The sequence below is a fragment of the Anguilla rostrata genome, chromosome 11, assembly GCF_018555375.3.
Source record: "Anguilla rostrata isolate EN2019 chromosome 11, ASM1855537v3, whole genome shotgun sequence".
Taxonomy (NCBI): Eukaryota; Metazoa; Chordata; class Actinopteri; order Anguilliformes; family Anguillidae; genus Anguilla; species Anguilla rostrata.
Genome location: NC_057943.1, coordinates 8,106,392 through 8,168,953, shown reverse-complemented (window position 1 = coordinate 8,168,953; position 62,562 = coordinate 8,106,392). Strand labels below are relative to the sequence as shown.

At 45.6% G+C, this 62,562-nt stretch overlaps 4 protein-coding genes and 2 long non-coding RNA genes across 7 annotated transcripts in view; 5 read left to right on the top strand and 1 right to left on the bottom strand.

The window, feature by feature from the left end:
* The window catches only part of mtor (mechanistic target of rapamycin kinase), a 103,200-nt gene extending 85,841 nt beyond the window's left edge, over window positions 1-17,359 (top strand). Inside the window, exons 37-58 of the mRNA XM_064300251.1 lie at window positions 989-1,104; window positions 4,019-4,168; window positions 5,068-5,320; window positions 5,801-5,901; window positions 6,579-6,675; window positions 6,784-6,882; window positions 7,212-7,334; window positions 7,918-8,100; window positions 9,024-9,158; window positions 9,720-9,894; window positions 10,828-10,963; window positions 11,325-11,472; window positions 12,090-12,212; window positions 12,343-12,425; window positions 12,583-12,655; window positions 13,903-13,977; window positions 14,121-14,256; window positions 14,647-14,712; window positions 15,311-15,391; window positions 16,025-16,105; window positions 16,705-16,810; window positions 17,020-17,359. Of these exons, the coding sequence (XP_064156321.1) occupies window positions 989-1,104; window positions 4,019-4,168; window positions 5,068-5,320; window positions 5,801-5,901; window positions 6,579-6,675; window positions 6,784-6,882; window positions 7,212-7,334; window positions 7,918-8,100; window positions 9,024-9,158; window positions 9,720-9,894; window positions 10,828-10,963; window positions 11,325-11,472; window positions 12,090-12,212; window positions 12,343-12,425; window positions 12,583-12,655; window positions 13,903-13,977; window positions 14,121-14,256; window positions 14,647-14,712; window positions 15,311-15,391; window positions 16,025-16,105; window positions 16,705-16,810; window positions 17,020-17,035 (2,556 nt within the window). The 3' untranslated portion in view covers window positions 17,036-17,359. The remainder of the gene's footprint in view (window positions 1-988; window positions 1,105-4,018; window positions 4,169-5,067; window positions 5,321-5,800; window positions 5,902-6,578; window positions 6,676-6,783; window positions 6,883-7,211; window positions 7,335-7,917; window positions 8,101-9,023; window positions 9,159-9,719; window positions 9,895-10,827; window positions 10,964-11,324; window positions 11,473-12,089; window positions 12,213-12,342; window positions 12,426-12,582; window positions 12,656-13,902; window positions 13,978-14,120; window positions 14,257-14,646; window positions 14,713-15,310; window positions 15,392-16,024; window positions 16,106-16,704; window positions 16,811-17,019) is intronic.
* Window positions 17,360-18,424: 1,065 nt separating this feature from the next.
* exosc10 (exosome component 10) lies at window positions 18,425-28,268 on the top strand. The gene is made up of 25 exons (XM_064300850.1): window positions 18,425-18,602; window positions 18,970-19,106; window positions 19,238-19,361; window positions 19,476-19,580; window positions 19,900-20,065; window positions 20,188-20,296; window positions 20,646-20,721; window positions 20,904-21,014; window positions 21,418-21,561; window positions 22,067-22,257; window positions 22,484-22,640; window positions 22,770-22,918; window positions 23,172-23,222; window positions 23,355-23,466; window positions 23,850-23,897; window positions 24,263-24,338; window positions 25,017-25,123; window positions 25,222-25,314; window positions 25,400-25,474; window positions 26,083-26,188; window positions 26,851-26,924; window positions 27,039-27,207; window positions 27,415-27,479; window positions 27,749-27,825; window positions 27,968-28,268. Exons 1-25 carry the CDS (start codon window positions 18,477-18,479, stop codon window positions 27,996-27,998), a joined length of 2,679 nt encoding a protein of 892 aa, XP_064156920.1. The 5' UTR covers window positions 18,425-18,476; the 3' UTR covers window positions 27,999-28,268.
* Window positions 28,269-29,338: 1,070 nt separating this feature from the next.
* srm (spermidine synthase) lies at window positions 29,339-34,488 on the top strand. Of its 2 annotated transcripts, none has more exons than XM_064300851.1 (8): window positions 29,339-29,590; window positions 30,850-30,970; window positions 31,297-31,389; window positions 31,486-31,639; window positions 31,885-31,968; window positions 32,258-32,403; window positions 32,559-32,681; window positions 32,860-34,488. In XM_064300851.1, the coding sequence occupies exons 1-8, from the start codon at window positions 29,460-29,462 to the stop codon at window positions 32,875-32,877; spliced, it is 870 nt and encodes a 289-aa protein (XP_064156921.1). In that variant the 5' UTR covers window positions 29,339-29,459; the 3' UTR covers window positions 32,878-34,488. The 2 variants fall into 2 exon arrangements, with proteins under 2 accessions (XP_064156921.1, XP_064156922.1); XM_064300852.1 differs by lacking the exon at window positions 29,339-29,590 and adding an exon at window positions 29,666-30,610.
* A 4,711-nt stretch (window positions 34,489-39,199) lies between these two features.
* LOC135235382 (somatostatin-1B-like) lies at window positions 39,200-40,991 on the top strand. The gene is made up of 2 exons (XM_064300849.1): window positions 39,200-39,509; window positions 40,485-40,991. The coding sequence occupies exons 1-2, from the start codon at window positions 39,405-39,407 to the stop codon at window positions 40,713-40,715; spliced, it is 336 nt and encodes a 111-aa protein (XP_064156919.1). The 5' UTR covers window positions 39,200-39,404; the 3' UTR covers window positions 40,716-40,991.
* Window positions 40,977-43,003, bottom strand: LOC135235383 (uncharacterized). The gene is made up of 3 exons (XR_010324371.1): window positions 42,895-43,003; window positions 42,706-42,794; window positions 40,977-41,584 (listed from the first exon to the last, which is right to left on the bottom strand). It is a non-coding gene; the product is annotated as an uncharacterized LOC135235383 (long non-coding RNA).
* On the top strand, window positions 42,815-43,942 carry LOC135235384 (uncharacterized). Its single transcript, XR_010324372.1, has 2 exons — window positions 42,815-43,112; window positions 43,538-43,942. It is a non-coding gene; the product is annotated as an uncharacterized LOC135235384 (long non-coding RNA).
* The last annotated feature ends 18,620 nt before the right edge of the window (window positions 43,943-62,562 follow it).

Below are 62,562 nucleotides of genomic sequence, written 5' to 3'. Positions count from 1 at the left end.
TTGGTGGAAAGGACAGGGTCATTTAGGGGTTTAGTTTGGGGGGTGGTGTGAGAAGCACGTGCGCTGAGATGAGGGGCGGGGTCTTTGGGGAGCTCGCGTGTGTCAACGCAGCGGACATCATTAGTAACGGAGACGGACGAGTGGAGAGAGAGAAAGAGAGGGCGAGAGATCAGCAGAGACCCTGCGGAACCCCCCCCCCCGGGTAATAAAGCGCCTGACGAGTCTCCTCAGCGTTTGGGCCGCAGTCTAAACACCGCGCCCGTAGGACACCCCCACCTGCGGGGGGGGCCCTCCCCGGCTAACTCCGCCCCTCAGGAGGGGCACTGAGCGTGCCTCAGACAGTCCCAGGACTGAGGCGTTTCTAACCCCCTGGCACTGACCCAGGAGCTATGGCTCCAAACGGTCCCCTGCCTCCTGTTGTTTGGGTCGGGGTATGAAGGCAGGTGTTGTGTAGGGATGTTTTCGGTGTTAAAGCGACATGGCTGAGCTGGACTGACTCTAGTTCACCTCCATACGCTATCTGGCACCGGTGAAGCCAGCGTTTCTCAAACAGTGTGCTACGGCACGCCAGTGCGCCGTCAGAGCTTACCAGGTGTGCCGTGGAGGTTCTTCGGATTCCTACACATGTGAACCGCGTGCGTCACATTCTGTAACATTTTACTGCGCAAAGCGATCGTCGTGTGCCGTGGAATTTTTCGATAAAAAAGTTTCAAGAACTGTGCCGTCGCAGAAAAAAAGCTTGGGAAACACAGAGTTCTGCAGCAGTGCAGTTACTCAGAGTTACTCAGGATGAGGCTGCAGTATAGCAGCAGTGCAGTTACTCAGAGTTACTCAGGATGAGGCTGCAGTATAGCAGCAGTGCAGTTACTCAGAGTTACTCAGGATGACACTGCAGTATAGCAGCAGTGCAGTTACTCAGGATGAGGCTGCAGTATAGCAGCAGTGCAGTTACACGCCCCTCACCCTGCGCTCCCTCTCTCCGCTGCAGATCGACGCGTTCCAGCACATGCAGCACTTTGTGCAGGGCATGCAGCAGCAGGCGCAGCACGCCATCGCAGTCGAGGACCAGCAGCACAAACAGGAGCTGCACAAGCTTATGGCCAGGTCAGCACGCCGACACACAGCAGCACCACACAACGCGCAGCACGCACAACACACAACATACACACATACACACACACACGCACACGCACACATACACACACACACACGCACGCACACACACACACACATACACACACGCACACGTCACACGCACACACACACACCACCACCGCCACACATACCACCACACACACACACATCGCACACGCATTACCACAACACAACACGCACACACTGGCACGCACGCACACACAACCAACACACACACATGCACATCACAAACACGCACACACACACATGCACACTTGCACACGCACACGCACATGCACACACGCGCACGCACACACACACTTACACACAATATGTATACGCACACACGCGCACACACACACACACATACACACACACATGCACATCACATAAACACGCACACACACACATGCACACTTACACACACACACACACACATACACACACACGCACACTTACACACACACATAACACACACACACACGCACACATACACACACACACACACACACACGCACATTTACACACACACACACACACATACACACACACACACACACACATCATGTATACATACACAAACACACCGGCTGTTCTCCCGCAGCCTGGGCGCGGGGGCTCGATGGTTCCCGTATCCGAAAAGCCTCAGCGTCTCAAACGCCGGCACGTCCCGGGCGTGTCTGTGGGTGGCTTTCCCCGAAAGCCACTTTCCCGATTCCTGTCAGCTCCCCCCCCCCGTTGCCCCCCCCCTCGCCTCCCGTGCCTGTGTGCATCCGAGCCGCGCTCCTCAGGGTCTAGCGTGCCGTCCGTGTCGACAGGAGACGCTCACACGCTCAGTGAACAGGAAGTAAACGCCACGGATGGCGCGCTCTGAATAATGACGCGCTCGGCCGTCCGTGTGGAGCCTTCTCCGTCTGTCTGTGAGCGTTTACAGCCGGTGCCGGTCAGTCAAAGATCTCGCGTCAAGATGATGCACAAATCAATGACCTGTTTGGTTTTACCCTTCCCTGGGTGGAAAATAGGCATTAGTTTTTCTGCTTTTTAATGCTTTGAGCCACTCAGCATGAGTGTTTGGAAAATGGCAGTCTGTCTGCGGTGTGTAATTTACCCACATTGCCTGAGTTTGGGAGATAAAACGCCTCCCTCCCCATCCCCCCCCCCAGGAGGGTGACGCACGTCAGCGACACTCGCGGGCACGGATTCGCGGCAGCGGCGGCGACAGCACACCTGTGCGACCGTCATTACCGCCGCTCCTCCAGACGGCCTGACATACTTCCCCCCCCCCCCCCCCGAAACCAGGTCAGCGCGGACGGGGCGTCCGGGAGAGACGCGCGCGCACACCTGGTTTCGCACGCGAAAACATTCCGGAAGATTCCGCCGACTTAGTTTTGGCGGCGGCGCTGTCATTCCGCAGCGGTGAGGCCTGCTGGTTAGGGCCTCTGCCCCGCCCCCGCCGCCGTCGCTGGGGAACGGGCCGGGTGTCCGCCGGGCAGGCTGACGCCCGGCAGACTGCCTGCCTGTGCTACACCCCGGACGGAGTGTAGCACAGTGGGTGAGGAACTGCGCTTGTAACCGAAAGGTCGCAGGTTCGATTCCCGGGTAGGACACTGCCGTTGTACCCTTGAGCAAGGTACTTAACCTGCATTGCTTCAGTATATATCCAGCTGTATAAATGGATACAATGTATGTAAGTCGCTCTGGATAAGAGCGTCTGCTAAATGCCTGTAACGTAATGTAATAATGTAATAATGTAATGACGCTCGCGTTTCCATCCCCACTTTCACCTGGGAGCGGCTGGAGTTCCTCCATTAAAAAACAAAAAGAAAAAAGAAGCAAAAAAAAGAATAAAGAAGGAGAAATCTCAATCAGGCTTCGCTCAGTATTTCCACAGAGTGAATTAAGCCGTGTTGCGCAACAATGCGACTCTTTGGGATCCTGAGTGTTCCGTGCTGCGAGGTGTTTGGCGTGCGGGCCCTCGTTGTGGACGGGGGCCGATGTGGCGGGGTGGGGTGGGGCGGGGGGGCGGCATACACGTCAGACGTGTTCTGGCCGGCTGTGTCGTGCCGTCAGAGAGATTTGTATATCCGCACGGGGGTGGGGGGGGGGAGCACGTGCACTGAAACCTCATTAGCTCTGCAAGGGCCATTAACGTCTTCCTCAAGATGGATGGCGGCGGGACAGAAAGCATAGGGACGTTGCCAGGACAACACAGCCCCCCTGAGCACAGCTTATGGGGAAGTCTAAATGAACAGAGTGTCCTGAAGCCTGCTTTTCGGCAGCAAACAACCTGTTATTGGCCTTGGGAGCGTGACAGATGTCTGTGCGTGTGCAGATTCCATATAGCCGATTCTTTCACGAACTTTACTGTCGGAGTTCACTCTGTTACGGCATTGCTACGGCTAGCGTACGCTGTCAGCGCGGTCATACTTTAATTTTAAAGCTTATCTCTCCTTTTATGGAGATTGAAAATCTCTGGGCACCACATAATGAAAGAATGAGGCTGGAGGGCTTCATAAAACGGCAGGAAGAGCCGGCTAATCTGAGCCCGGGGGGGACAGAGCCGTCCTGTCGGGCCAGAGCGAGCGAGAGCGGATTCTCAAACGGAGACTGCCTGCCGTCTCGCCGGGCCGCGGCCCTCCCGGGCATTCCCGGAATTCTCCGGAACGTGTCCCCCCCCCGTTTTTTTTTTAAAGAAGGAAGCGGGAGAGGAAGTGGAGAGGGGCGGCTGGCCTCGCCCCCGCTGGTCTGTTTTCACAAACAGCGGCGTTGCGCTGTAGTTCTGTACTTTGGCGGGAAGATCGACGGTAGCTGGAGGGTCTGGGGGGAGATGACGGAGCTGATGGCTGTGACCCCCCCTCCCCTTGCCCCCTTTCCCCCCCCGCAGGTGTTTCCTCAAGCTGGGCGAGTGGCAGCTCAGCCTGCAGGGCATCAACGAGAGCACCATCCCCAAAGTGCTGCAGTACTACAGCCACTCCACCGAGCACGCCGCACTGGCAGTGAGCGCCAACCACTCCGCCCCCGCCACCTGTACAAGGTGAGCCCCGCCCAAAACCACCACCCCGCCCCCGCCCACTCCACCGGACGACCGAACTGTACAGTGGCCCCGCCCAAACCCCGACCCGCCCCCCCCCCCCCCCCCCCCACAGGGTCACCCACGTGCCGCTCGCAGCAGGTCTCCAGGGTTCGAGAGATGAATCATCTCAGGCAGCAGGTGACTCATCTTTCTGTGGTAGCGGTCTCCTTCAACGGCTTCCAGTCAGAGGCATATTAAATAGTGCAATAAATCCAGGATCCAAAAAAAGTCATTTGAGGCTTTTTTTATTAGTAATTTAGTCATTTGAGTGCAAGTACCGGCTACGACCGGTGAGGTAACTGAGCTATTGAAATTTATTGAGCTTCTCGGGATACAACTTCCTCTGCTGCTCTCTATGGTACATTGACTAACTAAAACTAACAGTAATAAGAAAGGGGGGGGGGGGGTGCGGAGTGGATAGGTCCCTTAATGCAAAGATAAACAGTACCTAAACGAAGACCATATGCTATATCCAAGAATCATTCGATATCCAGGATTACTGTATTACGACACTAAGCAACGAAAAATACGTGAAAAGGCTCCTACACTGAATAAGACCATATTAGGAATGAAGGCCGAGCACCCAGTTTCCAGTGGATAAGCACTGTGCTTGGGCTGCAGTTAGCTCCTAGTTCTGTCCCTTTCTGGGTCATGTTCCTGTGTCCCAGTCCAACGGCCCTTAGAGTGCGAGTTTGAAACCTGGCACGTTGTCCTCTAGACGGCTTCTTGAACAGATTGCATTTAACTGAAGCCGTACAGTGTGCGAAGAGACTCGGCCTTCGTGAGCAGCTCCGGACTGTGTACGGCACAGTCTGATGTGATGTGTCATCGTATGCCTGTGATCGGCGCTCACTGTGTCTGTGTGTGTGTGTGTGTGTGGTTGTGTGTGTCGTTGCGTCGTGGCGTGGCGGGCAGGCCTGGCACGCCTGGGCGGTGATGAACTTCGAGGCGGTGCTGCACTATAAGCACCAGAACCAGGGCCGCGACGAGAAGAAGAAGCTGCGGCACGCCAGCGGCAACAGCGGCAACAGCGAGGCCAGCAAGAGCGACAGCGAGGCGGACAGCTCCGAGCACAGCCCCGTGCCCTCACCCGGCCAGAAGAAGGTCAACGAGGTCAGGGGTCGCGCCCGCACCCGCGATCACACCACACCCGCACCCTCACCTACACCCGCGCCCACTCCTACACCCACATCCACACCCAGACCTGCACCCACCCCTACACCCGCACCTGCTCCCGCACCTGCACCTGCACCCACACCCTGAACCACACCACACCCACACCCTCATCCACACCCTCTCTCGTACCCCCACCCACACCCGCACCCAGACCCACACTCAGACCCGCACCTGCACCCGCACCTTCCCCCCGCACACACACCCACACCCACTCCCTCACTCACATCGACACCCACGCCCACACCCAGACCCGCTCGTGCACCCACACCCACACCCATCACCCGCTCCCACACCCCCATCCACACCCGCACCCCCACATCTATACCCTTGCAGTGCTGAGTATGTTATAAGGAGTACAGAATGCTGGAGGTCTATTTTACTGAGTATGGAGTGATGACGGGTTGCTTTGCTTTGCAGGACCTTTCCAAAACGCTGCTGCTGTACACCGTCCCTGCAGTCCAGGGCTTTTTCCGATCCATCTCCCTCTCTCGCGGGAATAACCTGCAGGACACCCTCAGGTGCGGAATCCAGCTGTCCCGCCAGCACAGCGCGTACCCCTGAGCACACTGGGGTACACTGATCAACACTGAGATACTGAGCGACACAGATATTAAGCAACACTGATATACTATTCATCACTGAGATCTTAATCAACGTAGATACTTTTCAACGCTGAGGTACTCATCAACACTGAGATACTGATCGACATAGATATTAATGGACCCTGAGAATATTGATCAACACTGAGATATTAATAAACCCTGAGATACTGTTCAGCGCAGATATTAATCAACACAGATACTTATCGACACTGAGATGGTGATCAGCATTGAGCGTGCTGAGACGCTGAACAAGATCAAACACACTGAGACTCTGCACACACCCCACATCAGACGTCTGCACGTTTCCTACCATCCAGTGTAGAAAGAGCGACACCCAGTGGCCACAAATGAGTTTGTTTGCAAAAACTTTACGAGGACCCGTGATCTAAGGTCTATAGCAGTATGAACTCATATTTGTATGTATGCATGTATAATGTAGCAGGCATGCCATATGTGTCACCATAGATGACGTTCTTTTGAATAGTCAGCTGTGACATCACAGTCAGCTGTGACATGGCTTGGCGTGTGATTGGTGCTGGGCCGTATGGGTTTGGAATGCATGGCGTAAGTGTGTGTCTCTGTCCTGCTCGTAGGGTCCTTACCCTGTGGTTCGACTATGGCCATTGGCCCGAGGTCAACGAGGCCCTGGTGGAGGGCATCAAAACCATCCAGATCGACACCTGGCTACAGGTACGCGAGAGTCAGTCTGCCCCCCCCCCCGTCCCCCTGTCCCGCTCTTGGTTCTGTTCGCTGGTGATGGGCCCAGTTCTGTGGACCTGACCGCGTTTCCCTCCCCAGGTGATCCCTCAGCTGATCGCCCGCATCGACACGCCCCGGGCCCTGGTGGGCCGCCTCATCCACCAGCTGCTGACGGACATCGGGCGCTACCACCCGCAGGTACGCTGGCACCACGGGGCAGCCTGTAGCCTGTAGGCCGCTGCTAGGCTCTGTTACTGCTGTCCTTTCACGTTGTGGAGCCGTTTACATTACACAAGTTGGGGATTCTATTTGTCTGAGTCCAGGTGAGGCCATTGAATGTTATGGGCATGTTGGCAGTGTGTTGTCTGATATTTGAGCCGCTGTCCTTCTGCTCACAAGTTCTAACCGAGCTCTGTGAATGGTCCTCTCTATAATGGTCTTCTCTCTGACTGTCCTTTCACTAACAGTCCCATCTCTTACAGTCCTCTCTCTGAGAGTACTTTCTCTCTAACGGTCCTCTCTTCCAGGCGCTGATCTACCCGCTTACCGTGGCCTCCAAGTCCACTACCACCGCCCGCCACAACGCCGCCAACAAGATCCTGAAGAACATGTGCGAGCACTGCAACACGCTGGTCCAGCAAGCCATCATGGTACGAGCTCTCCAGAACATCAACACACACACACACACACACACACACACACACGCACACACACATGCACGCATGCACACATGCACACACGCACGCACACATACACACACACACACACGCACACACACATGCACGCACGCACGCACGCACACATTGTATTGATGTAGTATTGATGGTCAGCAGCACACATGACAGCCTGCTGTGAAGGCCTTACCTTTGGGGTAGTGGGTCCTTGAAAGCACTTTAAAAAGTGCTTGAATTGGCGGCATGGATACATGTGGGAACAAATAATAGATGTGAGGTCATGTTCAGTGTCTGGCTCATTGAGCAGACATTGAGCCTGCTCATTAGACAGGGTTGTCAGGTGGCCAGTGTGTGTTTAGTACCATTACTGAGGGCACAGTGAGGGAATCCCCTGAGAGTTTGGGGTGAGGGTGTTGAGGTCCCCCTGAGTGAGAGGTGGAGGTGGTGTGGGGGGTGTTGGATGGAGGTGATGGCGGGGTGTTGAGCAGTACCCGTGCCCGTAGGTGAGAGGTGGAGGGTGGTGATGGGCGGGGGTGTTGAGCCGTGCCCGTGCCCGCAGGTGAGCGAGGAGCTGATCCGGGTGGCCATCCTGTGGCACGAGATGTGGCACGAGGGCCTGGAGGAGGCGTCCCGCCTGTACTTCGGCGACCGCAACGTGAAGGGCATGTTCGCCGTGCTGGAGCCCCTGCACGCCATGATGGAGAGGGGGCCCCAGACCCTCAAGGAGACCTCCTTCAACCAGGTCAGTGTCCCGAGTCGCTCGCCGCACCCTCAGAGGGGCTGTCCGCCGCCGGGACGGCCCCGGGAGGAGGGGCGTCGCTCAGCAGGGCTGTTTAGAGCCTCTTCACACAGGAGAGACCCTCGCCTGGTCCATCAGGGACTCCTCTGACGGAGGGAAGCTGCTCAGGTGCGGCTCACCTCTTGGAGCTCCTGTCAGGTGTGTTTAGCCAGAGCGGCCGTCTGCGGCTCAGACTCCAGATGTAGCTCTTCACCGTGGGAACCGTGGCTGGGAATCCTGTGGGAACGGCCCGGTTTTCCCTTTGCCTCGCCCCGGGAGAGAGAGGCTTTCCCATGGCTGGGCTTCCCCCCCCCCCCCTCATCGCAGAGGTGCAGCTCCTCTGCAGTCCGCCTGCCTGTCCGTCTTCTGCTGCAGCGACTGCGCAGCTCCGAGGCATGCAGAGGATGCATGCGCTTCAGACGCAGCCGCCCCAGTGCGTGAGGATGACGCAGTGATCAGATTGGCCGAAAAATGCACTCTGGCATTCCAAATCGGGAAAAAAGTTGGGATACATTATTTTATATTATAATATCAACAATCAACAACAGTGAGACTAGATGAATTTCTACATCGTTACCGAAATTGACTGAATTGTTTAGTGATCAGTGATTGGCTGAAAAATGCACCCTGGAGTTCCAAATCGGGCTAGAAATTCCAAGTTGGGATATACATTATTTTATATTATTACATCAACAATCTGCATCAGCTAGTCTGGAGGAATTTCTACATCATTACAGAAATTGAGTAACAGTTTTAAGTAAATTGCCATTTATACAGTAGTTCTGTATTGAAAGGGACATATTGACATTTGTGACTGTAAACGCAGTGGTGAGGTGTACATGGCTGACTCTCTCTCTGGCGCTGATGGCGGTTTGTGTGTCCGGCAGGCATACGGGCGGGACCTGATGGAGGCACAGGACTGGTGCAGGAAGTACATGCGGTCGGGGAACGTGAAGGACCTGACGCAGGCCTGGGACCTGTACTACCACGTCTTCCGCCGGATCTCCAAGCAGCTGCCCCAGGTGGGGCAGACCGGCGAGCCTCACACACAGCCAGCCAATCGCGCGGGCCTCCAACACAGCCAGCCAATCGCGCGGGCCTCCCACACAGCCAGCCAATCGCGCGGGCCTCCCACACAGCCAGCCAATCACACGGCCTCCCACACAGCCAGCCAATCACGCGGCCTGCTCCTCCCACTGACACGTTCTGTGTGAATTAGAGAGTTATGTCACCATCTAACTCCGTTGTCCTTGACATGACCTTCATCGTTCATCACGCACACATTAATTCCTGGTTACTATGGTTGTCACTCACCTCGTTGTTGGCTTTAGAGAAGTAAGGCGGTATTGTTTTGGCCTGAGGCTACCCAGATTCATCCCCTCGGTGACAGGAGGCGGTTAATGGAAGAGCAGGCTGGGGTGTGACAGCTCTTTACAGGTGTTGATACGGGTGCCTGACAGCTCCACTGCTTTTTACACCTGCCAAGTAAAACAGGGCATTAGCACTGAGTGAAGCCGAAGGGCGTCACCCGTCTGAACCTGCCGCCCCCCCTCCCCCGCCTCCCTCCCTCCCCGTGTCCTCAGCTCACCTCCCTGGAGCTGCAGTACGTCTCCCCCAAACTGCTGATGTGCCGGGACCTGGAGCTGGCCGTCCCCGGGACCTACGACCCCAACCAGCCCATCATCCGCATCCAGTCCATCGCCCCGTCCCTGCAGGTCATCACCTCCAAGCAGAGGCCCCGCAAGCTCACCATCATGGGTAAGATGCGGCCGTGTGGCGACGCCGAGGGCCGCGGGGGACCGGAGACGGGAAACACGCTTTCTGTTTTCCGGAGTTTTCTGCTCTCTGGATCACACGCCCCCCCCACCCCTCCCTCCAAAGCGGAGTGGCGGTCCCTAAGCGGGGCCCCGACACCCCTGAGCACCACAACGGGCAGAGCGCCGCCTGGCTTCCCTCTGCCAAACCCTTAGAGGTGTGACATCACAAATACGTGATTAGAATGTTCTCAACTCAACATTCTAATGCTGATGTCACAATCGCTGCTGGTAACTGAAAGCAACGGAGTTCTAGAACACTGACTTGTAATTTTGAAAAAAAAACATTCCAAAAAAAGACTTACTCTTCAGAGGGTTGTTGAAGGTTCAGGAGGCACACGCTTTCCAGTCACGATCTCTCTTGGCAGCGCAAAATTGGATTTCTCTCTGTTTTCGCTTCGTTTCTCCCCCCGTGGTGTCTGGTGTGCTTACCGCTGAGGCGAGCAGAGCGTCTGTGTTGCCCTACGCTCTCCTCTGTCATTAACTGCAACTGTGAGCTTAAGGTGAAAATCCCAATGAAGTTATTAGCAGCGGGGAAGGCTAATAAATAGCTTGGCTTTTATAGGGAGATGGGTTACTCAGGATCCCCCAGACATACCGAGACCCTGATTTTCTTTTCTACTTTATAAGCTGCCATTATTTAACGTCGCAAACGTTCTGAGTTAGAGGCAGTCGCACGCGTCAGTCCCTAGACGCATCAGCGGTGTTTTCTTTGGCATGCGGCCGAAGCCCTACTGCTGCGCTGCGGTGCTCGCTGCGGTCGTAAAATGCGACCGGCGCATGCTTCCGCACGTGTGGAGAGTGCAGGACGGTGCGGCACTGAAAGCTTGCGTGTGCAGTAACGCTGCTCCCCTCTGCTCCCATACGCCCCCCGCAGGCAGCAACGGGCACGAGTTCATGTTCCTGCTGAAGGGGCACGAGGACCTGCGGCAGGACGAGAGGGTCATGCAGCTCTTCGGATTGGTCAACACGCTGCTGGCCAATGACCCCGCCTCCCTGCGCAAGAACCTCAGGCACGTCCTCCCTGACAGGCCGCCCACACACTTATCAGAATGATTTATCCTGAGAGATCTGTACAAGTTTAGCATTTTTGTATAGTAATCATTATACAGATAGATTCATATTCTGGTTAAGTACTTTGCTTAAGGCTAAAATGGCAGTGTCCCTTCTGGGAATTGAACTCGCAACCATTAGGTTACAAGACCAGTTCTTTCTCCACTACACTACACTCCCGCCCCATCAGGTGGTAGTATATCAGATGAAAAGATCCTTGTGTTTGACCGATATGAAAAGAACCTTGTGATTGGCCAATATGAAAAGGAGCTCGCGTATGGCAGATTGTAACTTTCGTGCCACTTTGCTTTATCCCGACAGCATCCAGCGCTACGCGGTGATTCCGCTCTCTACAAACTCCGGTCTGATTGGCTGGGTGCCGCACTGCGACACGCTCCACGCCCTGATCAGGGACTACAGGGAGAAGAAGAAGATCCTTCTGAATATCGAACACCGCATCATGCTGAGGGTAGATCAGGCTCCCCCTTACTCTGCCTTACACACCCTTCACCTCACACATGGAAATGCCCCCCCCCCCCAATTTCAAATGACTCCCTTCCAAGATTATCAGGTTGTATTGGGTGGTACTGTTCCTGTGACCTTCCCAAAGAAAGTCCTTCAGAAAATGTCCTGTTTTTCCACCGCTGAGTTGAAATGAGGTCTACATCCTTCTCCTCACACCAAGTCATAATGATGGACATTATCTCCATGCCACCTACTCAACACCTTATATTACATTCACACCATGAAACACCACCTCCAAACCTATTAACGCCACCTTACATTAGCTCCCTACCCACTTACCGGCACCTGTGTGCGGCCTCCATTATGTTCATGTCACCTTACATCCCCTCCATCCCCTCCAACCCATCGTGTAGCAGCCGCTGACGGTAAATGGTAAATGGACTGCATTTATATAGCGCTTTTATCCAAAGCGCTTTACAATTGATGCCTCTCATTCACCAGAGCAGTTAGGGGTTAGGCGTCTTGCTCAGGGACACTTCGACACGCCCAGGGTGGGGATTCGAACCGACTGCCAGACATGCGCTCTTACCTCCTGAGCCATGACGGCTCCTCTCTCTCCAGATGGCGCCGGACTACGACCACCTGACGCTGATGGAGAAGGTGGAGGTGTTCGAGCACGCGGTCAACAACACGGCCGGAGACGACCTGGCCAAGCTGCTCTGGCTGAAGAGCCCCAGCTCGGAGGTCAGCCTCGCGCCCCCCTGTCCCCCCCGTCCCCCCCGTCCCCCCCGTCCCATCCCGAACGCCTCAACTAGGCCTGCGTGTCCGTGAGAACGTCTAAACACGCCCTCTCTCTCTCTCTCTGTCCTCGCAGGTGTGGTTCGACCGGCGGACGAATTACACACGCTCCCTGGCTGTGATGTCAATGGTGGGCTACATCCTGGGTCTGGGAGACAGGTGAGGGCATCGACGGCAATATTTCAATATTTAGTTCTGCATCCAAAGTATTAATTACATATTTTACTTAAGTAAAGGTAACTGGTCTAGTAAAATGGTTTGCTGTTGGGTGAAGTTGAGTGGGTTAATTTGAAATGAGCGTCCATTTTGTCCGCAGACACCCCTCCAACCTGATGTTGGACCGACTGAGCGGGAAGATCCTACACATCGACTTCGGCGATTGTTTTGAAGTGAGTTTGAATGTACATGGATATACGTATTTGTGGCAAACACGCCTGCCACAGGCCACCGAAGTGGCTTTCCTTGGGGCCCTCCAGCACAGAGACACAGGGAGAAGGTGTTCCAACAGTCCAGGTTTATTTCACGAGGGTTTGGCAAGATGTTATAGCCAAAGTGAGCAGATGTAACCCAGTCATGACCGAAGCTCCCCGTGTGAGTGGGGATGGCAGATTTAACCTGTGCGCACTGATTACCTCACTACGCACAGGTGCAGCCACTCCTGTTCCTGGGTCCAATTAGCCTGGCCAATTATCTAATTCTTAACCAATTATCCAATTGGCCAGGTCTAATTAGCTTGACCCAGGGCAGGTGTGGCTGCTTAAACCAGCCATCCCCACACCACAGTATTTACGATAGAACCTGGGCGATGCCATCCTCTGAGTTACAGACTGGATGGTCCACAGGGTATGAGGCCGGAAGTATCAGAAGCACAACATGTATTCTCTTTGGCATTTGATGCAAAAAAAAGAGCATTAAATGCACCTCTCCCTGTGTAACCGCATGTTTGGTTGTGTAAGGTTTGTGAGATCTGTAAGGGGAATTTTCACAGGGTTTTCAATAACGGAAAAAACAACAGTACCTTCTCTTGTGCAATATAGCGTATATTTTATGATAAGGAAAACATCTTGATTAGCCTGTTTTGAACTGGAAGTCCGCCCTGTGTAGAACTTCTAGAACTTTTCTTGGTAGATGGTTTTCAGTTCCTCTGTAATCCACACACCTGGGTGATGTGCTTTATCACGTTAACTTGCAGTTTGTAAAGAAGTTGCTAGAAGTTGTCAACTATAGACATTATCATAAAACATTTTTATGGTGCTCTGTCTTTCAAATTGCTGATGTAGGAAAAAAAGGGAGTGTTAATTGAAAGAAGGCTGCAGTAGTGAAGGAATAGACGTCATTTGACTTTACTTTCGATGTTATGAACATTTTAGTGCTCCGAACAACCGCTTCTCCCAAAGGTCTGAGGACTCCTGAATATCATTTTTTTTTCAAGGAGCACGCATGCTCCTAAGTTGAAAGTGCACCAATGCATCCCAATGCCCTTCATTATCTTTCCCATTAGCACACATCAATTTTCAGGAGCAAATGCTCCTAAAGTGGGCACACCGTAGAGCCCATAGCTGAGCTTGCTGTGCATTAACTATTGAAAAGCTCTGATAAACTCATCTGGAAACTATTGTCACTCCCCTCCCTCCAGGTTGCCATGACGAGAGAGAAATTCCCAGAGAAGATTCCTTTCAGGCTGACCAGAATGCTCACTAATGCCATGGAGGTACGTAAGCTAAGTTAGCGGCAACAACAGGAAAAGCCTTCTGGAGAATGTGCAGGTTTGCTTTGTTTGTTGCGGTGAGTTTGAAATGGTTTGCGAATGGTGTCACGTGACTGTATTCCTGTCACGCGGTTGGCTGTGACCAGGTGACCGGGCTGGACGGGAACTACAGGATCACGTGTCACACGGTCATGGAGGTCCTGAGGGAGCACAGGGACAGCGTCATGGCCGTGCTGGAGGCCTTCGTCTACGACCCGCTGCTCAACTGGAGGCTGATGGACAGTAAGTGGCCAATCAGAAACCAAGCTGCCAATGCTATCAGGGCTCAAACACTTACTGGTGTGAGCTTTTGTAACAGATCTCTATAAAAAGAGCACTATGCAAATGAATAGATTTGCTTTTTTGATTTGATGTAATGTTAGGGAGCTCAAGCAGTGGCTTTGCCTGAATTTGTTTTATTCAGCAATAGTGACGGGGCTAAATAAAACAGAATACCACTGTGGAAATTTTTTATTTTCAGGAAGGTCCTCACCATTTTTTCACCAGAAGTAACCACAGCAAGTGAGGTCTGCCTGTGTATGCCCTGGCAGGAGAGCCTATCCTGTGGTTCTGGCCATTCTCTGAACTCTTGTGACATCATTTCCTGTCCCTGTTCTCTCTGTCTTACCCTAGCCAATCCTAAAGGGACCAAGCGCTCCAGGACCAGGACGGACTCCTACACCGCGGGACAGTCAGTCGGTGAGTCCCAGAGGGGGGGGGGGAGTGTGAGACTCGCCCCTCTCAGGGGGTAACCTTTGGGTCTCCTTAGAGGGGCGTCCCACTAAAGCAGTCACCCTCGCTGCCTCGACCCAGTTCAGAGTCCAAATTTAATCTTTATCGTGTCTGTAACGACTGCGGCTGGGAGTCCATAGGAAACGGCTGTCTTGTCATTCTACCTTCTGTAAATTGCTCTTGAATACAGCCTATGCCAAACGTATATGTAAATTTCCCTGTAACAATTGGCCCGTTGTAGATGGGTCAGTGGGGCTCCTGCAACCTGCCCGCACGGCTGCCTGCGCTAGTTGCGCGTGTGCTGCAGTCGTCTGCTGCAGCGGCTGCGCAGCTCAGCTGAGGGGCTACAGGGGAGCTGCAGTCGTTTGCAGACCGCTGTGCATGCCTGACTGCCCTCCTCTGAACCTGGCCTGAGGGGGACAGAACGGGGCTGGTCTACATATATCACGGGCCTTTACAATGAAGTTAACTTAGAAGTATACTAAGTTCACTTTTTGAACTACTTTTACTATGTATGTGTGTGCCTGTGTGTGTGTGTGTGCGTGTGCGTGTATTGTCTTTGCAGAGGCCCTGGAGGGAATAGATCTTGGGGAAACCACGCACAAGAAACCAGGAACCACGGTGCCTGAATCCATTCATTCCTTCAGTGAGTGTCTGACAGCCTGCCGCGCACCACAGCGAGCACTCATCACCCACTGATTTCACCTGCAGGGAAATACGCTCGTTTCCTCATTTCCTTTTCGTTCTACCCCTGCTGCCGCCCCCCCCTTCCCCAAACTACACACAGGCATATATATATTCCTCATACATACATGATTAAGTGCAGTGTGGAAATGTAGCTGAGAGCAACAAATTCAATTTCATTCTTTTTATTATGTCTGTGAACCAGTGGGGGGAAAAAAAGCATTGCTCTTTGAATTACAAATTGAAATTGCTTTAGTGAGACCTTCCTTTCTGTCATGAATCAACGCTCTGACAGTTTCCTTTTTTCGTGCGCTGATGATGACGGCTGTGAGCTTCCACTACTCTGTTCCTGTCGTAGCTCGCCTGTTTGTGCTCTCTCTCTCTCTCACACACACACACACACACACACACACACCCACACAGCGCAGGGCGAGAGCCGTGCATGCACTCTCTCACACACACACACACACACACACACACAGCGCAGGGCGAGAGCCGTGCATGCACTCTCTGTCTCACACACACACACACACACACACACAGCGCAGGGCGAGTGGTTTTTTTTTTGACCCAGCTTTGTTTTTGCCTCCCTCAGTCGGAGACGGCCTTGTGCAGCCAGAAGCCTTGAACAAAAAAGCCATCCAGATCATCAACCGAGTGCGCGACAAGCTGACCGGTGAGTGGCGCGTGCCGTCTGATGGGCTGTGCACTGCAGCGGGTGTGCAGCACCTGCGTCAGCTCCACGAGCAAAACCGCACCTACCCTCCTGTTCAACCTACAAAAACCATCAGTACCTGAATAGAAGCGAGGCCGTGGGCCCAGCAAACACTGGAAGCTGTGTATAATTCATTTACACTTAGGCTGTGCTGCGCCCATTATTGCTTGAATACAGATAAAGGTGGTTTAGTACGTTAAAGAGGTACAGTACAGGGATGTGTGGAGTTCATATACGCAGTTCACCACAGTAGGGCTTCAGCTTGCCCAATGACCACTCAGCTTTGGCAGCCATCTTAACCCCTGAGATTAGCTCCATCTGGAAATGGTAAAAAGCTCTCTGATCCACATGGAACTCTGTCCACTGAATTGGTGAGATGGCTACATTAATATGAGCCGTGACTTAAGTGAATGTCAGAAGCAGACTCGGAGATGCTCCATCGCCATGGCGACCTGCTTTTGGGTTTAGGCTTTACCCTGAGCATTGAGGGTTGAGGTCTTCAGCGGTTTCTTGTCAGAAGCGCTGAACACCGAGGGTTGTGTGTGGTCTCGTCCCGACAGGGCGTGACTTCTCCCACGACGAAACCCTGGACGTCCCGACCCAGGTGGAGCTGCTCATCAAGCAGGCCACGTCACATGAGAACCTGTGCCAATGCTACATCGGATGGTGAGGCCTTTACACACATTTTCATCCTCAGGACTTAGTTAAGTTACCTGTTGTCCATCCCCTTTGTTTGTGAATAACTGTCTAAATTCCAAAATATTGCTATCTTGATATCTAATTAACCGTCAGGTTTGCCATGTCAATAAGGATTACAGTGCATGGTATCGTAGTGTGCATCCATAATGATTGTTCTGCTTCTTCTCTTTCCCCAGGTGTCCATTTTGGTAGAGAAGGCCATTGATTCTCCACGTGCTTTTAGTGTCATTTCCGTTTCCTAACACTTTCTATGGAAGCCATGTTTGTTACCATACTCTGCCACAGACCAGGTCACATTAGTGTGGCTTTTGAAATGTACCTTGACTTTCATTTGCCAATAATGACTAAGTCTAAATTTAAGTAGGAGTTATGTAATATCAATGAGAGATATTTAACATATTGATTTGGGGCAATGTGTGCGAAGATTTCTTTGGCAATAAATAGAAAAAAGGCAATCATTGTTTTGTGTGTTTAATAAAAATGTGTAAAAAATAAAATAAATTCAAATAAATTAAACATATCCCAAGTTTTAATGTCATTTCCACCACATTATATTTGGTATGTTACAGTTTTGTCATTCATATTAACTTCCTACTGCACTTACACCCATTTTGGTGTTAATGCAGATTAATTAATGGTGCTGGAAACCAATGCTGTTTAGTTTTTAATATATTTATTACATTTTTCATATACAACACGGAACAAAACAGCTCAGACATGACATGACAAATAAAATGAATAGGTAAGAATATAAAATAAAAATAGAAATTAAAAAGTAGGCATTATATCCATCCCCAGCCCTCACCACCCCCTACAACATAAAAAGGCAATATCAAATAAATAAATATATAAACAAATAGCAAGGTTACAGGAAAACTGGTTAATGCTGCTTAGTTGTTAATCGATTTCACATCATTTATGTTGTTCTCTAAATAATAGACTTAACCTGGGATGCAAGTAACTGGTACTTCTGCTGGGTAAATTAGCACTGTGATACTATTATTTATTTACAGAGAGTTAGTGCTGCATATCTAATAGTGGCATATTCACTATAATTGGAGTTAGGTATTATGAAAAATGCAACATCTTATGCAGGAACATTTTTTCGCATTTATTCTAAAGTTTAAAAAAAATTAATGTCACACCCATTTAACATACCATGTCCGCATTATCGGCTGTAAAATGCTGTACTAGGTTCATCCAGACAGCTACATACATTAGCTTTCCCGCATTAACCCTTTCACCAGAATTTTTCCAGTGGTAAGATTGAGTAACTGAGCATTCCAAGTATATAGCGTTATATAAAACATACAGGTGCAGTTCTAAAAAAAAGTTACCTTTGCTGAAATCTGCAATATATCAGCACCGCACACTTTTTTATTGTTATTCTAACAGGATCATTCGTCCAGGAATGTAAATGCCTATTTGTTAAAAATTTAGCAATCAAATGTTGTATATTGTCAATATGTGGCACTGGCGCACAAATAAATAAATAAATAAAAATAAAATCCATAAATTAAACTACAGCGGGACAGACATCGAGCATATGTAATCGTGCAAAAGGTTTTTGGCTGTCTGCCTATCTGCTCACTTCTCGCAAGACCTCAATTCTCGCGATACTGCGAAGTCCAACATGGACGCGCTGGGGCACGATAAGGGAAAAATGAAATCAAGCAGTAATTCTTCATCAACCGAAGATCCGGAGGCTCAATCCCCCGAGTTTTGTCCAGGTTTTAAAGACGTAGACGCATTTGTTAAGGTACGTGGAAGAACGTAGCTAATATGTTTTGTTTGTGAAAAGATCAACGATTGTAGGCAAGTACCGCTACCTAGCAAAGCTAACGCGTGTTTACAATTCTGGCGTGGAATCGTAGCACCGGGCTAGCAAAGTATCCACGTTGTAATGTCGGCACATTGGCAAGTCAGGTACCTAGAGTCGGGTGATACAGTTAATGCGAGTGTGCTTCCTAAACAGTAACGAATATGGTGAAGAAAACAAGCATTCACTGCTTAGCTTGTTGGTTAAGTAACATTAGCAGTTTAATATTCAGACGTGACTGTCACATGCGAGCCACTAACTTGCGAACCAAGCACTGGTAATTAAAGAAATTTATTTTTTATTGCAGTATGGACTGGGGACGGTTGTCACTGCCACAAAAGCGTCTGCAAACCTTCCCCAAGCGGGGGACGAATATGACTTCTACCGCAGCTTCCCTGGATTCCAAGAGTTTTGTGAAACTCAAGGAGATGCACTACTGCATTGGTGAGCCGGCGTTGGGAAAATATTGCGTAGGGCTACCTCGTCTAGTTCATCTTAAGGATGTCTATTGACCAGACACATATGGTTTTAGAGGGAGCATTTCGTGATTGTTTGTCTTTCCATATCCTTGCCAGCATGAGCAAGTTAATGCAGTACCATGGCTGCAGGGCTCATATGAGAGACCGCAATAAGTTAACCGGCCTGGAAGAGCGGTTCGACCTGGTGGTGGATTCTAATGACGTCATTCTGGAGAAAGTGGTATGTACAGATTTATTTACCATAGATTGATTTACCATAAGAGGTTTATGCATAAGAAGATGGTTGTTGTTGAAGAAGCATAAATATACTCTGGATGTGTGGCTTGGTGTGTAGGGGATCCTGCTTGATGAGGCATCAGGAGTGAACAGGACACAACAGCCCATCATGCCTGCTGGGATTCAGCCTCCCAAAACCATTGTGTCCAGCTGGAATCGCAAGGTGAGCCCAAGGCAGACGTGTCTGTCTCGCGAGGAAGAGGGCAGGAGGAGCTTCTTTCAGCTTGGTTTGCAGAAACCTATTACAGCAATTAACATCAGTTTAGTGGCAATTATAGTGGCCGGCTAATAAAAGAGCAAGAAATCCCACCGCATCTTTCCCATCTTGATTCGTATGGCTCTGCAGGGGGGGCCATTTTAAACAGTTAAAGTAACATTGTTTTTCCTCACATTTTGAGTGAGTCCTCACAAAACATGATTTTCGCCATTTCATATGATGCTGCGCGATCTGCACATTCAAATCTGCTGTGTCCGATGAACAGGGGAGAGATTTTGGCCAGGGGGGCTCGTCCGAGACCTTCCGCCTCCTGCATGCCAAGAACATCCAGAGGCCCCAGCTGAAGTTCAGGGAAAAGGTGGACCACAGCAACACCCCGTTTGTCCCCAAAATATTCGTCAAGCCCAATGCCATCAAACCGCTCCCCTCGTGTGAGTGTCCTCTACAGACTGTTCATTCCACCCAGCTGTGTTTTACTGGTTTGTTGATGCATAGTTTTAACCTCACAGCTCGTGATGTCACCGTGGGTTTGACGTTCCTGTTGATTTGCCAGATTTCGCCAACAAGCGCATCCGTAAGGAGAGGCCGGAGGACCTGGACGTCCCTGCAGCCCTGGCTGACTTCATCCACCAGCAGCGGACGCAGGAGCACATGGAGGACATGTAGGAGGCTTATCTGTGATAGATGTGCATGGTTACATTACATTACAGGCATTTGGCAGACGCTCTTATCTAGAGCGACGTACAACAAAGTGTATAACCACAACCAGGAACAAGTGTGTCGAAAACGCCTAGAGAGAAGTACCATTCCAAGTGCAGGGAACAACCGCATAGTTTAACTCGGACCCTGTAGGTTAATCTGATTAACACTAACACAAACAAGAACAGCAACAACGCAGTCTATGCAAAAAATACAAGCAGTAGTTAAGTTCAGTCTAAGTCATCTCTCCTGACAATTCTTTCTCAAGGGAAGTTTTCTGAGAAAACTAACATCATGTTGTCACTCCAACAGGTTTGCGCATCCTTATCAATATGAACTGGATCATCTCACCATACCAGAGAGTTTGCTTTCAAAACCTGAACCCCAGGTATGTTTCAAAAGTACTTCTTTACTAATACCCCATCTGTTAAAAGGGGGATGGGGAGATGGGGGAGCTGAAAAAAATGACTACATAGAAGGAGACTAAGCAAATCATGAAGGCAATATTCCTAACAAACCAAAGCAAAATTTCACTGAGTCTCAGTGTATTCTTTTCTATCTGTGTTCCAGATGTACAAACCCCTCCCTGAGACCAAGTGTTTGTTTGTGGATACCCTGGAGGATCTGGTGGGCCTGAATGAAAAGCTGGCCCAGAGCTCTGAGTTTGCAGTGGATCTTGAGGTAAACGCCTGTGCTTCTGTGTACACCACACCTGGAGAGAAGTGTCCTTACTGAAAATGTCTAATCTTCAGAATTCAAGGTAGTTTGGCTGTGAGCCTGTTTAAGGTAGTATTATATTATAGGCATTTTGCCGATCAGGTTCACTCATCCAGAGTGACTTGCATGTCTTTTGTATTTTTTTAAATAGTATCTATTTATTCAGCTGGATATATGCTGAAGCAGTACAGGTTTAGCACCTTGCTCCAGGGCACAACATCAGTATCCCAGTGACGAGAGACGGATCCCAGTGTTCATATCCGTTGACATTTTCCTGCACCTGGGAAGAGCTGCAGGGTTTTTGTTCGACTGTTTATTCCTCCCTCCGGAGTGGAGCTGTGATCTTCTCTCTTGCTTCCTCGTCTAGCATCATTCCTACAGGAGCTTCCTGGGCATTACTTGCCTGATGCAGATCTCCACAAGAGAGGAGGACTTCATCATTGACTGCTTGGAACTGCGCAGTGAGCTGTACATCCTCAACGAGACTTTCACAGACCCCTCTATCGTCAAGGTCTTTACCCGCCCCCCCCCATTCCTCTTTGCTCTATGTAGCGCTTAGCTAATGCAGTTTCTCACACTTTTGAGATATGGATACTTTGGGTCTCTTTGACTATGCAAAATCAATAACATGACCAATGATTTGTCATTACATTTGTTTTGCAGCAATTGTTGGTTGCGTAATTAGTTAGTAATTAGTAAAAGGTTTTGTATATGGTCTTAGTAGATCAGGCCCTTTGTGTTTTTGAGCACTGGGACTTTATTGATGATCAGGGGGAACAAAATCCATTAACCATTGAAAAATGATGCTTCCCTCCCAGGCAGTTCTTGAAGGGGCTTTAAGCTAGTGCAGGTTGGATCCTGGAGCAACCAGTTCCAGCCTGTGGCATTGTTTGTCAGTTGGGGGGAGACACACATCTCTTGTGGTTGCCGCAGGCAGTAATGGGTGTTTGACAGTGCCACTGGCTAGAAAGTGAAGACATCTCAGGGCCCTGTTTTGAACGTTGCTGAATTTGCAGGTGTTCCATGGTGCTGACTCGGATATCGAGTGGCTTCAGAGGGACTTTGGCTTGTACGTGGTCAACATGTTTGACACGCATCAGGCTGCCCGGGCCCTCAACCTCGGCAGGAACTCGCTGGACCACCTGCTGAAGCTGTACTGCGACGTGAACGCGGACAAACGCTACCAGCTGGCCGACTGGAGGATAAGGTGATCCGGAGAGCGCGGCTATCATGAATCTCTGACACCATCCCTCTTCTGTATTCTGTAATATTGTTTTGTTTTTATGCTGGTTGTGGGAAAGTGTAAGGTCCCATCATTTCCATTCAGATCTGTGAGATGGTGTGTAGTTCACATTCCCATTGCTGACTTGTGTCCACGGAATGGATTGCCAGTTCCGCAGTGAGAAACTGAAGACCACCTGCTGTTTTCCCAGGCCTTTGCCGGAGGAGATGTACCAGTACGCGCGGGCAGACACCCACTACCTCCTGTACACCTACGACCGCCTGAGGGTGGACCTGTTCGAGGTGTCCAACGGCCAGCCGACTCTCCTGCAGGTGGTCTGGCAGAGGAGCAAGGACATCTCTCTCAAGGTACGGGCGTCTCCTGGACCGTGGGCTCGGAAGAAGACTTGGGACTTGCAACTAGAAAGAAAAAAAAAACGAATTTTCCTTGCTGTCAGCACATTTACCTCCTGTGTTTGTTTTCGTTTTGCTCCGCAGAAATACCTGAAGCCCATTTTTACGGAGGACTCGTACATGGAGCTGTACAGGAAGCAGAAGAGGAGCTTCAACACCCAGCAGCTGGCCGCCTTCAGGCTGCTGTACGCCTGGAGGGACAAGCTGGCCAGGCGGGAAGACGAGAGCACAGGGTACCGCGTCCAGACTCACTCCCACAAGCTGCACCCACAGATGCTGCTTTCTCATTGGCTTAGCCTTGAGTCATTCACCTGTAGCCCGTTACAGATGGTGGGCTGTCAGTGTGGATGGCTTTTGTGATATGCTTTTTGTTAGATCGTGTTCGTGTATCACGTTATTTTACTGCAGAAAGAGTGGACTGTAGGCCTGTATTTGTGGTAAACGGCACATCTGGAAACTAAAAATTGTGTATGGTGTATTTTGCAGGTACATCTTACCCAACCACATGCTGATGAAGATATCTGAAGAGCTGCCCAAGTGAGTTCGACATTTGCGTGAACCTTTTGCTTGCCACTGAGTAACGGTGAAGTTTCGATGAGCAAAAACGGACCTCAGAATGCGGTTGCTAACGGAGATTTCGGTGGTGTTCCTGTCCCCATGTCTCCATAGAGAGGCCCAGGGCATCATTGCGTGCTGTAACCCCGTGCCTCCACTGGTTCGCCAGCAAGTCAACGAGCTCCACCTGCTGGTGCAGCAGGCCAGGGACATGCCCCTCCTCAAGGTGAGAGGCCCATAACGCCACTGCCCGACTGTGAGCTTCACTCCACAGCGGGCGCGGCACTTTGAACGGGCTCCAGGATTATTAACCCACTGCAAAATGGGGCCCAGTGCTCTTCCTGCACATGAGTATATGCTGATTGTGAATGGGGTCTGAGGCTCATAATAGCCGAGGCTCATGCCTCTTGAATTCCGGTTTTGCCGTTTCCCATCTGTCAGCCTGCTGATTTAGCCGCCGGTTAATTTGTCAAGACAATCAAAATGAATCGAGGCACTAATTCTCATGTTGCCTGGTTGCCACGGTGATTACTGGCCTGGCAAGGCTTTACCTTTTTTTTTCTTCTTTTTTTTTTTTTAAGGATTATTTTCTGCTTTTTTTGTCTTCAGGCTGAAATACTGGTGGAGAAGAAAAAAGCACTGACACCAAAAAGAAAGGTCAGTAAAAGTTCACGGTGCAGGAAACAGGGCATTCTGTGCATTGTGTAACTGGCGATGGTCCCAAATGTGTGGCTCCTCCCCGTTTAAAATATCATGCCACTGCGTTTTGAACCTTTGTTTTTCTTCTAACCTCACAGCCTTTTTTTTTGGATGTCCAGCATTGGTATCTGATGTTATATGCATTCCTTGGGCACACGTTTTCTCTCTAGCAGGCACAAATATAGGAAATGTCACTGCACACACCTTTAATGTTTTATCTTCAAGTGGAATTGATTCAAGAAACACATTTTTATTGTCATGTGGTTTGTAGCTAATCCCTGTTGTGTATCTTGTATTGTTTCTTTTGCGTGTCTTGCTCGTAGTCCGAAAGTACCTTGTTTGGACCACATGACACGTCCCGTGGCTCTGAAAGCGATCTTCCGGATTTCTCCTCCCCAGGTAAGACTACACCTGGGATCATTTGCATGTGACCCGTTTGTCCTCAATGAAAAGTTAATAGTGGGCTGCCATGCTACGTCCGCCCCCCCTGCTGTACCCCCACCCTAACTATACCACCACCATGTACCAGTATTTCGTCATATACCATTGTGTCACCATGTACCGCCATTCATCAATCTGCCGTCCACCAGCTCTCTGAGCTAACAAACCTGTACAAATGCATCATTTAAAACCTCCTTGTATAGATGGGGGTGGGAGCAGTAAGGGAAAATGGTGTGTGCGAACACACACTCAATGGCAGCTTAAAAAATAATGCACGCATTGTTGCGTCTAATATTACAAAATCTTGTGAATGAGTGATTCTGAGAGAGAGAGAGGGAGAGGGAGAGAGAGGGGTGGCTGAACTTTTATGGCCCTGAACAAAAGAAGCAGTGTTTTCTGAAGCCTAATTATGAGTTCCCACTAATAATGAGTTTGTGTGGTTCCCACTGTTTGCCAAGGAAATGTTCCAGTTATCTGCAAAGTTTTAAAAAGGAATGGCTTGTGAATTTGGCAGCTTGGCTGTGAATTGATGAGATGGCACCTTACGGACAGCGCAGACAGTAGTCCAGTCTGCTGCTACAGCCACATACGCACATTGGTGGCAGGGCAGTTATGGTTTGTGTGTCTTTCCCTCAGGTTCTCTGGCTAAACCAGGGGTGCTGTTCTCTGAGGACGAGGACGAGATCGGGAACACGCAGAATTTGGGCGGTCTCGTAGCTTCAGCCAAAATCACACTGTTTGAAGTAAGAACAGACCGTTTCATCAGTACAAGCACATTTACCGTGTGTGTTTCTTAACATCGTAACAATCATCCTTTTTTATCAAACTGCTTTTGTTTAAGGACAGTGACGGAGTCAAGGAGGAAATTCACCTCACAGTCGCTCAGCAGAAAGCCTGCAGCATAATGGAATCTTTCCAGAACCCTTTCAGAATGGTGAGCTGTAATGAGAATGACACACGCTGCACCGTGACTAAAAACCAATCTCCTTCTCCTCTAATTTAACTTTTTTTGTTTCCAGTATTTGCCTTCAAAGGACAGCAACATTCACATCTCGCAAAACGCAAAGTACGACCCGTCGTCCAAAGTGTACGAGGTAAGTCTGAATTTCACATTAAAGCCACACGACAAACACCTGTCAAATGTTAGGAAGGACTGTGGTGTTTCTAGCGCGATGGAATCTTCAATGTAATTTATCAGTTTATAATTTGTGAGACTGATTTTTAAAAAAATGTGTTTTGAGTAATCTTTTTTTTCCTATTGAGTCCAAATGAAAGATCTGAGTGGCTTTGAAAATGGGACATGCCTCTCAACCCAGCCCAGGACTGTGCATTTCATTTGTTTGCTATGATTAAAGCAGGGTTGCTTTGATCACGTTTAATGCGCCCCCTAATGGTTCTTGGAGTGAAGTGCAATAACGCCTACACATTGTTCCTCGAGACGTGGACTGTAATTCAATAGGACTCTGGGGGGGAAAAAATCACGTCATTATGAGAAGCAATGCACTTGAGAGGGAACACAAGACACTGACACACAGTACATTGTATTCCAAATGTTGTTTCTGATTAAGGCACAGTAAATGTACATCACTCCGAGAAATGATGCACCCAAAATTAGCATTTTAGTCGTACTTCACTGCGCGTACTGTATGTGACTCAGGAATTCTTTTCTCTTGCATTTGACTGTAATTCCGCGCGCGAGCAGATCAGGAACCGGTGGAAGCTGCAGAGTTTGGAGCAGCAGAGGAAGGAGGCCCAGGCCAAGCAGGAGGCCAGAGCCAAGGCCAGGGAGAAGGCGCAGAGAGCTGCAGGTACTGCCACGCTTACCCCCACACCCCCCCCCCCCCACCCCCATAGCAACCCCCACCGCAACCCACTCTTAGCATACCCTGCTGGCCATCTAATCGGTTAGCGAATGTGCTGCAAGTACACAGGCACGGATCTGGCCTCTCTGCCACTCGGGATGGGATTGCAGATTAGGGTGAGTGGGCGTGGGCTGTGGATGGCGACTGCGGACCCGTTCGCTCTGCCCCCCTCCAAGCGTGACCGCCCACTTTGCCTGTGCCTAAAAGTGACCCTGGCAGTGTCTTCGCTGAGTGCTTGTCCCTACATTTGACTCAGATTTGTCTGTGGCTTAATTGATTTTCTAGACGTAGCGCTGTTCTTCTTGCCTTGTTAGATGCACCAGTAATTCTCTCTGGATAAGTAAATGCCTTAATGTAACTAATGTATTTGTCGTTTTTAAAAGAGGTTTTATTGAATTTAGTCAATGAAAGGAGTTTGTTAAACCTCACGTCTGGTAATATTTGCGAGTGTGTGTACATACTTTTCCCTTTGTTTCTCCCCATAAGCTCATTGTACATATCCTTTTAAATGTACATACTGCATTGCAGTCTTCTGCGTTTGGCTGTGGTGATGTTGTTAGTACAGGTGGGTATGATGTTGGCATTAACAGGTTGATTTGTTTTTTCAGAGGAGAGGAAGAAGGCTCAACAGACATACCAGGAATCATTGCAGGATGTCCTGACTGTCAGGCAGCAAAAATTAGTATGTTCTGTCCCATAAACCTACTCCATAAAACCAATGCAGTTTGTCGAGTAATGAACACTGTCTACTGACAAAGTAGCTGGGACTGAATCATTTATTTTTTACTTCAATCAGGGAGCAAAGAAACGGGAGAGGAGACCCAGCGATCTTCAAGATGAGACCCCAAAACCTAAAGTTAAACAGCCCAAACCCACAGAAAAGCCGGTGGTAGAGCAACCTCCCCCTCCACAGGCCGACTTCAAGCCCTTCGACTACAGCCAGTCGGACATGAAAGTTTTCGCTGGTACGACCGCAATCCGCAACCTTTTTAGATCGACATTTTTAATTATTTAATTCATCTCTCCCCGGCATGCTTTGCTTCAGACGAGGTTTCTCTTAACGCAGTTGACAGTGTACGGGTCGGTATCGGATGTAGCAGACAGTTTTTTTTTACAGCGGTTGAGTGCGTTCGTGCTGCCGAGCTCACCGATTGGCTGTGGCATTCTTTCAGGGGGGAGAGCCAAGGATTCCATGCAGTTTGATCCGAATCGACAAGCCGCAGAACCAAGGAATAAGGTATTTCACTTTGTGTTCAATTGTACTTGTCATTGCAAGCATAGCACATCAAAAAGGAAGTATTGTACATTTATTCTACTGTAAATGATTGGTCCTCTATTCACATGCATATCGTAATCTATGCATAACGTAATCTATCATGCTCTATCATACATATCATGGCCATCTAATGTTTTCTTATATTCTCAGTGTTTTGTTCCATTTTTTCAAAAGCTGCATGGTAATCTTAACAAGTGAAACATAAATGCTGCATTTTTTATTTTGTGTAGAGAAATCCAAAGGGACAAAAAAGGGACTCTTCAGCCGGGAACAAAAGTATGTCTTACTTGGCTGGCAAATCTGAGAGGTAAACAGCTTTCTAAATAAAAAACTGCTTTTTAAATGTTCCCAAAAGGTGCCAATTCAGAAGTGCCTTTCTTATACTTGGTATTGGCTCTGAATCGTCCTTGTTAATTTGTGTTGTTTTTTTTTGTTGTTTTTTTTTACAGGGGGAATAGACAAAATTGGCCCAAAAGATAGATCATCATGTGACTGCATTCATCTTTGCAAGTTTGTCAATGGAACACATCTGTTTCTTGGACAATTTTTATTTTGTAAAAAGGCTGTTTTGTGGAACTTTATGCCTTCCAATTGTATGCATATGTTGTGTATACCAATATTTAAATTAAGGTAGAATTCCTCATTTCCAGCTCTGTGGCATTTTAAAATGATGTCCTGATGTTTTTTTTTTTTTTCTTCTCTTGCCACTTATTAGAAATTAAACTAATAAACCCAGTATTTGCTAGTTAACTGTGTGTTTTTGCTTTTTTTATTTCAAGTGAACAGATAACAGCACTTGGTCATTCAGAGGAGTTGGCAATGTTATGGCAAATCGTGTTTCCTCCTGGTCTGGGCAAATATTCATTCAGTGGGAAAACAGGCATAGGCGGGGAAATGGCTCACTTTTGTTGTAATCACCCTTACTGGCCTGCAGGTCAACTAATAATAGGAGTGTCAAACTGCCGTCTTGTAAGAGCCAAGATGTCCGCAGATTTTAGCTAAAATATTTCCGATAAAACAAGAATGGTAGGATTTTCTCGTTGGGCTAATTAGGCCATCCGTCACTATACGCTGCTTATTGTTTCAGGACCAGTGCGTCTATATTATTATTTGTATAAAACATGTAGTTTTATGTTGGTAGTACTGTTCTTCTCTTGCAGTCAAGAAAATTGCGATTACAGGTAATGAGCCTATTTTAGGCGACTATATCTCTGGGATACCGGAATGTTATTTAAATAGTTGTTGGATTCATCAATGAAAGGCAGGTAATTAGCTCAGAAGTATGTTCTGCTAAGGCACTTATTTGGCTACTAAAGTAGCACAGTTTACCTGTGGTAGTATTTTCCCGTCCGGGTGGCATAGATCGAAAGACATGACTAAATATGTGCTACCGGTAGTACTTTTGCGATTAGTAACAACGTTTCCAGTTACAGAAAAATGTTACCAATTAGCCTACGAATTGAGTCATTCGAACCAGCAAGTAACATGGTTACATGTTTTCCAAAAAAAGACAGCAAGTTAAAGTACGGGTTGCATTGCTTTTTACGTTAAAAAGAAGAGAAACCAAATCAAGCATAGTGGACCAGCGAAACCACGCGCTGATGTTGTTCAGTGGAACACATCCACACGGGCTTTCACGTGGGCTCCTGACATGTTGGAGGACAATCTAACCCAGTTGTCTCCGACAAACCCTACTCTGCATTGGCCAGTTCCAACACCTCCGTGTCATCGCATTTTTATCATTCGCTGGGTGACGCGTCCTATAGGTCCGCCCAAATGTCTATTGGTGGATACACTAGGTGGCTGGGTACAGGGTAGGTCCCTTTACCGAGAGTTCACAGGAGGTGGCTAGCTAGTTACTTAGCTAACTAGCTAATACTTTGCTACATTTTGACACGAAGACGTTTCTAACCCATTAGCTGCTAACTACACACATTTACGATGGATAGTTTAAAGGACGGCTGGTTCACAGAGACATGTACACTGTGGCCTGGACAAGCAATGAGTCTTCAAGTGGAAGAGGTTCTGTACCATCAAAAATCTAAATTTCAGGATGTCATGGTTTTTAAAAGGTCAGTTATTTTGTTTTATATTTAATCTATCAACGTGTGTTGATAGAAGAATAACCTGGAAGGTAATGATAACAGGTATTTATTAATCTGTTTTACCCAGCTAGCTATCCACCCGAGTTCTGAACCTAGCTACCGTAACCAGCTAGTTTGTTAGAAAATATTTATAGCCATGTAACCTACCAGCTCGCGGTAATTGTTTCTTGAAAGGTAGATATCTAGCAACCTTGTCAAGGTAACCGCACAGGCAACTAATGCAGAATAGAACGCATAGCCTAGCTAGCTTTGCTAGCTATCATATTGAAACCGGTGCCTGGAATTATACCTACTAACTAGTTAACTCTACGTGCTTTCCTCGTAGCGATGGCTAGTAGTTTACCATGGCTAACAACCAAGGGAATTGACTCTTAGCTTGTTTTCTGAATGGCTGAGTATCCGACAGAATTCAGTCAACTTGAAGGCTAAATAGCTAAATCGCTAGTTTAGCCAGCTAGCTATCCGAGATGTAGGTCGGCGGCGTTTGATGAAGTGGCAACGGGTACACGATCAGTGAATCGGTGAACAGAATCAATATGGATGTGAGACTGGACGTGTGAGGGGTTGTCAAAGTTATTTGTGCTATGTTGCATCATTGCTGATTCAAACTGACAAGTTTGTTTGTACATAAAGTAGCAAGCTAGCTACATTAGCGCAGTAACTCACATAAAGCTTTGTTCGTACTTGATCGCTGTGTTGACGTGTGGTTATGTTGCACCTGCCGATCTCTATCTTTGGATTATTCACTGATTACTCAATAGCTAATGTTAGCTGGCCAGCTACGTGGTGCCCACATGGATAGATAATTTTGTTTAAAATATGTAATTGATCTATTCAATGTTTGTGTTTTCAAAGAAAATAACAGTTCCCGTCTCAAGAGTGAAGAAGCAAATAGTATGTAAAATTTAATTCAGTAGGTGCTAGTGAGCAAATTTCTAACACATTAGTTAGCAACGTGAATGGAAGTCGCCGATGAGTAGTTAGCAGGTAGGCTACTTCGACCCCTATATACACTTAAATAAATTCATTGTATGCAAGGTTCATTTTTGTGTTAAAAATGAGACCAATCCAGAAAAATTTTCTTCTCTAAGATTCAAATCCCATTGCTTTGCAATATATGCTACCACAAAGCATGACCGAACACTACCTTGAGATGCATTGCGAACACCCTATTCAGTATCTCTTGCATAACAAAAATTAAACACTTTTATTTTCATCTTCCACAGTAAAACCTATGGGAATGTTCTCGTTTTGGATGGCGTTATCCAGTGTACTGAACGTGATGAGTTTTCCTACCAAGAAATGATTGCCAATCTCCCTCTGTGCTGCCACCCCTGCCCTAAAAAGGTAGCTCATTTCACTCGCCGAACTACCTGAAGTAGAGTATTGGGTGTGGATCACTCAGAAACTGCTAGTGTTACTTACTTACTTGTGCAGCTGCAGAAGATGACGACACCCAAAATAACCGAACATAGCTTATTTTTCCCTGTATATAATGAAATGTATTCAGAAACAATTCTAGTTTAGACTAGACTACGCTCAGACTAGTAGTACCCTTACCAGGATCCAAAGCTTTTGATTAATTCATTTGTCTAGTTTCCTTTGTGTTCTGTTGCACTGCCACCTGTTTTTGAGTTGCTTTATTAAAAGTGAAAGTGCTCACCTTTTCCCAGGTCTTGATAATTGGTGGAGGAGATGGAGGAGTCTTGAGGGAGGTGGTGAAGCACTCACTGGTGGAGTCAGTGGTCCAGTGTGAGATTGATGAGGTACAGAAATCAGTTATACAGGAATGTTGTTGTTACACATTAATTCTCTCTCGTATGAATGCCGTATTTTATCTAAGGATTTGTTTCTTTTCTTAGGATGTCATTAATGTGTCTAAGAAGTACCTTCCTGGGATGGCTAAGGGCTTCTTCAGTCCTAAACTTACTCTGCACGTGGGAGACGGGTTTGAGTTCATGAAACAGAACCAGGATGCGTTTGATGTCATCATCACTGATTCATCTGACCCTGTTGGTAAGAAAGAAAAATAAATTTTATACACACACACACACACACACACACATATATATATATATATATATATATATACATATACATGCACTGTGGATTACAGAGTGGTGTACTGATATCGTCACACTAAAGCAACTGTCAGGAAACTGTACTGTATGGATAAGTCAGTGGGTCAAAAAAAAAGTTAAAAGACTAAAGGTTTCATTAACCTGTTACCTTCTTCTTTTCTGCATGGGCGGACTCTACAGGGCCGGCTGAGAGCTTGTTTAAGGAGTCGTATTACCAGCTCATGAAAACAGCCCTGCAGGATGGTGGGATTCTCTGTTGCCAAGGTGACATGCCGTTTGATGTTCAATCGCTAATTGCTATGTCACACCCTCCAGTCATCGCAAAAAGGTTTGAAACGCCAGGGCTTATACAGTAATGTGTCATGACAGCAAGAATGAATTCGCCGGTGTGTTTTTTTTTGCCTCTTTGACGAACCGAATAATGGACGGTTTTCAGATCATTTAAAGTCACCCAGGAAGACTGGCGTGTAGCTTTTTGGGAAGACAACAGGGCACATACAGGAGAATGCTAGAGGACTGTGAGGTCATTTTGGTCTTATTTTAACCTCCACAGGGGAGTGTCAGTGGCTCCATTTGGAGCTGATCAAAGAGATGCGCACCTTCTGCAAGACTCTGTTTCCTGTGGTGGACTACGCCTACTGCACCATCCCCACCTACCCCAGTGGTCAGATTGGTTTCATGCTGTGCAGTAAAAACCCAGTGAGTGATGTGGCTTTCTGTCTCCCCCCCCCCCCCCCCCTTTATCTGTTGAACACAGCCAATCTGCCGCCTTGCGTACTGTGTTTCTCATGGGCCACAGTGACTACAGTCGGGGACCTGTCTGTCCTCCCGTTGTGTTGCCTCTGTGCATTTAGGTGACAGATTTCCGGAAACCTTTGAGAGAACTGCCGAGGGACGAGGTGGAGAGTATGAACCTGAAGTACTACAACCCAGAGATCCACAGAGCAGCGTTCATTCTCCCCGAGTTCGCAAGAAAGGTGAGCGTTTCCGGGCAGCAGTCCTGAGATTAAGTTAACCACAGTGATACCATTCGGGTCACGTTTCTTAAGTGGGGGGGAAAAAAAGAGAAATCACTTCCTGGTGTGATTATGCCCTGCGATTTCCTTGCATTATGTGCTGACCCGCCCTTCCCCCCCCCCCCCCTCGTTTTTTCAGGTTCTAAGTGAAGCATAAATTTCTATGGAGAAGCTGATTTATTCCTCACAGGACCATGAGCGCTAACAGAACAAACCCCTCACAACAGCTGCAGTACTTGAACCTTTTTGCCAGTCTGTCTCTGCCCTGACCCACCCGCCAAACAGGGGGGGGGGCGGAGCTTCGCTGAAGACCAGCTCTGACAGGGCAGGGAAGACCCGCGGAACTCAGAACGTTTGAGGAAGTAATAGATTCCATTCTTCCTTCCAGTCTTACATTTTTTTATTTTTGTACATATTTTCTCTTGTCCTTTTGTTGTTGATCGAAGTCATCAGCCGCATACATTAAGCCGTAAAAAGACATGGTCGGTCGACCGGTCGCAGAGAGATGCGCCTGATTGGTGCAGAGCCGTGGGCCGGTTTGTTACTCCCTCAGTGCGGTACAGGAAGCATCTCCAGTCGTGAACTTAATTGTTGCAGATTACAATAAATAAATGTAGTGTTGCTCGGAATTTACAGTTAATTGAGTTCTTATGAGAAAGAGAATTGCGCTTAAGTACTCCACGTTTCCACTGGCTCTGCGCCTCAAAAAATCTCCCATATTTACCACGCTAAAACCCATATTTGCAAGAGATGATGAGATGATTTTTATAGCATATTTAAGATCCAAAGGACCGTAGTAAATCCCTTGGAATGTTTTTTTTTTTTTTCTTTTTTTTTTTCTTCCCCATCTGTAAACAAATTTTAGCACCATGGGAAAATATCTATGGAATATGTGAATCAGGGACTCACATGTGACCAAGAGGAAATCTGTTTTTCAGAAACCATGGCGCACGCATACAGTGCAGTCATCCAAATCGTGCTGTAACAAATCGGTGGTTGGTGATACTCGTGTTGTACAGAGTGAATCTGCTGAAATGACGGGTTTAAAGTAAGACCCCTTTTCACTCTGTACAGCTCTGTGAAGTTTGTCAAAGCAATGTGAACATACAAAACCCTTTAAACATACATTTCATGTAAATTCAGAACAGGTCTGACCTCTGTAGCGAAATTTTAAGGGAAATGATTATCCATGCCTGCTTTGTCAGAGATAACGGTTATATAAATGCAAGACTCCTGGTTTACGTAATGAAATCCAGATCATTGCCATTGATTCACTGGTCTTAATACCTTATTTTATTTGTTATTCAATAACCAAATTTACATTTGTTTACTATAATGCTAAAATCCTGCAGCCACTGTATGCCAACTCTGATCGGTTTATGAAGAACAGAAATGTTGCATCAAGTAAAAGTTCACTCCAAATATTTGTGCACTTATGTTTTTTTTGTTAATTTGCAAGGCTTACCTTGCCGTCTTTCCACAGGGAATTGATGTTACATAAGCTCAGAATTGGTATCATGTTTTAACACCCTGTAAAATATGAATTTGTCTGTCAATTTCATTAACTGGAAATCGGAGGCTTTTTCCTGCGTTAAAATAAGGGTGCTTAGAGTGGTATTTGGGGTGGCGCTTCAGTCTTACCTGTGCATGTATTGTGAGTATTCTGGGAGCTGATGTGTACTTCTTGTAATCATATTTTTCAGTTCATTACATTGTAAAGTCCTGCAACCATGTTTTCAAATAAAGATATATGTCCCCTAATCACTAATATTTAGTAGAATATTACTAATGTTTTACAGCCTTAGATTTATGGTTAGAGTTTTATTTTACAGTGGATTCTTGGAACTGCAGCTTGTATATTTACTAAATATCCGCTGACGGTATAAAGATTATTGATTAAATATTGATCATTGATAACCCCCTTCCCCTCCCCCCCCAGGGAATTCTACAACTGCATGTGCTTAATGTTTCAGTTGAGTATGGAACTGCAGATTTCAGTGGCATTGATTGTTTGTGTGTGAGACAAACCCCCAGAATTATCAAAACCACAAGATGGCATCCTCTGCGTGCTTAGCACTTGGATTACAAATGGCTTACAAAAAATTTAACAGTGAGATGCACAGTCTAAAAATTACCTGGATTTCTTAGGTGACCCTTGTCCAAAAGTATACGTAATCTGTGAGATAAATGGTTGTATATGTGCGCACAGTTTGCTGCAAAACAAAAGCAGACATTGTTTAGAAAATTCTGAATGTGGGTATAGGCAAGTAACTTTTTTCTTCTGTCCCACGGTTAATTTTTTGACAAGCAACATATAATACAAATGATACTGTCCGCTGTGGATCTGCTAAAAGGTTTTGTAATCTCGTTTATGAGTCTCTTTCCTTTGGTGCAACTGAATGAACAGTGCTTCAGAATTTGACCTGCAGAAAAGAATTTGACCTGCAGAACAGTCTCTCATATCTCACCTGCACAGGCACAGTGAAATTAGGACCTTTATCTATTGAAGGGATTCACTTTGTCTGTTTCTCAGAGATTTAAGTCTCTTTTTAGAAAATTAAACAGGACTTATAATAATGGATTATATCCTCCTAAACACTTTGTTTGAAATCTAGTGCTGACCACAATATTGGAGAAAGGTAAGATATTTTCATGTCAAGACCTAAGACCTGATGTGGTCACCTTATGGTTAAATATTAGCCATTATTGGTTTGATAAATAAATCAGTTTTACTAACTAAAGTGCGTAGATTACTTCTGACTAAATTAAATAAAAATGTAAACATGTCAGTGAATTTACAACTGACAACTGGAGCAGTACAGGCCTTTGGGAAAAGCAGAATCAACTTCATCCACTGAAATAACTTGGATTTCCTTGCCATAAAGCTTTCACACGTTTTGCCTTATTTCATGGCAAATAAAAGCTCTGGGTGAAAAGATATGGCAATGAACTCTTACTTGGTCCATGGCAAAAAAATAAATAAATAAAAATGTTGCTGGAGCTCAATCTTCACAACATGCCTGTAACTTTAAGGGTGCTGCACTGGTGCTCTCCCTGTTTTCACTATGCAACGTCCAACTCGGAGGGAAATTTACCGTGAATTCTTCAAACGCAGCGTATGATGAAGCTTTGCTCTGGGAAAGGGATCATTTTGACGCGAGATGAATGAGTGAGTGTTTATATGGCTGCCGGGGAAGGATGCAAGTCTGATTCGTGTAGCAGCCATGTTAGAAATACTGCAACTATCTGTGGAAATCCTCCCAGCTGGAAAAGCACATTTATGTTTTTTTAGCCTCCACTTGTGTGGTCCACCCGGGAGTTATTTGAATTTCATGGTAACATCATGGATTTAATTCAGTTCACATTTAAGTTTGTATTTATTTACATTTCCACCGTAGGGAATATGCATCGCACTAGTTGCAATTGGGTAAATGGCTGATAAGGTTTTCAGAGGGCTAAACATTTTAAGAAAGTGAGAACTTTTTACTTGAGTGTCAACCATTCATATATTTGTCATTACAACACCCCCCCCCCCATCAAAAATGTTTAAATACTGTTATTTTCTGTATATTATGTATTAAACATTTTAAATTCTCATACCATAACTAATGTTCTTTGATGCCAGATCATAAAACAAGACAGATGATGTTAAGCTACCACTTATAGGGAAATGAAAACAACTAGAAATTTTGAAATAATGCTTTCTATCTGGCAAACGTATTTTAATTTAATATATGCGTTAAACCAAATGACATATGACACGTGCATTTCTGGTTCTGGGAATGATTTACTACTGCAATTTACATTGTGGAACTCTCACAAATACTACGAGGCCCTGTTAAAGCCACTCCATTTTCTGTTAATAAAACTAAACTTCATTTGATGAATAGGACGTTGACTTCAGGCTTTCTGGGGGGCATTACTGTGATTTTTATTAAGTCTACTGCTTCCTTCTGCTTAACAATATATGCATTCTTTAATTTAGATGTGATCCACGCTATTGGCTATGTAGATTCAATTATAGATCATGATCATTAAATGTGAAGGGTTTTTGGAGTGAAGCGAGGTTTATGTAGGCTAGTACAACTATTTTCCATCCACTGGGTATCAATAGAAATGACTGAAAGAATAGCCTACAGCTATACTCTGAATTTTCTTATTGATACGGTAGACAACAGTCCAGAGTTCTATTAAATATAATACTCTGCACCGCACAAGTTTGAGAACTTAGCTGTCCGTCATCATGTCCATGTGCTTTAATATCTACCAGTGACTTTGCCAGTGAGCGCAAGGCTTTTGACCGTACAGGTAAATTTTTGATGTACTGAATTTGGATGAATATTGATATCTGAATGTTTGCAGTAGGCCTGTACAATTGAGTGATTTATGAATGAGGTTTAAGTTCAATTAAATCCCTAAATTCTGGGGTGTGGGGGGTGAAGCTCGGTATAGTCTGCAACATTTTCTCTGTGTGTCTGCTTCTCTTCGGAAACGTGAAAAATACATCAGAATGTACAGTCTTGTGCAAGTTTTGGATAAAATTACATTAAATAGCAATTACTATGCATAACAGGGTGCTCAATATTTGCATATGCATATTTGAAAGTAAATAACTTGGCTGATCTTTTTTTTCCCTTCAAAACATAACAGTGATTATGTCTAGATTTACAGTAGATTAACCAAAATGATGTCATCCAAAAATGACATTAGCGAGAATATGACTGTGTATCCACCCATCCTTGACAGCATGAATTTGTGTTCTATTTATTCGGTAGTTGATATAGTTTGATATTTATATATATATTTAGTATTCTTAGTCTGTGTAAATTCATGCACATATTGTCACCTAGTGCACAGTTGCCAGTAATGACGGGTTATCTAACATTCTTCACCAGAACAATTGTTTTCGCTCGCTGTGCACATCACTGATTAGTACAGTGGTTTTGTATTCCTTTTCAGCATAACTAATGGCCTGGTATGAATAACAATCTCATAGCGTTATTTTTAACTTCCTATCTTCCAGTGGTAACAGTATTGACCTATTTGTCTTCTCTTCACCCTTGGGCTGGTATGAACTGTAGCATTAAAGACACACAGTATGTGTCTGTATTTGTTTTACAAGACACCGCAAGGAATTTGTGTCATTACTGAAACTGACAGACAGTTCGATTCTAATCAGTAGGTGTTGTGAGAAGGTTTATTGCAGCTCTATTTTAGCCATCTTTACCTGCTTCTAAAACAGAATACTTGCAGACTAACTGCATCTGGTATTTATATATTTCCAGTCAGCATTGCACAGAAATATTCTTTTAAGTGTATTTTTTTATATATACTGATGAAATAAATAATCCAATTCTACCCAAATTTTGACTTTGAGAAGCAAATTCCCTACGAAACTTACTGTAGGCAAAGAACAAGGTACATTTTCCTCATGCAAGTTGAGGAGGGGTAGGGGGAGCGGGATGCAAAATTGGGGTCTACATGGCGCAGAGTCACATAGGGGTGTGGGAGGGGGACAGCTCCCCCTCCCCCTGTGTGAGGTCTTCCTGCTAAATAATCGGGAGCCTCTACGCCAGGGTGACGTACTTTTAAGCAGACGGGCGAAAGAACACGAAATGTGGACGCAGCCGGCATGAAAATGCGAGAAGCGAAACTCGAAAACCTTTAAGACGGTTTTTAAATAATGGAATGCGTTCAAAGGACTGTGGCTCAGCCCTGAGTTATGAACCGCTGCTGAATTAATGTGCGTAATGATGTATGCTTTACTTCTGTGAAATTACACCTCGCGGCATTTCCACTCTTTCGAGTACGATTGTCAAGAGCACACGAGGATGCGAGATATTAAAGAACAATTTCCTCATTGTTGTTTTCTTCGTGTCACATATTCATTTACATCTAGATTGAGTTGCCTGAAGCGCATGTGAAACTGCAGAGTGGCAAAATGGTTTCCTGCCTTACGTATAAAAAAAAAAAAAGCACAACTTTTGAGAGGACTACTTGCTGTTATCACTTTGGCGAGTGAGGACCCATTTGTCTAAACTGTTATGTCTTTACAGATGATGAGAAGGTTTATCCTAACAATGTCCCGTTGGTTAGTCTAATTTTTTTTTCTTCTTCATCAGAACACATAATTGAGAAAATAACCACTCCATCTGGCTTGATTTTAGTCCTCAGGGTGAGGATCATGTTTTATTTTTGCGGTGGCCTGCATGACTCCTTCCCTTTGTGATGGAAACCAACTGATATGAGCGGGAAAGCATCAGAAGAGGGCACCCAGCTGAGGGGTTAACTACACATTTCATGGAATTTAATTTGCCGTTTATCCACACTTGATTTAGGTTTTTTCGTAACCTCCTCCCATCCCCCCCAAACCCAACCACCCCCCCACCCTCCCTCCCTCCCTCCCCGCTTCTTCCACCCACCATCCCCTGCGTCAGCGGCCGTCCAGGAGAAAGGGGTATATAAAGGGTCCTGCACCTCTCGTCGGGAGCAGAAGAAACTCCCACAGCATCGCTCGACAACAGCATCAGCATCAGCATCAGCACCAGCATCCAGCATCAGCACCAGCCGCTCCATCTCTCCTGGGCTGCCACACTGCGCTGCTGTATCCAGACTGCTCCTTCACTCTCTCTCTCTCTCTCTCTCTCTCTCTCTGACTCCCATCCGTCCTTCCACTCGCTCAGCATGCAGTTCCTGGCCTGCTTGGCGTCTCTCATGCTGGTTCTGTACAGCGTGAGGGCAGCGGCCGTACTTCCGGGGGAGGAGAGGAGCTTAGCGCACACAAACAGGGTGAGTAACCTGAAGTTTTATTATTATTATTATTATTATTATTATTATTAGTTTTATATGCTTATCTCTGCAAACAGTGAATGCGTTTTAACAGGGGTCCCTACGGTAAAGATGATCTCTTAAATTGTCTGAAAAAATAAGTGAAAGTTAGAAGGCAGACAGAACTCCAAAGAAAAGTTATGAGGGACTTGGTTCTTTTTTTTTTTTTTTTTACAATACAAAATAGCAATGTTGTAAATCTGTAGAAATATCTTTATCAATTTCTGACATGATTTGATAATTTTTTTAAAGACCCAATTAGGTTGGAAGAGAATGATGTAATTTTATGTTAAACTACAGTTCATGCCATTATTAGTAGAGTATCAGTAAGTCATTTAGGCAGGTAAAAATGGAAAACTATGGATGCAAGGGGTACATTCATATTACGTTCAATTGTATGTATCTTTAATTTTCACAGTCGTTATGCAGTCAGCTGAGAAAGATTTGAATGGGCTCCACAAACTATGATGTTTCTTAAAGTATCAAGTTACACTAGTACTTGAATGATCACAAGATATGAGATTAATAGGATAAAAGTGAAAGATTTTCCTTTTAAATTGAAAAAATGGGGCAAGACAAGACCTTGGCTTTTCAGTAGCAACTTGTTATATGTTCCGCAACTGTTATTATGTAAAAGGTTAAAAGAAACGAGAATAGGTTTACATTTAAATTTAGGAAAACAAATGAAATGTAAACCCATTTAATGTATGACTATAGAATGGATGGTTTATTTGAAAGATACCGTTTTAAGTATCTTTCAAATAAACCATCCATTCCACGGTGATAAAAATAAGTGCTTGTCAGTAATTAGAATAAAACATTTGAAAGACTCCCAGCACTCCACTTTTTGAAAGCTGAAATAGGTAGTCGCGGAGGCGATTAATACTTACGCACTCACGGTCCCTTTATCTACTGTCTACTTGTCCATCCAAACAGGAGCTGAGCAAAGAGCGCAAGGAAATAATCCTCAAGCTTATCTCGGGCTTGTTGGACGGAGGAGACAGCAACATGTTGGCGGGGGACGGCGCGGCGCCCGTAGAGCTGGAGGAGCCCATTGAGTCCCGCCTGGAGGAGAGGGCAGTCTACAACCGGCTATCACAGCTGCCTCAGCGCGACCGCAAAGCCCCTTGTAAAAACTTCTTCTGGAAAACCTTCACGTCTTGCTAACGAAGATACCCCCTTTTCCCATCCACCCAACATGAACTGTGACCAACTTCGCCTGTACATGCCATCCACACTGTATAATGAAGGCTTTGAATGGACTTCACTTGTTTAAAGAGTAATTATAATTATTATTATATTTATTTATTTATTTATGATGACATCTGAATAATAATCATAATAATAAATCATTATTAAGGTATTCATCGTGGGAGTACGAGAGGTGTTTAATTTTCATCGATGTGTGCACATCATCGAATTAAAACGATTCCTGTGATCTGCCTTCACGTCCAGCTTGTTTTGCTTTACTTCCTTTGTGGAATCATGGAGACACTCATATTATTCTTCATGGTCAATCTCTTAACGTGCCTCACATCCGCTGAGAAAAGGGTGTAAGTTAGACTGAAACCCTTTGCTATGTGACGGCGACAAAACATTTGCTGCCTCTTTTCAAACTCACAGTATTCTTATAAAACGCATGCTTAATCAGAACTTGCATTTTAAACCAGCACAACTGCCATATTCCAGGTTCTTTTAATTGCCACTTAATATAAAACATGCCACGTTCTGGTCACTGAGCGCCTCATAGCGCTCAGTGCACACCAGTTCATTGTATTCCAGACACACTGCATCACACTGAATTTAAACAGGCAGATATCAATCTATCATGAATAAGATATATGCTGTAGCGTATGGTGCGGCACCATAAAAAGGACGTCAGGCCAAGGGGAGAACTGGGGTGCAGCCCCATGCTCCGTGTCTTAGGATGCTGATGATAATGAACTCGCTAGTATAGACGCCGAAGATCTCTGCGCTGTTGGGACTGAATTCTCTCTCGAAGAAAAGCACTCTTGATGAATAATTCACTCCAACAACTGCAAAAGAAAAACAGGTAGCCTATAAAAAAAAGAGTCGAACTGTATTCGCTTGTTGCGCTCAGTGCCTCCCTCGGCACCGCACGTGTGAATCAGACTCGAGGGCGAATCCCTTGATATTTTTTATTCTATCTTTCTGTTTTTGAGGATATCCACTTGGGAAGTATTTCACGTTGTCTTCTCTCGTGAGCATATATTGTTCGTAAAAACTGTCCTCCCAGCACAGTAGTGCAAAAATACGTTATTTCCCGCTTCTAGAAATGGGGACTGTATGGGTACAGCATTCCCCCTGGGTGTAATTTCTTTACATTTACAGCAATATAACGCACACGACATTTATTAGACTCAGACTGTAACTCCCAGTCCGACTCCTCCCCAAGTTTCAGTTCACAAGAATTTTTTAATGATAATTTTTAAGCAATTGTTACCTATATAACAAACCAAAAAGGTCAAGACTAAGAATCTGCAGTTTTATCATAGTCTATGGCATCGCGTAAAGATAAACTGGGTAGATGGAGTGAATGTTTTGTGTTTCTGAAAAAACATTTTGGTATGTTTGCCTAAACTTGTTTTTTCTCGTGTACACACTCGGACCTGGCTACACTATATATACCTTTATACCCATCGCGCGTACAAGACAAGTCCAAGGGGCTACTTTCACAACAAGGGACGTCAAAACATTGTCTTGGAATGCGCAGTACAAAATAATGTACATCTGAAATACGTCTGTGAGACATTTCGATGGCAATACACTTGTATCTGCTGCAATAAAAAATGTAGCATGGCCATTTTGCAATGATGACATACACATTACGCAGTAAATGAATGGCTTGGAACGGGGCAGCTGGTCATGGTAAGATAATGAATAGTCCTCGGTGACCCCTTCCAACCCGCTGTTTGAGTTGAGGCTCGCGGGGCCAGCGCAATTTGTCACCGGCGAGCTGCAGCGCCGCGTTTAGGATGCAGAGCTGGGAGCGTCACGAAGCTTTTTTTTTAATGTGCCTTGGCAGTATGCTCAAAAGACACGCCGAGAACGACTACAAGATGGTTCGTGAACTCCAAGCATGTCTGTCAGAACAAATGAGTGCCTGTCTGTTCCCCTGTGAAAAGGCTGTACTCACCCAGGGCGCACTACTCACTGAAAATTACGGGACCTAACCGTGACCCCGAACACGACTTCCGCAAGCTTTGTGGGTGGGGAATCTACGCGCTTGACAAATGAGAGACGGCAAGTTATATTGGTCGTCGAGTAATAATAGCTATTGCGTGTATATTTTTTATACAACCGGAACATAATACACGATACATACGCAAATATCATGAAGGTCTGACGCATTAATCCAGCCTGAATTCTGGTTCCATCTGGAGCCTATTGTGGTCTTATCCACGAAATACTGCAAACTCCGCTGACCTTTACAAACTTTACTTTGAAACTTCACGCAGGCGGATGTGACGCACCATTGCGTCAAAGTATACTCGTAAACAAGGGCAAGAGAAAGGGAAGGGGCGGAATTACTCGAATTTGACTGTAATAACTACCTGGTTATACGTCGTCATACATCTGGCAGTCTTACTTTTTATAGTTGTTAATAATGTTTAAAAAAATTTATTTTATTGTATTATACATAAAATATGGATATTGACAATGATTCAGAATAACCAGAGTAAAACACAAAGGAGTAGAGTAGCACAGGATAGTTCTATGTAACTTTTCATAAGTACAAAACCAAAACTTGTCAACAAACATATTTTTCTGGGCCCAGAAAGAACAAAATGGCTGAGCAGAAAAGGCATGCCTGGGTTCCTATGTCCTGTCCGGTGCTTTAAAAAAAAGAAAGAAAAAAAAGTGCAACACAAATAGAACGGAATTTGAATGAATTGAATTAGTTGCACGTTCCGACCTGTTTTAACTGTCTCAGGTCTTTAAGTCTCTCCTGTCTTGTCCTTCCATAGGACCGCTGCTGGTGGTTGGAGCTAGCTTGTTACTCCTCGGCGTGGGGCTTTTTGGCCATGGCCTGTGATGTTTCCGTCAAGATGGATAGCCACCGGCTCCAGAAGATGACAAACTGTCATGCAGGTGACCATGTTAAGGCTGCACCATATGTAAATTCAGGGGCTGATATGGATATAACTGCTATTCAGCGGACGCCGATGCCTCCCTGTTTTACATAAATGGAGGTTGAAACAAAGTCTCTACATTCATGAAAGAAGTAGATGAGCACGGATACCAACGTCAGCTTTGCTTACTTTATTTTTAAGCAGTGAGCCTGAGTCTAGAGAGCTACCGAGTGTCTGTATATCTTTGCTTGTGAGTTTGGCTTTTTAAAAAATGATTCATTAAAAGTGAATGAGCAAGAGTTTCAGATTACTATAATTAGGCTGCTTTTTGAACGTCATTTTCACTAGGGTAATAGCATCATCAGCCCATTAAATGTCTCTCTTCTCTGACCTTGGCATGTTGCTTCCCCGTCCTGACCCAACATATCAGACTTTGTCTTCGCTAGTTATACGTTATATATTAAAACTAACTAATAATCTGTTAATTTGTCAGTGTTAAGTTGTCATTGGTCAGTCCCAATACATGTGAAAATTGAGCTTTCATATAAAATTTTGGAAATAATATAATTTTGTATTTTTTCAGCGTACAATGTTGCTTCTTACTTGTATATATTTTTTGAGCCTCTTTGCTCCTCTTTATCAGGAATAATTCTGGAGGGCACTGTAGTGTACACACAAACTCACACACTGTGTGTGTGTGTGGATGTTGGTGGTTCAGGCCAGTTAAAATTACATTAACAAATCAATTTTCATGTTGAAATTTAAAATGCATAACGCATCATGTTTTTAATGCAATTAACCCACTTTCCCATGATTCCAATTTCCACCTAGCGCAGATGTTGTGATTTGAATAGCTGGTTAATTCCTCTAGCTAATGATGATGGAGAAAGATAATCAGCACGGACCTTTGAGTGGGAAGTTTAATTTTTCTATATTTCCGTTTATTTTACAAGCCTGCTATTTATAAAACACATGGCATATGTTGAAACGGGTGGACAAATCATAAATCCATGTGTCAGTACTCTTGACTACCAAGCAACCAAATCTGGTAGCCCAACCCATTTGTTGTAGCCCAGGTGTATTGTAATATTCTGGAATATACATGTGTAACCTACCTGTGGGAATGTGCTTAACCTGTGGGCATGTGCTTGACCTACCTGAATGTGTCTTTTCTAGTTCATGCAGTATATGCAAGGCAGTTCCTCCCAATGTTGAAGTAAGCAGGGGCACAAGACAGGTCTGAATACATCCTCAGAAAACACGCATACCTTCGACTTGACCCGAAATGCTTGGGCACTTTGGGCAAACCTTACTTTGGAATTCTATCATTTATGAATCTTACCTTGTAATTGTAGTGTTTTGTTTAAAAAAAATCAATAAAGCCCCTAGGTTTTTTGGTGGCTTATCAGGAGCGTGCAATCTTCACCTCTTGTGACCTGTGTGGTCTTTTCTATTTGACAGACCAAGCAGAAGTAATACAATATGCTTTTAGTGAATTGCTGCTCTCGGGATGTGGATGGACTGGGCCTGCCTGAAATGGTATGTGTAGCATGTTACACAACCTTGCAATGAAAGAATAACACTGTGGGTTTTATTCCAGAAATCATTACTCCATATCTCTAGAGCCTTAATAGGTGCTCAGAGAAACTGACAGACTCAGACTGTGAACAGATAATTATTTTCCCTAAACCAGGACCTTTGACTTAGCTTATGGCCTCTATTCAAGTCAAATGTTCCCTGGAGGACTCAGAGCGCAAGGCAAGAAACCACTTGTAGACATTGTATCGGCCGGGCAAGTTAATTGACATCCTTCAGCACTGAGTTAGTTGAGAACAAAATATTTTTCAACAGAAATCAGAAACTCAGGCTGAGTCACACATGCAGAGCACAACATGAACCTCTCATCATTAGTATCAGAAAAAAAAGTCAAATAAAAATTAGAATGAAAAAAAGAGAAAAATTCAACATAATAACTAGGATTGACACTGAAATGAAACTAATTTCAGACTCAAAATATAGCCCCAGAAAAAAAGAATAGTTACCATAGATCATTTTCATTCAGAATGTAACTTGTACAGTTTTATTTTTAAAAGGATATTTTTCCCTCAGCAATGTCCATTGAACCCACTCTAGGGATTTCACAGGTTTAGCAGATTTACAGTTGTACATTGACTTGGAACAAAATGTATTTTTTTTCCTCCAGGTTTTTGAGAAGGGGGCAGGGGAAAGGAGGGGGGGGGATTCTAATTGATGTTTCATATTTCTTGGACTTATTTTGCCGCACAAAGAATTTGCTATCAGAGGAGAAGTCCACATTCTGTATGACCCTCAGCAATAATCAGCTTGTGTCGAGGGAACATCAAAGCCAGTGCCCCCAAGTTAGGAATTTTGATTGGTTTGCTTTTGATCTGTGAGGAAAGAAAGCAGTAAAATACTCCCACCTACCTCTGTAAATGTGTGTACGTGTGCGATTGTGTGGGTGTTTGTGCGTGTGCGTGTGTGTGGGGGAGGGGGGGTGTTTGTATGTGCGGGTGTGTGGGCGCATGTGTGTGTGTGTGAGGGGTGGGGGTGTGTATGCGTGTGTGTGCATGCGTGTTTGTGCGTGGGTGTGTGTGTGTGGGGGGGGGGGGTTGTATTTACAGCACAATTTAAAGGTTTCTTGTTGGTGTCTACTTCCCCCCACCCTGCTAATCTACTACTTCAAAGCAAGCCCGTATGGAGGCCGCTTCCATTTCAAGTGAACAACAAGAAGTAGCTCAGCTGAGGTGATGTTGTTTTTGCAGGCCAGACTGTCCTCCCTTTGTTATGTGGGAACCTTTCCACCACAGCCAATCAGTGACTGTGTGCCCGGATTCACTACAAAGTGACCAGGAGATTTTAGGCTTTTAAGATTGATTGCACAATGACCAGTCTAGGAAAATGGCCTAATGCTACCTTCTTAATTTATCTGCCTTTAATCCATTTCACCGACTCTAAGATAGTTTACTTGGTTCCTTGATTTATCAAGCCCCTTAGAGGACAAACATATCCTACATGCCAAATGTATGTGGACACCTGACATCCAACATCTCATCCAAAATTATGGGCATTAATATGGAGTTGGTCCACCCTTTGCTGCTAAAAGAACCTCTACTCTTCTGGGAAGGCTTTCCAGTAGATATTCGAATCTGGCTGCAGGGATTTGCTTCCATTCATCCACAAGAGCATTAGTGAGGTCGGGCACTGTTGATCAGGCCTAGTGCACAGTTGGCTTTCTAATTGATTCCAAAGGTGTTGGATGGGGTTGAGGTCAGGGCTCTGTGCAGGCCAGTCAAGTTCTTCCACACCATTCTTGACCATTTCTATATGGACCTCACTGTGTGCCCGGGGGCATTGTCATGCTGAAACAGAAAAGAGCCTTCCCAAAACTCTTGGGGGAAACGCAGAATTGTCTAGAATATGATTGAGTGCTGTAGAATTAAGATTTGCCTGCAATGGAACTAAGGGGCCTAGCCCAAACCAGCTGCAGATCAGGGGGGGTCCAGATACTTTTGGTCATATCGTGTATGAGTGTGTAATACACATACACAAACACATATGCACACTGCTATATAATTGGGAACATCCTGGATTGAATACTAAGTATATACACATAGGATGCATCATTTTGATTCTACAACCTACTGATTGTGTTATGATAAATATTTGATGACAAATCAGTTAAATATTTGTGATTATAGCTGCTGCAGGGCTTGCACTCCCCCCGTTTAATGCTAAGTATGCAGGGGGGCGACATAGCTCAGGAAGTAAGGGCTGTTGTCTGGCAGGCTGGGTTGCCAGTTCGATCCCCCACCCTGGGCGTGTCGAAGTGTCCCTGAGCAAGACACCTAACCCCTAATTGCTCCCAACGAGCTGATTGGTACCTTGCATGGCAGCCTTTCACAGTTGGTGTGTGAGTGTGTGTGTGAATGGGAGAATGAGAGGCGTCAATTGTAAAGCGCTTTGGATGAAAGTGCTATATAAATGCAGACCATTTACCAAGTACGTAGGCCCGGCTGTTTCTAGGTTTGGGTTCTGGACGTTGGTGCACAGGATCCGCACCTTGTTTCTCTGTGTGGAAGAGACTGGGTTTGGCTGGAGGCTGTGTGTACTTGTACAAGACCTGTTTGTACGGACAGAACCAGAATAGCGCTGTGCTGCGGTGGAGAATGCCTCTCGGTAGACTAATGAATGTTGAAGGGAGAAATCTGTGAAAGGGCGAAAAAAAATAACCACATTTTACCCCAGGACAGAGTGTTATACTGTTAATAAAAGTTTGGCAGATTCTGAACCAGCGAGGCTGGCTTGTCCACATCAGGTGTAATTTAGCGGTAAATACAATAAAAATATTGACGTGGTTGTTCATTTTATTTAACTGCGTTTCACCAAATATTATAGCACAGGACCAGTAAGTTATTTGAAGAGATTTTTAAAAAATAATACCAGTGTCTTTTAATACTAGTACTGCTGAGACCTTTAAAATGGAAGTTTTTTCTCCACTTCAGATCAAAGCTAGTCAATTCAGTATCTAGTTTTCTTTTTTTTTTGCTTAGTTGTGGACTATTATGAATATGGGTGGTTAAAGAGAAGGTCTGGAGGAAGCGTTGTAAAATATTTCCTCGGTGTAAATAACGTCACGTAGGATGTTCGAGTGCATTCGCCGTCCATTCGTTCCGGCCTGCCTGTGTGCCCGCCGATTCACATAGCCGGGGGCAGACTCATTCATCTCAGTCAGACACGCTCAGTTTGTTCAGTTGTGACATTTGAGATCTGTTGACTTTGAAGCAGAACACAAACGCACTGGGTGGGTGAGTTGTTAAGACGTGGCCAAATCAAAAATGAAATGCCATAAAGAAAAAAAAAAATTAAGAAAAAAAACAAAAGCATCACATCACGGCTACCAGTAATAGAAAAACCCTGTTCTCTGTGACGTTGATTTATTTGAGTCACTCTCCAGAGGTGGAGAGTCCAGGCGTCAGAAAGTAAAAGTCCTGCCATGTGTTTCTTCCACCGATATACTCAGCCAGCTGATTTTACTAATCAATTCTGTCTTTTGGCTGAAGAATTGTGCTTGGTGGCAAATCCCGGTGATGGGAACCAAAATATTGGGGAGGACTTTTACTTTCTGAACTTGGATTGTCCACCCTCTGCTCTTTTCAAGCTGTAGGAAACAAGGGGCAGATTTCCACAGATGCAGATTAAGCTTAGTCCTGGACTAAACTTGAGTTTTGTATGGAGAATCTCCATTCAAAATGGAATTTAGGCTGGGACTAGGCTTAATATCTGTCTGTGAAACTGGCCCAAGGACTCTTAATCTATGCAGGCCTGAGCACATGGCTTTCTTTGTGCTTGGGCAGAAAGCAGAGATTTGAATTTTGGGTTTGTACCAGACCTGGGTCAAATTTTGGATTCAAATACTTTTCTACGCTTTACTGATCTTACTTGTCTGGTGTATTGGAACCAATGAAATACTCTCAAAAAGTGCAAACCCCGCCTTCTGGTCATATTGGCTGGCTCAATTACACCAGGCAAGATCAATAGAGCACAGAAAAGTATTTGAATCCCAAACAAATACGTGTTTGAACCAGGTCTGGTATGTACATGGCACTCAAAGGCCCTGATTTGTTATTAGTGCAATGCAGGTTACCCATCGATGGCCCAAGTCTGGTGAATCTAAGAAAGTGTTAGGTTTAGCGGTAAAGAAAAAGTAGCAGTATGTCCAATTTTCAGATAAATTTTACATACTGATTTAATCAAAATTTATATTTCTTTTTTTAATCAAAATTTAATATATATTCATGTGCATTGCAAGTTTAATTTTAATCATTATTAAAACATATATGAGGTAGTTCTGGATGAAAGGCATGTAGTTCAGATACAGTGAATGAGCATGTTAAAAAATACGCCTCTTTTCCCTCTGATGGATCAATCAAATATCTTGCCTTTTTTTGTACAGCAACAGTAGGTATTGTTCCAATACACAAGTTTAAAATTTGCCTTCAAATAAACCACATTATTTATGTCAAGTGGGGCTCTGAGTGTAAATGTCAGACTTAATGGCAGTTTAAATCTGCTTTTAAGTAAGAGTTCTTCACGTGGAGTACTCAGAAAATGCCACATTACCTGCCGTAGATCCCTTTGGACTTGGAAGCAGCCTTTTAAAGGTGCTGATTTAGTGTACAAATATAAATACATATAAAAAATATGATTACATTTTTATCATTTTACTGTTTTAGTAAAATGGCAGTACTATAAATAGACACGCATAAGGACTTTTAATCATTAAACTTTCAGAGTAACGGGTTAATATTTTAACCAAAGAAAAGAATCCTTCAAACACTGCCTTTCCTGTGTCACAACACATTTTTAAAAATAAACGATTATGAGTATTCCTCTTTGAATAACAGAGACATTCATAGTGCACCCCACTATTTATTTATTAATTTATTTGTTTATTTATTTTTAAGGTCAATGTACTGCTACCAGGCTTGTTCTGTATTTTTTAACAGCTTTCTTCTTTTGCGACATCTACTGTGACCTATGACAGTTTATTATGACAGAGCTGATTAAATGTATGCCTGTAAAAATGTGCAGTCATCCTGCTCATTTAGCTTCTTGCGACTGACAATGTGATGATGGCTCAACAGCGAACCACTAACGTGACAAGCCATTGTAGGATGATTAAGCCTTTAAGGTGTAAGATCACAAATATGCGATCCCAGTGTTCTTGACTGAACATTCTAATGCTGATGTCACAATCACTACTGGTCAATTGAAAGCAGTGGAGTTCTAGAACCAAGACATAGAATTTTGAAGAAAAAAAAACATTTCAAAAAGCCTACTTTTCAAAGGGTTCTTACGGGAATCAAAGGTTTTAGGTGGAAAATGACCAGCACTGGGTTCCAGGTTTATGTCTGACAGGTCTGGGGTGTTACACAGGAGGAAAGGTCTCTCTCATGGTTCTTGGGGAATCCTAATTAAAGTTACGTTTCCAAAGCAACCACAGCCACCCTTAGGCATGGTACCAGTGTTATGGTATCACATTGTCACATTTGTGCAGATGCCCTTTAAGGAACAAGTTGATGCTTGTGGACGTAGAAGTGGACAGGAGAGGTGCTGACACTTTCGGTAGCGCGTTCCTCTGAGGAGAGAAACGATGGTGGAAACGTTTTCCGCGGGAGGTTAGAGGCTGTCGGCGGTCTTCGGTGCGTCCGCGACCCACAGACCAGCGAATGTGGCGTCCCCCTCCCCCCCCGCAGCCAGGTCGTAACGAGGGCCGATGGGCTGAGCCGGGATTGTTTTGTTGCATCTGACCGGGCTCAAACCGTATCATTACCACGCCACGCTCTCCCAGCGAAGCCAACGCCGAGAAAATTAGATGTCACAGCTGTGAAGAAGGGTTCGCGGGACGCTCGTCTCCATAGAGACCCGGGCCATTACCGCTGGGGCCGGTCCAGGGGGAGGGGTGGACTCTTAACTATGACGGAATCAGACCGGGGGGGTGGGGGGGGGGTAGTGGTGGGGGGGGGGGGGTCGGGGTCAGTGATTCAACCATCCCCATGAATCCATATCCTCACATGCACACTGCATAATCCTGATACAACCGGCCATTAGACCTCTGGCATTAGAGGCGGTGTGCACAGCCTGAACGCTCCTAAGTGCTTTCGATGTGCAGTCACTGTCTCCTGCAGAACAGTGGGCAGTGTGTCCATTATTTCATTGCGTTTCTTTTGCTTTACGCCTGATTATTAGATGATTCTGTTTTCTGCCTTGGTGGACTACACAGTGCATGTTTTTCAGACTGGGAAATTGACTTTTTATCCTATTTAAGCTCTAACTGTAGGATGTGGCTTTCAGCATACAGTGCTGTGAAGAGGTATTTGCCCCCTTCCTTATTTCTTCTATTGCTACATACTTTGTCACACTGAATGGTTTCATATCTGTTGACAAAGTGTAATATTAGACAAAGGTAAACACAGAACATGTTTTTAAAAATGATTATTTCTTTTATTTAATGAAAAAAGTTATCAAACACTCATATCACCCATGTGGAAATTCTGGAATAAATTAGAAAAAAAGCTGTTTAAATATATCAGTCTGGAAAGGATTACACAGCCATTTTTATGGCTCTGGGACTCCACCAGACCAAAGTTAGAGCCATTATCTCCAAATGGAGAACACTTGGAACAGTGGTGAATCTTCTCAGGAGTGGCCAGCCTGCCAAAATTTCTTCAAGGGCACAGTAACAACTCATCCAGCAAGTCACAAAAGATCCCATAAGAATATCCAAAGAACTGCAGACCTCTCTGGCCTCAGATAAGCTCAGTGTTCATGACTTTACAATAAGAAATAGACTGGGCAAACATGGGAGAGTAGCAAGGCGGAAACCACTGCTATCCAAGAGAAACATCAATGCTCACCTGACATTTGCAAAAAAACACCTGGATGATCCCCAAGCCTTTTGGGATAATGTTCTATGGACAAATGAGGCAAAAGTGGAACACAGGTTCCTTTATGTCTGGCGTAAAGCAAATACAGCAGTTCACAGTAAGAACATCATACCAACAGTCAAACATGGTGGTTTTAGTGTGATGGTATGGGGATGCTTTGCCACCTAGGGACCTGGACAACTTGCCATTATTGAAAGAACCATGAATTCTTCTCTTTACCAGGAGATTATTTAGGAGAATGTCTGGTCATCTGTCCGTGAGCTGAAGCTGAAGCATAATTGGGTCATGCAGCAAGACGATGATCCAACACACAAAAGCAAGTCCACATCTGAATGGCTGAGAAGAAACAAAATAAAGGTTCTGGAGTAGCCTAGTTAAAGTCCTGACTTGAACCCAGGAAAGATGCTGTGGCAGGCCCTGAAACAAGCAGTTTGTGCTAGAAAAACCTACCAATTTGTCTGAATTATAGCAGTTTAGCCCATTAAAGAAGAGTGGGCTAAGATTCCTCCTCAGTGATGTGAAAGGCTGATATCAAATTATAGGAATCGTTTGGTTGCAGTTATTTCTGCTAAAGGTGGTGCAACCAGTTATTATGTTTAAGGGGCAATTACTTTTTCATATGGGCGATATGGGTGTTTGATAACTTCCCATTAAATTATGAAATAATTATTTTAAAATGTGTTTTGTGTTTACTAAGGTTACCTTTGTCTAATTTTGTATTTTCTCTAATGATCTGAAACTTTTCACTGTGACAGCTAGGCAATAATAGAGGAAATCAGGAAAGGGGCAAATACTTCTCAGGGTAGGTTTAATATAGGGTGGGAATCTTTGGATTTTGGAATGTAGGTTGTAAAAAAAAAAAGGTGTATAATCTTGGAGGTCACAAATTTCTTTGTTAGCTCCTGAGATCAGAAATGTTACATTTTAAATATAACCTTTTCATTTTATTAATGTTTTTTCCCATATAATATGGAACTGCTCATACCTGAGAAAATTACTACCAGCTTAATCATGAAAATAGTGATCCCTCTGATCAGTTTTAATATTAGTTCTGGTTTAATATTCTGAATCATTTTGATTTCTGTGTAATGTGAGTTTTTCTTTCACAGTAGAAAAGCATATTAAATTAATATTAACCACATCCAAATGGCATTTTATGTTATTTATTGTTACGGTTCGTAACATATATTTGTGTCCTTTTCTCGGACAAGGAAAAGGTCATAGTTTGTGTTTCGTTTATTTTTCTCATGTTTACCATGCAGGCAAATTTCTGCCTTCAGTCCGAAATCCATCTCCGTTAAATGGTCTTTGTTTAATGTGCGTTGTGTTGGGAATATTACAGCGCAACGGTATCTTCCGACAGCGTGCTTTCATATCTAAATGGAAGACGGAGGCAAGCTAGCTGCGAGGGGCGCGTGGTGTAATAAGTTCGCCCGTTGTTCCCTATTGTCTCCCGGCCTTGTTTTCTCTCCGTGGCGTAATTACAGCAAACGGATCGAAGAGCGGAGAGGCGGTTATTGACTCCGCTGTTTAAACACAGCGCTGACCCGTACGAGGAGTGGAATCGAGGCTTCAATCACGCACAACGATCTCTCTCGAAACGCCAGCGCGCGAGATTAGCCCGGGGTGTCCGCGCGTCTCTCCGAAACTAATAGACGTGTTGATTTAGCGCGGAGTAAGGAGCGCGGGCAGGTGTCCCGGTGTCTGGCGTAAACTCCAGACCGGACGAGGACCGCGGGGCCTTCAGCTGAACGGCTCTCTCGATCGAAGCCCTCGGAATGATGGAGGAAATGATTCTGTTATCGAATAAGGAGACCGCGAGAGTGAGGGACTGTGTGATTAAGCACTGGGAATGCGAATGCTCTTCGGGGGGTTTTCCTCTAACTTAAAACCCAACGCGGTGTACTCATCGTTCATTCATGAACATTAGGGCCTCCCACGGATCAGAGGTATAGCCATGCGATATTCTGCGTGCAGAAATCCCACTTTCAAGGCTACGTTTTTCTTTTTATTTGAAAAAATATGAATTCATTGACTAGAGAGGAAGTGTCAATAGAAAAAGTGTTATTTTCAGTACTCTTCTCACAAACCACAGTGCACTGCCAGAACCAAAAGAAAAATTCAATCTCAAAAAGTATTTTAGTCTCATGTTTAAATTAATGACTATTTATATAGTATATATGACTTTAAATCTTAGACTTTAAATCTGTTCCTTTTTTGTGTGAAAAAAGACAAAAATATTTATTTGAGGAGAGACAGTTTGACTCGTTTCAAAATTTGCCAGTGGATTAATTTCACTTGTCAAGCATACAGTAATATTAAACAAGCTAATATTTTCAACTTGAGAGAAAAATATAAAATCTTAAGTCTCAAATACGTTTAAAACACTTCTTAATACATACTTTTTTGCAGCGGTTTGGTCATGATAAAGACGGAATTTTGGTAATAAGGATTAGTCAGAGGAGTCAGAAAGTCAGAAAAGATTACAGTTGTGAAGAGTGAAGAGATACAGAGTTGTGGGGTGGGGGGGGTGGTTGGCTCGAGGGGGGATCATGGAAGTCAGCCACACCTCATCATATGTAGTCAATGCCGTGCAGGGCTGCATTGAGTAAGACAAGTGACACTCACACTGACCCTACCCAGTACAAAATGGCCATCTGCCTACAACCCCCACCCACCGACCCCATCCCCTGTCCCATCCCATATCGCACAATCAGAAACGAAGGAGAGAAGTAATGAGCGTGGCTTCAGTGGTCTCATCACTCGAATAACCCCTGGTTGGGAACCTCGGCGTCCGCACGCTAATCACTCAGGAGCCGTTGGGGACGGCGGCACCTGTGGACCGTTTCTCATCATCGCCCGTTCGCTTCCATTCGCCGACTTGGCCGACGGCCCCTTTGTCAGCTCGAAGACAAGAAGAATTGGGCCCCTGACGGCAGCCAGCCGTCCACGCGGCAAGAACCCGGGGCGGCCATAAGGGGACCCTAATCTAGGAAAAACAGCCGTCCAGGGCTAAATTGAAAGAGTAATAGGCTTCTGACGTCAGGCATGAACTTCAGCGCAAGAAGCTCAGCATCGATTTATCAAAAGTAATTCCCCCCTTGTTAGCTTTGATGCTTTTTCTTTTTTTTTTTACCTCTGCTTTGTTTAATAAAGAGCCAGGAGGCAGCTGGGATTGCAGAGTTTTCCACTTGGCTGGATTTTTTCTGAGGGGCCCTTCTCGTTCTCTCTTCCTGGTGTGACCAATGGCAGGTCCTCCTCACCCCGTGCGTCGACAGAACCAAGCGGAGCACCAGAGTGTGTGTGACGGGCCGACGGGCCAAAACGCCAACTAGATGCACAAGTGTGTGAACGGGCGTATAATTGCACGTAGGGTCAAATTACCACAGAGGCCAGCTAGCCCCTCAAGTGTATAATCCAGTGCATTATGGACACACTACCCATCACATGTAGCAATATATATATATATATATTTTTTACATTGCTTCCCACTATTAAAACTAATGTAGGATGCATTAAAATAAGTTAATTATGAAGGCAGTAAATACCAGTCACCAGTAAAGCATCGGAAATTGGCATAAGCTATAAATTATGTGATACATTGCATTGCATATTGTTTGACAATAATCTATGTTTAAATGTATCTGTCCGTATCAAATAAACATTAAATAACTGAATAAAATAAATATGGAACAGGAAGTCAAGCCGAATGTTCTCTCACGTTGACACAAATAATTATTCTAGCGTGGAAACTGTTTCACACGACGTAAAGTGAAAACAGATGATAGAGGCGTCGCGGAGCGGAGCGTAAATTCATATTCTCGCACGCGCAGTATAAACGCAGTGCGTGCTGTACGAAACCCGCTTCTCTAATGTGCCGAACGGGAGAAAGTATTTGTGAATAAACGGGCTGTGCGCTACAACGGTTAGTGATGTCAGCAGCTAAGTGAGAGCGAGAAGAGCCCGGGACGCAGGTGCAGGCGGGCGTGTGCACAAGACGCACTCACGCCACCGAAGCAGTCAGCTGCCCCCGATGATCTCACATGCGGCGGTCCAGCTGGATGTACCGCGGGATGATGGGTAATTGAAGGGGAGGAGCTGAATACATGTGATCACTTGATAACCAGACCCGGGTCAAATACGTATTTGTTTTGGATTGAAATATTTTTCTATGCTTTACTGATCTTGTCTGGTGGATTATTGGAACCAATGAAATACTCTCAGAATGTGCAAACTTCTGGCAGGCTCAATTACACCAGGCAAGATCAATAGAGCACAGTAAAGTATTTGAATCCAAAACAAATACATATTTGACCCAGGTCTGCTGATAACCCTCCATTGTCTACATGAAAACCAAACTTTGCCATTAAGGTATCGTTTACTATTACTTGTCTGTTATTCAAATTTCTGTGAGAGCAGTTTGCCATGCACATTTATAATGGCACAAAATGCTTATTCAATGGATCCAAAACCTTTTGAGCCCACGACCCACTTTATAAACAAATACATTATCGGAGCCCTCCTCTTATTAAAATGTTGCCAAACATATGTTCAAATATGAAATGCAAATATTTGAAAAATGCAAATCAGTGAAGCTGTGCTGTAACTGGTGCAGTGTTTCATTTCTCTGGTGTATAACTGAAAATGCGTTTTTTTTTTCACATCCATCATGTAAGTCTCCTCAAATCCCTCACAGCCTACGAATGATTCCCGACCCGCAGTTTAGGAAACGCTGTATTTTCATATTCTCATATTCATATTTCAATATAAATCCCAGGTCATGTTATTAACTTTATCGCCCAGATTTTTCATATATCAAGCATAGACATCCCTAATATTGAAGCGGGTGAAAAAATGTTCTCATTTTGTCCCATATTAAATTCATAGGGCAGTTTGATTGATACATTGAAAATCTGAGCCTGAGTGGTGAAACGCTGAGTGGCTCCAGTATTAATTGAGCCTAATAATCCTAATTATGTAGTTAGGGGGGGGTTTTGATGGAGCCGAAAACCAGAGACACGGCTTACCATCTCTGTCGTAGATAAGAATAGCCCGGGGGGGGTAAGAGTGCAGGTGTAATTTTCACCACCCAGACAAATAGCAAAGAGGTACAGCGGGAGATCAATGAAGGTAGGGTCACCCTCGCTGTCTGCTCGCGCTGTCTCTCCTTGCGTTGATGAACTGCCACCAGCGCAAGGCTTTGTGCTTTGTGTTTGGTTTCATGATGCGGTTACCGAACAGCCTCCTGAAGGATCGAGACCCTGGAATTACAGGGTTCTGTCTGCCATTCTTTTTTTTCTTTCTCTTTTTTTTTTTTACAGTTCTGAGATACTGAGAAAATCGGGTGACAAAAGCCCTGTTCTGAAGGCACGTACGTTTTACCAGAGGAGGTCCTGTAATGTATTTTTTTTACTTATTAAGTGAGTAATTCCAGTGGAGCATTCTGACTGGATTCATAAAGGTCCACTGTAACCCCATCCCAATTAATGATCGTGTCCCGAATGTTAGATATTGAAGCTTCCAGTAGCTTAAAAAAAAGCAACACATTCTGCGGCAAATTACTACAGATGTCTATTCAAATGGGACTAGTGCTACCAGTCTAGTCACACAAGACTAGTACTACCAGAGGACCTCGGTTACCTACATTAGGTAGGTAATTGAAGGGAAATTTACTTTGCAGCTGGGTAAAAATAGCAGACATGGCAGATTGTGACAGGATTAGAATGACAGGAGTACTAGGTAATAATCCCAATGACAGGAGGACATCCTTGGGCAAAACGAATCCCGTCAGAATAGGGCTAAAGACTGTAGCACTAAGTAGTATGAGCAAAGTATTTGGAAAGCGCCCTGTGTTTTGTATAATTTGGGATAGTGAAGTCTAGGAGTCATTCTGTCTTCTCCTCATCCCCCCTCCCCCCCCCAAGACACCACCCCCAGAGTCCTGTCATGCCTTACAAGCATTCAGTTCAGCCTCTAATTCTGTTTTTCTTTCCTGGAATGAGGTGACTCAACAAACAAAAGCGCACACAAACCTGCCGTTCCTTCGTTTAGGACAAACACACCGCAGGTCTGTGGGGAGCGCGTGCCTTCTCTGCGCCTCGAGCCACAAGGTCCGCGTATCGATTTCCTCTCCCGCGCGCGGTCTCCTGACATTCGCCCTCGGGGGGGGGCAGTGGAACGGTAATGCTCAACGGATACAGGACGAGAAGGAAATCTTCTCTGAATTGACCAAAAGGTCAATAGGGCCCCAGAGAAACAGACCCGTCATTATGTTTCTCGTGACTTGTGGGAAATAGGGGGGAATGGGGTACGCCTCGCAAAATGATACGTTTCCGTTTTGGAGACGGACACCTGCCTCGGGACGGCTCAAGAGGCTGGAGGCGAATACGAAATGCCCTCTCGGTATTCCGTCTGTGTGTCATAAAACCGGGGTCTGGGGACCAGGTCCCCGTACGCACCAATCAGAGGCCCTTACGCCGAGCCGGGGGGCGAGCAGCGTGTCGGTCTGAGGCAAAATGCCGGCCCTTTCGCTCGTACTGAGTGCAGAGGCTCTTGCTGCGTTTGTGCTTGTTTAAGTTTTTTAAAAATTATTATTATTTTTTTTTTACCAAGCGTGGGTTGGGGAGGCGCCGCTTAGAAACCGCGGCTGTTCTTGAGACGGCGAGCGGTCCTCTGCGCGGTGGCGGCGGCTACGCCGCGGCGTCTCCCCCCCCCCGTTACCGAGGCTCTGCCATTAGCGCTCGGCGCTGCGGCGGCTGTCTATTCTGAGTGCGCGTGGGCGGGCGCAGGTTAGGATGACACGTTCCCTCTCGGCTCCGGAGAGGGGCGAAGGAGAGGCGGGAGAGGCGCGCGAGACAGCCGTGGCCCCGACGGACTCCGCTCCCCCCTTGACAACCGTTTAATATCACGACGCGAGGATGTCGTCCGTACGTCCGTCCGTCCGTCTGTTTGTTTGTTTATTTATTTATTTATTTGGAGACGGAGAAAGAGGCGGGCAAGGGGATATGACAGGAGGACTTTGAGCCAATGCCACGAAGGCAGCGGCTACTTTTTCCGCCTGAGCGTGCGGGCGAAAAAGTTCAAACTGCGAAACGTGTGATTCTCTCGCCGTCTCATTACTGCTGTATTGATCCGAGCTCCTTAAGCAGTTTCTGCTCTCTTCCACTCGGACTCAGGTAGTCGTCCGTCAAAATAAAAATGCTATTGTCTGTCTTAGTTTTAAATGTGAGTTCAGCTGTGCTACTAATGAGGTCCTGAGCTCTTATGAGGAAGTACTTTGTTACAAGTGGCATAACGGGCATCGGAGGGAGAGGGCAGACTAAGCCTCGGTGGAGGGTGGGGTGGGCCTGGTGCACTGGAGTGCACACATAGAGTCTGCATGTGTGCACATGTGCATAGGTCAGTGTGTGTGTGTGTGTGTGTGTGACTGTATGCACACATATGCACATCTGTGTGTGTGTGTGTGTATGCGCATGTTTGTGTGTGAATTTGCACGCGTGTGTGTGCATACGTGCGCGTGTTTGTGTTTGTGTGTGTGTGTGTGCGTGCGTGCGTGCGTGTTTGTGTGTGTGAGTTTGTGTGTACGTTCATGTGTATGTGTGAGTGTGTGCATGTGCGTGTGTTTGTGTGTGCGTTTGTGTGTCTGTGTGAGTGTGTGTGCATGTGCACGTGTTCGTGTGTGCGTTCGGGTGTCTGTGTGAGTGTGTGTGCACGTGCGCGTGTTCATGTGTGCGTTCGTGTGTCTGTGCGAGTGTGTATGCACGTGCGCGTGTTCGTGTGTGCGTTTGTGTGTCCGTGCGAGCGTGTGTGCACGTGCGTGTGTTCGTGTGTCCGTGCGAGCGTGTGTACACATGTGTGTGTTTGTGCGTGTGTTCGTGTGTCCGTGCGAGCGTGTGTACACGTGCGTGTGTTCGTGTGTCCGTGCGAGCGTGTGTACACGTGTGTGTGTTCGTGTGTCCGTGCGAGCGTGTGTACACGTGTGTGTGTTCGTGTGTCCGTGCGAGCGTGTCAGTGAGCGTGTGCGAGCTGTGCGCCTGAGTCTCTTCCCGCCCAGTCCGCTGCTCGTTCCGCGGCTCGCCTGATTAGGTCCGGCCCCTGCACGCTCAGTCAGACCTGTCGCCGGTGACTGGTGACGTGGCTGGGGTCCATCGCCTGTCACCGTCTGTCTGGATCATTGCACTGAGACCAGGCCCCTGGGCATCTTCTCCTCCCCCCCTTCCCCTCCGCATCAGCGGAGATGCAGAGAGGCGTAAAATTCACAATATGATGCTAACTTTTTAATTTCAAAACTTACTGTGTGTGTGTATGTGTGTGTGTATATGTATATATATATATATATATATACATGTATGTATATATATATATGTATATGTATGTATATATACTGTATGTAAGTATATAGTGCTGTGAAAAAGTATTTGCCCCTTCCTAAATTCCTCTATAATTGTGTATTTTTCACACTGAATGCTTTCAGATATTTAGACAAATGTAGATTTTTTTAGACCATTTAATTTATTGATATCTGTCGAGATGTGATGGAAATCTAGCCAAATATGACCACACTATGATCAAAGTCAATTCCAGAAAAGAATAAAAAAAGTTACAATATATATATCTAATGAAATATATCAGTCTGGAATAGGTTACAAATACATTTCTAAGGCAAATCGCAGTGAAAGCTGTTATCTCCAAATGAAGAACACTTGTAGCAGTGCTGAATCTTCCCAGGAGTGGCTGGCCTACCAAAATTTCTTTAAGGGCACGACAACAACTCACCCAGGAAGTCACAAAAGATCCCAGAAAACATCCAGTGAAGTGGAGGCCTCTGTAGCCTCACAGGTCCGTGTTCATGACTCCACAAAAAGAAAGAAACTGAGAAAAAAATGGGATTTGTAGGAAAATAGCAAGGGCGGAAACCACTGCTGACCAAGAAAAACATTCGTGCTCGTCTCACATTTACAAAAAAAGCATCTGGATGATCCTCAAGCCTGTTCTCTGGGCAGATGAGTCAAAATTATATATAGGTTACATTTTTAATTTTAGCCGTTTTAATTTTTCAACTAAGCACTGCTCATGGTCCTCATAGATACAGTACAGAATTAGCATTATGATTATGCATTACGATTAGGATCAACCAGTCCGCAACGAAACACTTTTAAAGGCAGGCTTGATATCCAGTCTTGAGATTTTACACTGATTACACAGTGACGTAGGCAGATGGTCCTTAGATCAAATGAGAGCTGCTCACGCTAAGCACCGAAGAGAAATGGAACAGTGCTTGATGATACTTGAGTGCTACGTGGGCCGTTTAATTGCAGACCGTGAGCTGTGATTGTTCTTACGGCCGCTCACCTGGGGGGCAGCAGGTCTTTCCTGAGCGATGTACTCCGCATATTTATCACACACACACAGAGCAGAAGGGTATGTATGTATGTATGTATGCCACTCTGGCTCAGCTTGCCCTGTCTCACGACGTAAAAAAACGAAGATAAATAAAGACACGCGCTGTGTCTTTACAATATGGCATCGGCCAAAGGATGACTTTTTTTTCCCATCAGGATTCCGAGGCGGCGGATTCTATTAAAGGGAGCTACAAATCAGTATATGTAAATATTTGGAATTAATCTACTCGTGACATTTAATTCCAGCCTTACCTGAGTGGTCTTCCCACTCCGCTGAACTTTAATCACAAAGTTCGTCGAATTTATTTATATTCTTTTATCTGCAGTGCGAGGGGTTATTTCCTGTGTTAATAGTAATAATAACAATAATTGCCGGTACATTGTTGTCAGTGGCACAAGAAAGGCAATCTTACGGGCATCAGAATCATTTTGTTGCTTTCAGTTGATAGCCTACATTTTTAGTGGTTAAATAAAGATTAAAGAAATGAAATATTTGCAGTGTGGATGGCGAGGCCCTTGTGAATGACACGCTGTTTAATATTTAATGGATGAGGTGCGCGAGCACACACTGCAGATTGAGAATTTGGCATTGATTGGAGGTGCGCCCCTCCTCCTGGAAATGAATTTCACTAGCGTGTCATACTGCATGTCAGCTGTAATTACACAGAAGTTTCCGGATTTAAACTGGCAACTCCTAATTCGTCCTACGAAGGGGCATTTGCCAGCTCTGATGATTTTTCATCTTTCCTGTCCCCTGTGCAGTGTTTTACCCCCCCACCCCCCCCTCCCCACCCCCACTCCCTCGCCCGCCCCCTCCAAAATCTAGGAATGTCATGTTTCATTAGACAATATTGGGTGTTCGGCTCAAGTGCGTAGGTGTCGAAGTCAAACAGTGACACTGCACCTACATGACTTAAATCTGCTGAAGAATAATGAATTTGAACAGTCTTTGTGATGCTTGCGATGTGAGATGTCTGCCAGATTTTAAATATGATATACAGATAGACGGTTAATTGTTCAATGCTCAGTGAGTCATAATCATGTGTGCAGG

What these genes read in the sequence shown, in the direction of transcription:
- exosc10 (XM_064300850.1), top strand. Translation starts at nt 18,477, where the DNA reads ATGGACGCGCTGGGGCACGATAAGGGAAAAATGAAATCAAGCAGTAAT. An exon ending in TTTCAAAACCTGAACCCCAG is followed by an intron (nt 20,722 to 20,903) that starts GTATGTTTCAAA and finishes TCTGTGTTCCAG; the next exon opens with ATGTACAAACCCCTCCCTGA. An exon ending in CCGCAGAACCAAGGAATAAG is followed by an intron (nt 27,480 to 27,748) that starts GTATTTCACTTT and finishes TATTTTGTGTAG; the next exon opens with AGAAATCCAAAGGGACAAAA.
- srm (XM_064300851.1), top strand. Translation starts at nt 29,460, where the DNA reads ATGGATAGTTTAAAGGACGGCTGGTTCACAGAGACATGTACACTGTGG. An exon ending in TCCAGTGTGAGATTGATGAG is followed by an intron (nt 31,390 to 31,485) that starts GTACAGAAATCA and finishes TTCTTTTCTTAG; the next exon opens with GATGTCATTAATGTGTCTAA. An exon ending in TGCTGTGCAGTAAAAACCCA is followed by an intron (nt 32,404 to 32,558) that starts GTGAGTGATGTG and finishes CTGTGCATTTAG; the next exon opens with GTGACAGATTTCCGGAAACC.
- LOC135235382 (XM_064300849.1), top strand. Translation starts at nt 39,405, where the DNA reads ATGCAGTTCCTGGCCTGCTTGGCGTCTCTCATGCTGGTTCTGTACAGC. An exon ending in GCTTAGCGCACACAAACAGG is followed by an intron (nt 39,510 to 40,484) that starts GTGAGTAACCTG and finishes CCATCCAAACAG; the next exon opens with GAGCTGAGCAAAGAGCGCAA.